Below are 72,089 nucleotides of genomic sequence, written 5' to 3'. Positions count from 1 at the left end.
AATTCACACTTGGAGAACTTAGCATACAAGCCATGTTCCCTCAAGGTCTGCAAAACTGTCCTCAGATGCTGGGCATGCTCCTCTGCACTTCTAGAATACACTAAGATATCATCTATGAAGACAATAACAAAGTGATCCAGGTACTGACTGAAAAATCTGTTCATGAGATCCATGAATACTGCAGGGGCATTGGTTAACCCGAACGGCATCACAAGGAACTCATAGTGCCCATATCTGGTCCTGAATGCCGTCTTTGGCACATCTTCTTCTCTTATTCTCAGCTGATGGTACCCAGATCTCATATCTATTTTGGAGAAACAACCTGCTCCTGCTAGCTGGTCGAATAGATCGTCGATCCTAGGCAACGGGTACTTGTTCTTGGTAGTGACCTTGTTCAACTGCCTGTAGTTGATACAAAGTCTGAGGGATCCATCCTTCTTTCTCACAAAGAGCACTGGAGCACCCCAAGGTGAGGTACTCGGTCGGATGAAACCCTTATCTACCAACTCTTGCAACTGCTCTTTCAATTCTTTCAACTCAGCTGGTGCCATCCTGTAGGGTGTGATAGAGATCGGTCTGGTTCCAAGCATCAACTCTATCTCGAACTCTATCTCCCTAGCAGGTGGTAAACCTAGCAGCTCGTCTGGGAAAACATCTAAAAACTCCCTAACCATAGGCATTGAGGCGGGCTCTCTAACATGACTGTCAAGCTCTCTCACATGAGCCAAAAACCCCTGACATCCCCTCCTAAGCAACCTACGAGCCTGAAGAGCCGATATCATACCTCTAGGTGTACCCCTTTTGTCTCCTCTGAAGACGACCTCTGACCCGTCCTGATCTCTGAACCTGACTACCTTGTCCCTGCAATCCAAAGTAGCACCATGGGTAGATAGCCAATCCATCCCTAGAATGACGTCAAAATCTGTCAAATCTAGAACCACAAGGTCGGCTGAAAGGCATCTTCCCTCAACAAAAACTAGACTACACTGGCAGACTGACTCTGCCACTAACGGGTCACACTTGGGTCCACTGACCCATAGGGGACACTCTAACCCAGAGACCATCAAACCCAACCTCTCAACGGCTCTCGGAGCAATAAAAGAATGAGATGCACCCGGGTCCATTAAGGCATAAACATCCGAACAACAAATGATGAGATTACCTGACACCACGGTGTTAGATGTATTAGCCTCCTGCTGTGTCATAGTGAAGATCCGCGCTGGAGCTGATGGACCTTCACCTCTGTAACCTGCTAAAGAAGAGGCTGACCCTCTCCCTCTGCCTCTGCCACTAGCCTGTGTCGCGGCTGGAGCTACTGTCTGTGCCACACTACCAGAAACTGTCTGCTGAGACTATGTCACAAAAGCTGCTCTAGGACACTCCCGAGCCATGTGTCCCTCCTGACCACACCTAAAACATGCAGTCGTCCCAGCCCGGCAGACTCCCTTGTGTGGCTTACCACACCTCATACATACTGCATTATCTGCACCTGAGCTTGAGCCACTTCCTAATCCCAGATCTGACTTGATCTTGTTCCAGAACTTATTCTTCTTTGACTTTTTGGTGGTATTGCTCCACCTCTTACTGCTTGAACTCAAAGATGAAGGGTCTAACCTTCCCCCTCCTGGGGTCTTGGAATCAGAAGGTTGTGCCACTGACTGCTTAACTTTTCCCTCGATGATAGCACTAGCCTCCATTCTCCGAGCCATATCCACTATGGCATGGAAACTCTCCCTCTTTGTTGACTGGATCAAGGAGGAATACCTGGAATGAAGCCTCATGATATACCTCCTAGCCTTATTCTGATCTGTGTCCAGATTTTGCCCAGCAAACGGCAACAACACCAAGAACCTATCTGTGTACTCATCCACACTCATTTCCTCTGTCTGCCTCAACTGCTCAAATTCAATCATCTTCAACTCCCTGGAGCTTTCAGGGAAAGCCCATCCTGCAAACTCATTTGCAAACTCCTCCCAGGACATACTATCCACCCTCGGGTTCACATAGTTTTTAAACCACTCACGGGCCTTCTTGCACTTCAGTGTGAACCCAGCCATTTGAATGGCTCTACTATCATCAGCTCCTATCTCAACTATAATCATCTTAACCCTCCCAAGGTACTCAAAAGGGTCATCGCCTGTTTCATACTGGGGAGCACCCAGCTTCATGTAATCGGTCATCTTGACCTTGCTCCCTCCAGATGAGTTAGGTTTAGGTACTTGGGTTTCTGGGACAGTAGGTTCTGCTGGTGGTGAAGGAGGTGCAACATTCCCTGGGTTAGGGTTTGCTGTACCTGGATAGTAAGATAGAGGTGGGTACATGGGGTACTGTGAGTATGGTGGGTAGAAAGGTGGGTATGGCATGTGAGAAGGATAAGGGTTAAAACCGGGGTAATCCGATGTACCTCCCATCTAATACCCGGGATTCTGTGAAAAGGGTGGGTATTGGGGTGGCTGAACAAACCCCGATGTAATACCCGGCTAGAGTTCGGCATCGGAATTCCTGTCGTCCGGTGGAATCCGGGATGTTAGAAGTCTCTAGAAGGGTAGGATTTATGTTTTTCTAAAGTATTTTGGAATGTTTTAAAGTTTTAAAGTGAAAATGTCATGAGTTTTTGAGTTGAAATGAACCAAGGCAGAAAAGCCAGGTTCGGCCGCCGAAGGTGAGGTTCGGCCGCCGAACATGCATGGCTTTCGGTTTCACGTTTGGCCGCCGAAGGTGGTCTGGCCAGCCACCTATAAAAGGCCCTCAGTCGGTTGAAAGGATAACTCTTGCCGTTTTCTTTCACTTTCTGAGGTGAGACCCTGTCCTTCTGAAGCTTTTCTTCATGTTTTCATTAAATCATGCAAAGATTTGATTGAGTTTTATGTTATTTTGAAGGTTTTGAGCTTTAAATGCAAAGTTGTGAATTTTGGAGAGTTTGAAGGAGAGTTGCTTCAAAACTCCACGTTAGGATCATTCATCTACTTGATTTCAAGAGGTAAGTGAAGATCCTGAGCTTGTTTTCATGTTTTATGGAAGATTTATGGGGTTTATGGAGAGAGTTGCATGAATAGGTTAAAAGAGAGGTTTTGGTGATTTTTGTGTGAAGAGCTTGTTTGTGTGTTTTATGTGTTGTGTGTTTGGGGTTTTTAGGTAGTCTTTGACCCCTTTGAGCATATACTTATGTGTATGCAAGCTGAGGAAGTGAGGTGTTGAGTTGGAGAAGAGTTTGGTGCATTGGGCGAGAGGCAGGGCAAGTTTCTGCCCTGCTGATGAACTCAGGTTCAGCCGCCGAAGGTACATTCTGCCGCCGAACCCCTGAAGAGGTGTGAGGAGGTGGCTTCGGCTGCCTAAGCTTGCCCCCGAGCCTTTGGAATTTCGGCTCTGAAGGGGAGTTCGGCCGCCGAAGGTTAGAGACTTTCGTCTCTGGAGTGCCTTTTGGCCCCCGAAACTTGCCCCCGAAAGGGTTCGGCCGCCGAAAGTTGAGATTCGGCCGCCGAAGGTGCATGAGTTTCGTCTCTAGAGAGGACTTTCGGCCGCCGAACCTGCCGCCGAAAGTATCCTGTCCAGCTTTTCTTTTGCATGCTTAGCATGAGTTTTAGGGTGAGATTAAGGGGATTCTTGGGGAGTTTAATAGAGTTATTCTTAAGTTAGTTTGGTCCCTCATTTGAGTCTTTCTGTGCTTCACAGACCAGAGGAACCAGAGAGAGCAGCAGTGAGTACTGCTCCAGAGTTTATTGAACCTGCAGAGTCAGTCCAGACAGCCCGAGGTGAGTGGAACTAAACTTATTACTCGTTTTAATTTGAGACATTAACTGCTTTTAGCATCTTTCATGCATCATGTTAATGCAATAGGTTGATTGCATTAGAATTCACAAAGATGTTGCATTGCATAACTATATTGTTGGTGTGGGTAAATGCTGAATGATCTAGTAGTTCCAGACAGGAAATCCAGGACCCCATTCTACGGCCTGGCAGGTATAGGAAGTCCAGGACCCCATTCTACGGCCTGGCAGGTATAGTAAGACCAGGTTTCCGGTCTATGCCTGGCAAATGGTAAGTACAGGTGTTATATACACATATACATATACAGGACAGGAAGACCAGGACCCCAGTCTACGGCCTGGCACGGTTTACTGGGGCTATGTGGTGATGGGTTTACCCTTGATATGGATTGTCTGTGATATGACGCATTTCATAAGATCATATTTTAATGACTTATTTTATTGTTCTACTCACTGGGCTATAGAGCTCATCCCACTCCCTTAACCCCAGTCTTGCAGGTTCAGTGTACAGTGTACAGGGGAAGACCAGAAGAGTACAGAAAGAGAGAAGAGTTATGTAATAGCTTAGAGTGGACATGTAATGTTAAAGAGATGTACTAGTTGTGTATTCAGTTAGACTTGTGCTTGCCTTAGTGGTTTGTGTTGTAAATCTTTTGTTATGTATATGATCTATGTATGTATATTTTTACAGAGTATGTGAAAAATCAGGCTTAACAGGTATGAGATAACCCATCTAGAGCAAGCTCTAGTCAAGGGTACAGAGTACAGAGTACAGAGATAGTGCATGCATAGATTAAGCCTTGGTACAGAGAAAAGAGTTTTTATTTTTACAGAAAATGTATGATCATGTATGAGATTTACAGGTACACAGAGAGTATAGCAGGCTTGCTACGGGTTCTGGCGGCCTTAAGCCAACCTGAATCCTAGCGCCGGTGACGGTCCGTTTTGGGGTCGTTACACCCGAGGCCTGATTGCCTCCCTGTGACTCTCCCATGCCCTCTTCTGACATACTCATTCCCAGACTGCCATCCCTCCTCTGATCCACATCCATATCTTCGCCCACATCCACTGACATTCCTCCCTGAACTGTTCCCCTCACTGATCTGCTTCTACCCAGATCCAAAGACCTTCTAGGGTCTCTTACTGCTCTTTCTTTGCTGCACCTACTTGACATTGCCCTAGGCAATGCAGGAGGACGGGCATCTGTGCCCTCGTCTTGAGGTGGTACTCCAGTCAATCGTGCAGATCGACGAGTTCCTCTCATCTTAACTTCTGAAAAACAGCACACAACACTTAAGACATCAGTATCATATGGTTCATGTGGAAACACATGAACCTGCATCACATACATAGCATGCATATCATAGCATTAATGCACATGCATATTATCATGGCATTACACATCATCATTCAAGACAGGACTCTACATCCTATCCTAGAGGACATGATCTTTCCTATTGTGCTTGACCTTCTAGAACATCTATGAGCCCGACACTCTAGGTCCGACCATATGGACCTAGGGCTCTGATACCACTTTGTAACGACCTAGAAACCGGACCGCTACCGGCGCTAGGATCCAGATCGACATAAGGCCACCGGGACCCGTAGCAAGCCTAACATACATCCTATATACCTATTTAATCCCATACATGATCATACAAAAGCATAATACTGTAAACTTTTTCTTCCCTTTACCAACTTAACCTGTGCATGCACATAACCATAAACATAAACCTCACACTGGAGCCCTCATCAAATGCTCCAATGGGGTATCACATCATACATTAAGCTTGGTTGAACATAAACATCATAAAACATAGATCATGTATATAGAAGGGATAACCATACACATAGGGTCAAGCACAATTTCTAATCCTCAATATCATTATTTCATAACATGATTGTTCATTACTTTACATTACATACATTATTTATCATGTCCACATCTAGCTATTACATACAAGACTTCACTTTACTCTTGCTGACCTCCTGGTGTATCCCGTACCTGCACACCTGGGGGTTAAGGGAATGGGGTGAGCTACTAGAGCCCAGTGAGCAGAATAGTAAAAACATTACCATTAATTACATGCTTTCATGGAATGCATCACATCACAAACAAATCACATCAAGGATGAACTTGTCACCAATAGCCCTCTACATATTCCATAGTGCCAGAACGTAGAATGGGTCCTGGTCTTTCTCTTACATAGCATAGCATAACATTCCAATGTACCAGGGACATAGAATGGGTCTTCCTGGACTTCCATACCGTGTCATCATATCATACCATATCATCATATCATACGAGGGCTAATGGATCATCTAATATTCATCCACATCAACAACATAATATGCAATGCAACATATTCGTGAATTCTAATGCATAAACCCTAATATATCTCATGGCATTCATGATGCATGAATCATGCTAAAACTTTCAATAATTTAAAACATAAAGGTTTATTCCACTCACCTCAGGCTAGCTCTGACAAGACACTGAAGTAGTTGTCTCACTGCTGGGGTCCTCGGTTCCTCGGGTCCGAACCTACACAGGTAGACTCAAATGAGGGACCAAACATACATGAACATGACTCTAAACAACTACCCATAAACCCCTTAAAACATCTTAAAACAATCATAGAAATCATGCAAAGGAAGGCTGAACAGGGCACTTTCGGCGGCAGGTTCGGCGGCCGAAAGTCCCTCCAGAGCCGAAACTCAGTCACTTTCGGCGGCACAAAACATAAAAACATACAACTCACATTGTTCATAAACTCACAAAAACACTATCAACATGCATAAACTCTAACACATGCATTTCTATCCCATGAAACATCTTAAAACTTGCTTACAACATACAAGAAGGGTAGGATCTAAACTTACCTCTTGAAAATCGAGAGGAAAGACAATCCTAGCTCGGAGATGAGGAGAAATCAACCCTTTGTCTCCAAGTTCCCAAAACTCGTTCTTTGCCCGAAAATCTTCAAAACCAAGTTGAAAACTCATGAAAATCATGAAAACTCGAAGGAAGAAACTCAAAATCAACGAGGGACGGCGAAGAACTCACCTTGGCCGAAAATGGGGAGAAAAGCTCGCCCGTTTTGGACAGGGGACCCCTTTATAGGTGGCTGGCCAGGCCACTTTCGAGGGCCTAACGTGCCTCCGCATGCATGCCATGTTCGGCGGCCGAACCTGGATTTCCCTCTTATGCCTTCGGGGGCCTAAAGCACTCCCAAAGCGCATGCATGTTCGGCGGCCGAACTTCAGGTTTGGCGGCCGAACCTGAGTTTTCCTCCAAGGTTATTTTCATGAAAGAAACTCATTTTCTTTCTTGCTTAAAACATAAAATACGTTAAAACATTTAGTAAAAACATGGTTTCACCCTTCTAGAGGTTTCCGACACCCGAGATTCCACCGGACGGTAGGAATTCCGGTACCGGGGTGTAGCCGGGTATTACAGCTTTGGCGGGAGCTTGGTCCACGTGAAGTGAGCGTTGAAGCGAGTCCATGTGCATGTGTCCCACGCTTGCCTTTTGCACATGTAAGGTGTGTGGCTCAGCCATGAGTGCAAGGTGGAGTCCATGTGCGCGTGCTTTGATGAAGTGCATTGGTCCCGTATACGTGAATTCATGAAGTGCGTTGGCCCCGTGCAAGAATGGTGTAACGACCCCAAAATGGACCGCCACTGGCTCCAGGATTCAGGTCAGCTTAAGGCCGCCATAACCTATAGCAAGCCTGCTATACTCTCTGTGTACCTGTAAAATCTCATACATGATCATATATTTTCTGTGAAAATAAAAATTTTTCTCTGAACCAAGGCTCAACCTGTGCATGCACTATCTCTGTACTGCTGAACTCCTGACTAGAGCTCGCTCTAGATGGGTTAACTCATACCTGTTAAGCCTGGTTTCTCATCTGTTCATAAAGCAGTTATACAAACAGACCATGTATACAAAAAGATTTACAGAACAACTAGATCAAGCACAACTCTGACTCTGTACAACTATTACATTTCTTTATATTATTACATGTCCACACTATACTATTACAAGACTCCTTTCTCTTCCTATACTCTTCTGAACTTCTGCCTGATGTTCCTGTACTGGGGGCCTTAGAACCCGAAGCCTATGCCTTTGACTATTTCTGAATATTGGCACTAGCCTCTATCTTCCTGGCTGCATCCACTATAGAATGGAAACTCTCCTTCTCTGCTGGAAGAATCAAGGAAGAATACCTGGGATGAAGTCTCATAGTATATCTCCTTGCCTTCTTCTGATCAGTATCATAGGCTTGACCCACATACTGAAGCAAATCCAGGAACTTATCTGTAAGTTCATCAACACTCATCTCATCTGTCTGTCTCAACTGCTCAAATTCTATTACTTTTATCTCCCTAGAACTGTCAAGAAAAGCCCACCCTGCAAACTCATTGGCGAACTCTCCCCAGGACATCGTGTCCATCCTGGGCTCCACATAGTTCTTGAACCATTCCCGAGCTTTCTTACATTTAAGTGTGAACCCTGCCATCTCAATGGCTCTACTATCATCAGCTCCCAACTCATCAGTTATCATCTTCATAGTTCTGAGGTACTCAAATGGATCATCTCCTGTATTGAATTTAGGAGCGTCCAATTTTAAGTACTCTGTCATTTTTACCTTACTTCCCTCAGATGAACTAGGTTGAGGTATTTGGACAACAGGGACTACTGGTTCTGGTTGTGGTGGAGGTACTGGTTCATTTGGCTCTGGGTGTGCTGGACTTAGATGGATAGGTGAGGGTGGATACATGGGATATGGTGGGTAATAATGAGGATAAGGCATATATGGCATGTAAGTAGGATATGGGACAAAACTAAAGTACTCCGACATACCTTCCATTGGATACCCTGGGTCCTGAGCGCCTCCCTGAGACTCTCCCATACCTTCTTCAGATCTGCCCATACCCATGCTTTCATCCATAGATTGATCTACCTCCATAGCTTCCCTCACTTCCTCTGATCTTCCTCCCCTAACTGTTCCTCTTCTGCTCTCGTCTAAAGACCTTCTAGGGTCTATTGACGTTCCCTCCCTGCTTGATCTTTGAGACCTTGCCCTTGGCAATACAGGAGGATGAGCATCTGAACCCTCATTCACTGGTGGGACTCCAGTCAATCGAGCTGATCAACAAGTTCCTCGCATCTTAATTCTGGAAACAAAACACATAATATAGCACATCAGCATATAAACAACACATGCATAATCATGGCATTTCATAGCATCAAATAGACAGGACTCAACATCCTATCCTAGTGGACATGAATTCCCTATTATGCTTGATCTCCTCTAACCTCTATGAGCCCGACACTCTCTATAGGTCCGACCATATGAACCAGGCTCTAATACCAATCTGTAACGACCCCAAAATGGACCGCCACCGGTGCTAGGATTCAGGTCAGCTTAAGGCCGCCAGAACCCGTAGTAAGCCTGCTATACTCTCTGTGTACCTGTAAAATCTAATACATGATCATATATTTTATGTGAAAATAAAAATTTTTCTCTGAACCAAGGCTCAACCTGTGCATGCACTATCTCTGTACTGCTGAACCCCTGACTAGAGCTCGCTCTAGATGGGTTAACTCATATCTGTTAAGCCTGGTTTTTCACCTGTTCATAAAACAGTTATACAAACAGACCATGTATACAAAAAGATTTACAGAACAACTAGATCAAGCACAACTCTGACTCTGTACAACTATTACATTTCTTTATATTATTACATGTCCACACTATACTATTACAAGACTCCTTTCTCTTCCTGTACTCTTCTGAACTTTCCCTGTACACTGGAACTGCAAGACTGGGATTAAGGGAGTGGGATGAGCTCTATAGCCCAGTGAGTAGAACAGTAAAACAGGTCATTAAAACATGCTCTTATGGAATGCATCATATCACAGACAATTCACATCAATCTAGGTGAACATGTCACCAAATAGTCCCAGTATACTATCCGTGCCAGGGCGTAGAATGGGCACCTGGTCTTCCTGTCATGTATATCTATATGTGTATATAACACCTGTACTTACCACTGTGCCAGGGCGTAGTCAAAGGCTCCTGGTCTTTACTATACCTGCCAGGGCGTAGTCAAAGGCTCCTAGACTTTCTATACCAAGGCGTAGTCAAAGGCTCCTGGTCTTTCTCAGGGACTAATGGATTATTCATCATTCACCCGCACCAACAACAATAGAATACAATGCAACATATTCGTGAACTAATGCAACCAACCTACTGCATAATCATGGTGCATGAAATATGCTAAAAGCATTCAATTTATCAATTAAAAGAATTAAGTTTAGTTCCACTCACCTCTGGCTATCTCTGGACTGACTCTGCAAACTCCTCAAGCAGTACTCACTGCTACCCTCTTTGGTTCCTCTGGTCTGTGCCTACACAGATGGACTCAAATGAGGGACCAAACTAGCTCAAAAACAACTCTATAAAACTTCCCAAGAATCCCCTTAGACATCCTAAAACAATCATGTAAAACATGCAAAGGAAGGCTGGACAGGGCACATTCGGCAGCAGGTTCAGCGGCCGAAAGTCCTCTCCAGAGCCGAAACTCATGCACCTTCGACGGCCGAATCTCTACTTTCGGCAGCCGAACCCTTTCGGGGGCAAGTTTCGGAGGCTGAAAGGCACTCCAGAGACAAAAGTCCACAACTTCGGTGGCACCTTCGGCGGCCGAAACTCCCCTCCAGAGCTGGAAGTCCAAACTCTCGGGGGCAAGCTTAGGCAATCGAAGCCACCTCCTCAGCACATTCGGCGGCCGAAGCTGAATTCATCAGCAAGGCAGAACCTTGCTTTGCCTCACGCCAAACTGCACCAAACTCTCCCAAACTCAAACACCTCAATTCCTCATCATGCATACATCCAAGTATATGATCAAAGGGGTCTCAAACTACCTTAACACCCCAACAAAACAAAACACATAACACATATACAAGCTTTAATCAACAAAAACTCCAAGAACTCACTCTTTACCCTATTCATGCAACTCTACCTATAAACCCCATAAAACCTTCAGAAAACATAAAAACAGGTTCGGATCTTCACTTACCTCTTGAAATCAAGAAGATGAACAATCCTAACGTGGAGATATGGAGCAACTCTCCTTCAAATTCTCCAAACTTCAAAACTTGAATTTATGGCTCAAAACCTTCAAAATAACATCAAAACCATTAAAAGCTTGCAAGATTTGATGAAATCATGGAGAAAATCCAAGGAAAGCATGGTCTCACCTCTGTTTGTGAAAGAAAAAAGCAATCCTTATCCTTTCAACCGACTGAGGTCGCTTTATAGGTGGCTGGCCAGACCACCTTCGGCGGCCTAAAGTGAATCCGTAAGTCATGCAAGTTCGGCGGCCGAAAATAACCTTCGGCGGCCGAAACTAGCTCATGTTGGCGGCCGAACATTACCTTCGGCGGCCGAACCTGGCTTTTCTGCCTTGGTTCTTTTCTTTCAAAAACTCATTTCAATTCAACTTAAAAACATAACATACTACATTACTTTAGAAAAACACAACTTACCCTTTTAGAGAATTCCGACATCCTGTATTCCACCGGAAAGTAGAATTCCGATGCCGGACTCTAGCCGGGTATTACAAATGGGCTGGCCATGTATGCATCCATGGGCTGATCCATGTGCAGGAATGGTGAAGTGCTTGGTCCATGATTGCAAATAAGGCAGTTTTAGGGGGATTTTCTCCAAACTGTCCTTTTACACCATTTTCTGCAAAATAATATCAAAAGCACTAAATTAAGCAGAAATCATGTAAATATTTATCAATAATATTAATATAAAATGGACTAAATTATGCTCTATCATCTTCAACCTCATCTCGTTTAACCAACTACCACTCTTCCAAGTCTAGGTCAATATTGAAGCTTTATGGGGCTAATTTCAATTGTGAGGGTGAAGCAAAGTATTGTAACTATGGTTGTCACACTCGCTATCTAACTCTAATAATGAAAGACACTTAGAAGATTGAGTTTTCCCTAAGACTCTTGACTAAGCAAAAGAAACATACTTAAAAACACATTAACATATTTCTTTTGTTGGTGGCATTATGAAATCTAATACTATAAAGGTTGTTACACGTTATCCTCCTCATGGTAATCAAAATAATATAATTACAATATTAAGATATAAATATCAAAATTTAAATATATATATAAAAGACTTTCAAAAGAATGACAGAAGTATGAACAAAAATATGTTGGTTGATCTCCACTATTTATAGTGCAATCCTATTTAACTTTGCTAAAGCGGAAAAGAAAAGAAAAATGTAAAAGCCAACTGCATTTTCAGCATCATAAATAAAATACTAATAACAATCTACCATTTTGGTAAAAAAATCAGTCTCTTCGTTGTCACCTCTAGCCACCTGGTGAAGTTCACAATTATCCTGCTTGTCTTTGATCCTTGCCATTAAGGAACGAACCTTCTCTTTGTAAATAACAAGATTTGATTTTTGAATTTTAAATTATCCCTAGTATTGATTAATAACCACCTGTGAGTCACTGAAAATAATAGATTTCTGTATACCTATTTCTGCAATGATTTTTAGGGCCATAATCACAGTCTTGTACTTGGCTACATTGTTAGTAGCGTTGAAAGTGAATTTTGCAGTGTAGCGTAGCTTTATCCTGGTTTGACTCTGCAGGAGGATTCTAATTCTAGAACCCTCAATTCTGCAAGTACCATTCGTCCAAATCTTCCACTCTTGAGTAGGTGATTTAGGCAATTCAAAGTCTCTAATGTTAGAGTTATCTCTGCAATAAAGTCGGCTACTGCCTGGGCTTTCATCACTTTTCTTGCGACACACCTGATATTGAAGGCTGACAGTAATACCACCTAGGTGGACAATCGCTTTGATAGCTTCAGCATATGTAGTACCTATTTCAAGGGATAATCTATTCTAACTTCTATGGTCTGTGACTCAAAGTAGGGATGCAAATTCATGGCAAATATGACAAATGTAAATGCAAATTTCTCAAGAGGGGAATAGTTCAATTTTTCCCCCTTCAAGACTTGGCTGGCATAATATACTGGGCTTTGTTCCTCTTTGTTCTCTCGAACAAGTACCGAACTTATTGTTTCTTGCATCATAAACAAGTATAGAAATAAAATCTCACCTTCGATAAGCGAGCTTAGCCAAGGGGGAGATAATATAAAGGTTTTTAAATTTTCAAATGCCTCTATACACTCTTCTCCCTAAATAAATTTATTTTTGCCTTTTAAGGCTATAAAGAATGGTAAAAACCTCCTGGCCAAGCATGATATAAACCGACCAAGAGCTATTACCCATCCATTTAACTTCTATACATCATTTATGGTTTTAGGTGCCTCCATATTTTGGATGGCACTAGTTTTTTTGGGTTTGCCTCCATACTTCTTTTTGAGACTATGTACCCTAAAAACATCCTAGCTTTTACCCCAAAGGTGCATTTTCAGGGTTAAGTTTTATACCTGCCTTATCCAGCACGTCAAAGACTTTTTGGATATCTTATGGATGATCTTCTATGGATCGACTTTTTTACCACCATATAATTCATGTACACCTTGATGGTTGACCCCACCATGTCTTTAAAGATTCCTAACACTAACCTTTGATAAGTCGCCATTGCATTTTTTAGCCTAAACTGTTAGTGTATATGCCCTAGGCCATTATCTTGAACCTTTTTATATGTCATTTTGGTTATTAAAAGAGGTTTTTATCATTATTATTTGTTTGCATGTTACATAATAATGATTATCATCTGATAGAGCATATTTTAGTCCATATTATCATGATCTTATTGATGTTTATTTACATCTTTTCTACCTAATCTTGTGGTTTTAATCATGTTTTGCAGACATAAGGTGTAAAGAGATAATCCGGAGAAAATGCTCTTAAAACTGCCAAAAAGTGCCAAAATTGGAAAAGCCACCTTCGGAGGCACCTTCGGAAGCCAAAAGTCCTCTCCAGATTCGAAACTCAGTCACCTTCGGAGGCACCTTCGGCGGCCGAAAGTCTTCTCCAAATTCGAAACTCGGCCACCTTCGGCGGCACCTTCGGCCGCCGAACCTTCACTCTAAAGTCGAAAGTCCAACCTTCGGAGGCGAACTTTGGCAGCCGAAAATCTATTTCCACAAGCCAAATTAAGGAAAGAAAAGACACTTTGAAGCCAATATCCTTCAATTGGCTTATTTGGAGCAAAAGAGATAAAGCCTTCCAAGTTGCCACATGTGTAGAGCAAATCAAGGAAAGAATTTTAAATTCCAAATCTTCAAGATTCACATTCAAACTTTGAATTAAAAGATCCAGCTTGCAAGGGAAGCAAATCTTGAAGATCACATGTTTTCCACTGTAACGACCCAAAAATTGGACCGCTACCGGCGCTAGGATCCAGATCGGCTTAAGGCCGCCGGGACCCGTAGCAAGCCCGACATATAACCTGTAAACCTGTATAATCCCATACATGATCAACAACATACATAAAAATTAAAACTTTTTTTTTCATTCATACACCAAACTCAACCTGTGCATGCACTATACATAATATAAACATAACATTGATCCCTCTGTGGGATCTCATCAGTACCCCAAAGGGTGGCATAACCTGTGTTGAGTTGGTTTACATAAACATCATAAAACATCTAAGATCATGTATTAAAAAGGGATAACAACATTCTATGGTCAAGCACACCTCTAACATCCATAAACATCATCTCATTACATATCTATACTGTACTTTTACATTACATCATAATCATTTATCATGTCCACACTAGCTATTACATAACTAATGTAACGACCCGAAAATCGGACCGCTACCGGCACTAGGATCTAGGTCGGCTTAAGGCCGCCAGGACCCGTAGCAAGCCTGACATGCAACCTGTAAACCTGTTCAATCCCATACATGATCAACAACATACATAAAAATTAAAAATTTTCTTTCATTCAAACACCAAACTCAAACTGTACATGTGTTGAACATAGACATAATCATAAACATCGACCCCTCTGTGGGATCTCACCAATGCCCCAAAGGCAAATACAACATAAGTTGAGTTGGTTTACATAAACATCATAAAAGATCCAGGATCATGCATTAAAAGGGATACCTTAAACATAGGTCAAGCACAACCTCTAATCCTCAATATCATTACATTACATGACTACTGATACATTTTATCATGTCCACGGTCTATCTATTACATACAAATGACTTCAATACTCCTGAGGACCTCCTGGTCTACCCTGTACCTGCAAACCTGGGGAATTTGGGAGAGGGGTGAGCTACTAGAGCCCAGTGAGCAGAATAATAAAGCATTTAAAACACATGCTATCATGAAATGCATCACATCACAACTAATCATATCAAGGATGAACTTTTCACCATTTAGCCCTCTACATAATCCAATCATGCCAGGGGCGTAGTGCAGGCTACACTTGGTCTTTCTCTTATACATAACATAACATACATAACCAATGGTGCTGGGGGCGTAGTGCAAGCCACACCCGGTCTTTCTCTTACATAGTGCCAGGGGCGTAGTGCAGGCCACACCTGGACTTCCATATCATATCATCACGACATAACATATGAGGGCTAATGAATCATTCAACATTCATCCACATCAACAACATATTATGCAATGCGACATATTCGTGATTTCTAATGCAAACAACCTAAAATATCACATGGCATCCGTGATGCATGAACATGCTCAAAACTGATTTATTTTCTTGAAACATAAAGAGTTATTCTACTCACCTCTGGCTAGCTCTGACACTGACTGAAGCAGCTGACTCACTGCTGAGGTCCTCGGTTCCTCGGGTCCGAACCTACACAGGTGGACTCAAATGAGGGACCAACATACTATAACATGACTCTGAAAACATCCCCCAAAAACCCTCTAAAACACCTCAAAACATCCATGCAAGAACATGCAAAAGAAGGCTAGACAGGGCACTTTTGGCGGCAGGTTCGGCGGCCGAAAGTCCCTCCAGAGCCGAAAGTCAGGCAGGTTCGGCGGCACCTTCGGCGGCCGAAACTCCCAGACAGAGGCGAAACTCATGCATGTTCGGCGGCACTTTCGGCGGCTGAAACTCCTAGATAGAGACGAAAGTCTCCTTTCGGGGGCAAGCTTCGGCAGCCGAAGGCTGCCTCCACAAGCATGTTCGGCGGCCGAAAGTTCCTTCGGCTGCCGAACCTGGTTTCTCCCTCAGTGGCAGAAACTCAGTTCTTCTATGCATACACGCCTCCCATTCCATCCAAACATGCATAAACCTATTCTACAGCACATATACACCAGCATACAAGCTCCTAGGGGCATCAACTATCTAAAACCCCAAATACAACACATCAAACATGCATTTGCAAGCCACATTGTTCAAAAACACAACATGAACACATAAACTCCAACATAGCCTAACATGCATTTCTACCCCATAAAACTACTCAAAGCTTACTTAAAACATGCAATGAGCTTAAGATCGGCTCTTACCTCTTGAAGATCGAGAGAGAGATGACCTAAACTTGGAGATGGGAGATTTCCAACTTCCTTGGGTCTCCAAGCTCAAAACTTGCTCAAACTTGGAAATCTTCAAAACAAGATGAAAACTAGTGAAAAACTTGAAAGATCTGAAGGAAAAACTCAAAGATTGGTGAGAAACGGCGGAGAGCTCACCTTGGCCGAAAATGGAGAGAAAAGCTCACCCATTTCAGCTAAGGGACCCTTTTATAGTGGCTGGCCAGGCCACGTTCGGGGGCCGAACGTGCCTCCGCATGCATGCCATGTTCGGCGGCCGAACTTGAGGTTCGGCGGCCGAACCTGAACTTCCCTCACTTATGCCTTCGGGGGCCTAAGGCACACCCGAAATGCTTGCATGTTCGGCGGCCGAACCTGAGTTTTCCTCCAAGGTTGTTTTTATGCAAAAACTCATTTCCATCTTGCTTAAAACCATAAAACACATTAAAACATTTTATGAAAACATGGTTCTACCCTTCTAGAGGTCTCCGACATCCGAGATTCCACCGGACGGTAGGAATTCCAATACCGGAGTCTAGCCGGGTATTACAACTAAGACTTCATTACTCTATCCGGACTCCTGCTCTATCCTGTACCTGCAAGCCTGGGGGTAAAGGGAGAGGGGTGAGCTAAAAGCCCAGTGAGTAGAACTATAAAAACATATTAACACTATGCTCCAATGAAATGCATCATAACACAGACAATTCACATAAGGGTTGGGTGAACTTGTCACCAATTAGTCCCAGCTATCTCTGTGCCAGGCCGTAGCATGGGGTCCTGGTCTTCCTGTCATATCATACATTACTTACCATTGCCCCAGGGCCTCCTCTGGGCTCCTGGTCTTCGAGTCCCATAACCATGCCAGGCCGTAGAATGAGGTCCTGATCTTTCCTTACTCTGTGCCAGGCCGTAGAATGGGGTCCTGGTCTTCCTGTCAGGGACTAATTGGGTCATCCAATATTCACCCACAACAACAACAAAGGATGCAATGCGGCATATTCGTGAAATCTAATGCAATCATCCTATTGCATAATCATGATGCATGAAACATGATAAAACATTTAATTTCTCAATTTAAAAGATTAAGTTTAGTTCCACTCACCTCTGGCTGACTCTGACAACACTGAAGCAGCTGAACTCACTGCTGGGGTCCTCGGTTCCTCGGGTCCAAACCTACACAGGTGGACTCAAATGAGGGACCAACATACTAGAACATGACTCTAAAATACTCCCCAAAAACTCCCTGAAAGCACCTCAAAACATCATGGAAAAACATGCAAAGGAGGGCTGCACAGGGCACTTTCGGCGGCACCTTCGGCGGCCGAAAGTCCCTCCAGAGCCAAAAGTCAGGCAGGTTCGGCGGCACCTTCGGCGGCCGAAACTCCCAGACAGAGGCGAAACTCATGCATGTTCGGCGGCACTTTCGGCGGCCGAAAGTCCCAGACAGAGATGAAAGTCCTCTTTCGGGGGCAGGCTTCGGCAGCCGAAAGGCTTGCCTCCCAGCCATGTTCGGCGGCCGAAAGTCCTTCGGCTACCGAACCTGGTTTCTGCCGAAGGGCAGAAACTTCAGCTCCTCATGCATAATTGCCTCCCAAACCTTCCAAACATGCATCAAACCTATTCTACAACACACATACACAAGCATACATGTTCCTAGGGGCCTCAAACCATCATAAACCCCATCTACAACACATCAAGCATCCACATTGTTCATGAACACACATTAAACCCATAAACTCCAAAAACATATCCATAACCTATCATGCATTTCTAACCCAAAGATCTACTTAAAACTTACTTAAAACATGAAATGAGCTTAAGATCGGCTCTTACCTCTTGAACATCGAGAGAGAGACGACCTAAACTCGGAGGTGGGAGAGATTGGGTTTCTTGAACCTCCAAGCTCCAAAACTTTGCTCAAAAGCTCAAAATCTTCAAAAACAAAGTTAAAACTAATGAAAATCTTGAAAGATCTGAAGGAAGAAACTCAAGATTGGTGAGGAATGGCGGAAGGGCTCACCTTGGCCGAAAATGGGGAGAAAGCTCGCCCATTTCGGCTAAGGGACTCCTTTATAGTGGCTGGCCAGGCCATATTCGGAAGCCGAACGTGCCTCCGCAACACATGCAAGTTCGGCGGCCGAACCTGGACTTCCCTCACTTATGCCTTCGGGGGCCTAAGCCTCTCCCGAAGTGCATGCATGTTCGGCGGCCGAACTTGGGTTTCGGCGGCCGAACCTGAGTTTTCTTCCAAGGTTGTTTGCATGCAAAAACTCATTTCCATCTTGTTTAAAACCATAAAACACATTAAAACATTTTATGAAAACATGGTTTTACCCTTCTAGAGGTCTCCAACATCCGAAGTTTCACCGGACGGTAGGAATTCCGATACCGAAGTCTAGCCGAGTATTACACCCACCCACTTCATGCCATGCACATTCAAGGTTCAAAAGAGGCTCCACCTTCCTTATTAGTGCATGGGCAGCCTCTTGGACTTCTAGGGCAACTTCTTGAAGACCTTGGACAGCAATTAAATGACCAAAGAGCCTTCCACTTACCTCTCCAAGCATGCTCCACGTTTTTACCTTCACATGTAATGACCCGGAAACCGGACCGCTACTGGCGCTAGGATCCAGATCGGCATAAGGCCGCCGGGACCCGTAGCAAGCCTAACATACATCCTGTATACCTGTTTAATCCCATACATGATCATACATATACATAAAACATTAAACTTTTTCTTTTCTCTTACCAAGCTTAACCTGTGCATTCTCATAGACATAAACATAAACCGCACACTGGAGCCCTCATCAAATGCTCCAATGGGGTATCATAACATAAATTAAGCTTGGTTGAACATGAACATCATAAAAACTTAGATCATGTATATAAAAGGGATAACCATCACACTATGATCAAGCACAACTTTAAACTTCCATAAACATCATTACATTACATCTCTATACTGTACTTTTACATGACTGTACTAAATATAACATATCAACATTTATCATGTCCACACTAGCTATTACATGACCATAACTTCATTACTCTTGTTGACCTCCTGGTCTACCCTATACCTGCAAACCTGGGGGTTAAGGGAATGGGGTGAGCTACAAGAGCCCAGTGAGCATAATAGTAAAACATTGTATTTAAAACATATGATATCATGGAATGCGTCACAGCACAAACAATTCACATCAAGGATGAACTTGTCACCATTTAGCCCTCTATACAGTCTAATCATGCCAGGGGCGTAGAGCAGGCACGCCTGGACTTCCATAGCATAACATACATATCCAATAGTGCCGGGGGCGTAGTGCAGGCCACACCCGGACTTTCTCTTACATAGTGCCAGGGGCGTAGAGCAGGCACGCCTGGACTTCCATATCATGTCATCATATCATAACATATGAAGGCTAATGGATCATCCAACATTCATCCGCATCAACAACATAATACGCAATGCAACATATTCGTGAATTCTAATGCAAGCACCCTAGTATATCTCATGGCATTCGTGATGCGTGAATCATGCTAAAGCTTTCATTTAATTTTTAAACATTAAGGTTTATTCTACTCACCTCTGGCTAGCTCTAACAAGACTCTGAAGCAGCTGACTCACTGCTGGGGTCCTCGGTTCCTCGGGTCCGAACCTACACAGGTGGACTCAAATGAGGGACCAAACTTACAAGAGCATAACTCTACAATACTCCCCAAAAACCCCCTAAAATGTCTCAAAACAATCATAGAAATCATACAAAGAATGGATGAACAGGGCACTTTCGACGGCAGGTTCGGTGGCCGAAAGTCCCTCCAGAGCCGAAAGTCATGCACCTTCGGCGGCCGAAAGTGCTAGATAGAGACGAAACTCATGCATGTTCGGGGGCACCTTCGGCGGCCGAAACTCCCTTCCAGAGCCGAAAGTCCAGCTTTCGGGGGCAGGGTTCGGCAGCCGAAACAAGCCACCACAGGCAGGTTCGGCGGCCGAAAGTCCTTTCAGCTGCCGAACCTGGTTTCTCCCAAAGGGCAGAAACTTGGTTCAAACATGCATAAAAGCTTCCCAACTCATTCAATCATGCATTTTCCTATTCTACAACATGCATACACAAGCATACAAGCTCCTAAGGGCTACAAACTATCCTAAACCCCATCTACAACACATCAAACATGCATATCCAACATATATTGCTCATATAAACAACATATAACCAAAAACTCCACATCAACCTATACATGCCATTCTACCCCATGAAACAACTTAAAACTTGTTTAAAACATATAATGGGTTCAAGATCGACTCTTACCTCTTGAAGATCGAGAGTAGAGGTGATCTAGCTTGGAGTTGGGAGAGATCTAACTCCTTGGACCTCCAAGCTCTAAAACTTGCTCTTTTGCTCAAAAATCTTCAAATCAACATAAAGCTCGTTAAAACATGAAAGATCAGAGGAAAATCATAAAAAACGAACCATGGGAGAGCAGAAACTTACCGTGGCCGAAAATGGGGAGAAAACTCGCCCGTTTTGGCCATGGAGCTCTTATATAGAGGCTGGCCAGACCACCTTCGGAGGCCTAAAGTGCCTCCTAAACTCATGCAAGTTCGGCGGCCGAACATGGGGTTCGGCGGCCGAACCTGAGCCAACTTTCGGGAGCCTAACTTCCCTCCTAAACTCTCAAATGTTCGGCGGCCGAACTTTGAGGTTCGGCGGCCGAACCTAGAAAATGCCTCCATGGTCTTTTCATTCAAAACTCAATTTATCTCTTACTTAAAAACATAAAATACATGAAAACATTTTATGAAAACATGATTTTACCCTTCTAGGGTTTCTGACATTCGAGATTCCACCGGACGGTAGGAATTCCGATACCGGAGTCTAGCCAGGTATTACATTCTCCCCCCTTAAGAACATTCGTCCTCGAATGTTCCTCAACTAGCACATGCAATACATACAACATATCATACACATAAAACACATAGATACTAACCTTAAAAGAGATGAGGATATTGCTGGAGCATGGACTCCCGTGTCTCCCAGGTACACTCCTCTATGTTGTGGTGATTCCAAAGGACTTTCACCATCGGGATTTCCTTGTTCCTTAGCTTTCTGATCTGAGTGTCTAGGATCCGTACTGGCTGCTCAATATAGGTGAGATCCTCTTGGATCTCCATATCAGGCTCACTAAGAACCTTGCCCGAATCTGACACGAACTTCCGTAACATAGAAATGTGGAAAACCGGATGAATCCTCTCCATAGATGTAGGCCAGTCCAACTTATACGATACATTCCCAATCTTCTGCAAGATTTCAAAGGGTCCTATGTACCGTGGAGCTAGCTTACCTTTCTTTCCAAACTGAATCACCCCTTTCATTGGAGACACCTTGAGCAATACCAAATCCCCCTCCTAAAACTCTACCTGTCTTCTGCGGATATCTGCATAACTCTTATGCCGACTCACAGCCGTCTGATTCTTTCTCTGATAATGGGTACTACCCTGCTGGTGATCTCTAATAACTCTGGCCCTGCTAAGGACCTCTCCCCAACTTCTTTCCAACAGACAGGTGACCTGCACTTCCTTCCATACAAAGCTTCATATGGAGCCATCCCGATGCTAGCATGATAGCTATTATTGTAGGCAAACTCCACCAAGGGTAGATGCTGCCTCCAAGAACCGCCAAAATCTAGCACACACATTCTGAGCATATCCTCTATTTTCTGGATGGTCCTCTCTGACTGTCCGTCCGTCTGAGGATGGAAAGCAGTGCTAAAATCCAACCTGGTACCCATAGCGTCCTGCGGACTCCGCCAAAACCTGGAGGTGAACTGGGGCCCTCTATCAGACACTATAGAAACAGGAACCCCATGCAACCTGACAACCTCATCAACATACACCTGCGCCAACTTGTCCACAGAATAGCCACTCCTAACAGGGATGAAGTGAGCAGATTTGGTGAGTCTATCCATAATCACCCATATGGAGTCTAATCTGTTAGACGCTACCGGTAACCCCACTACGAAGTCCATAGCTATATTCTCCCATTTCCACTCTGGAATCGACAGTGGGTTTAACATTCCAGTCGGCTTCTGGTGTTCCAGCTACACCCTCTGACATACTTCGCAGGCTGACACAAACTGTGCCACTTCTCTTTTCATAGCTGGCCACCAATAGACTCTTTTCAAATCCTGGTACATTTTGGTGGCTCCAGGGTGAACACTATACCTAGCATTATGAGCTTCCCTCATAATGTCCCCCTTCAGACCTATGTTATCTGGTACACATAATCTATTCCTATAGCGGAGGATCCCCTTGCTGTCAAATCTGAACTCTTCATTCTTGCCTGACTGAACAGTCCTGGCAATCTTCACTAACTCTGGGTCCTCGTGCTGTTTCTGAGCCACCTGCTCCAGAAACACAGGTGTCACTCTCATCTGGGTTATTAAAGCACCTGTACCAGACAACTCTAACTGTAGACCTTCACTAATGAGCTTGTAAAACTCCTTCACCACTGGCCTCTTCTCTGCTGATATGTGGGACAAACTGCCAAGTGATTTCTGGCTTAAGGTGTCTGCCACAACATTCGCCTTACCCGGATGGTACTGAATCTTGCAATCATAGTAACTCAGCAGTTCTACCCATCTTCTCTGCCTTAAATTCAACTCTCTTTGACTCAGGATGTACTGCAGGCTTTTATAATCTGTGAAGATCTCACATTTAACCCCATAAAGGTAGTGCCTCCACATCTTGAGTGTAAAGATCACAGCTGCCATCTCTAGGTCATGTGTGGGGTAATTCAACTCATGCTTCTTCAGCTGCCTAGAAGCATAAGCAATTACCCTTTCATTCTGCATTAGCACACAACCTAGTCCCACACGGGATGCATCACAGAACACTGTGAAATCCTCCTCACTGTTAGGCAGAGCTAACACCGGTGCTGAAGTCAACCTCTTCTTTAGCTCCTCAAAGCTTTCCTCACATTGGTCCGACCACACGAACCTCTGGTTCTTCTTAGTCAGTCTGGTCATAGGAGCTGCTATCTTAGAAAAGTCCTGAACGAACCTCCTGTAGTAACCTGCCAAACCCAAGAAGCTCTTGATCTCTGTCACTGTGGTGGGTCTAGGCCAGTTGGCTACAGCTTCCACTTTCTTGGGGTCCACCTCTATTCCATTTTCTGACACCACATGCCCTAAGAAATAGATGCTCCTCAACCAAAACTCGCATTTGGAGAACTTGGCATACAAGCCACGCTCCCTCAAAGTCTGTAAAACTGTCCTCATATGATGGGCATGCTCCTCTGCATTCCTGGAATACACTAAGATATCATCTATGAAGACAATAACAAAGTGATCCAGGTACTATCTAAAAACCCTGTTCATGAGATCCATGAATGCTGTAGGGGCATTGGTTAACCCAAACGGCATTACAATAAACTCATAGTGCCCATATCTGGTCCTGAACGCTGTCTTCGGCATATCCTCTTGCCTTATCCTCAGCTGATGGTACCCCGATCTCATATCTATTTCGGAGAAACAACCCGCTCCTGCTAGCTGGTCGAATAGATCGTCGATCCTAGGCAACGGGTACTTGTTCTTGGTAGTGACCTTGTTCAAATGCCTGTAGTCGATACAAAGTCTAAGGGATCCATCCTTCTTTCTTACAAAGAGCACTGGAGCACCCTAAGGTGAGGTACTCGGTCGGATGAAGCCCTTATCTACCAGCTTTTGCAACTGTTCTTTCAACTCTTTCAACTCGGCTGGTGCCATCCTGTAGGGAGGGATAGAGATCGGTCTGGTTCCAGGCACCAACTCTATCTCGAACTCTATCTCCCTGGAAGGTGGCAAACCTGGCAGCTCATCTGGGAAAACATCTATGAACTCTCTGACCACTGGCACTGAGGCGGGCTCTCTAACCTGACTGTTAAGCTCTCTCACGTGAGCCAAAAACCCCTGAGATCCCCTCCTAAGCAACCTACGAGCCTGAAGAGCTGATATCAGACCTCTAGGTGTACCCCTTTTGTCTCCTCTGAAGACGACCTCCGACCCGTCTTGATCTCTGAACTTGACTACCTCGTCTCTGCAGTCCAAGGTAGCACCATGGGTAGATAGCCAATCCATCCCTAGAATGACATCAAAATCTGTCAAATCTAGAACCACAAGGTCGGCTGAAAGGCATCTTCCCTCAACAAAAACTGGACTACATTGGCAGACTGACTCTGCCACTGACGGGTCACACTTGGGTCCGCTGACCCATAGGGGACACTCTAACCTAGAGACCATCAACCCTAACCTCTCAACGGCTCTCGGAGCAATAAAAGAATGAGATGCACCCGGGTCCATTAATGCATACACATCAGAACACCCAATGATGAGATTACCTGACACCACGGTGTTGGATGTGTTAGCCTCCTGCTGAGTCATAGTGAAGATCCGTGCCGGAGCTGATGGACCTTCACCTCTGAAACCCGCTGAAGAAGAGGCTGCCCCTCTCCCTCTACCTCTGCCACTGGCCTGTGTCGCGGCTGGAGCTACTGGCTGTGCCACACTACCTGAAGCTGTCTGCTGAGAGTGTGCCACAAAAGCTGCTCTAGGACACTCCCGTGCCATGTGTCCCTCCTGCCCACATCTGAAGCAGGCTGACGTCCCAACCAGACATACTCCTTTGTGCGGCTTCCCACACTTCACGCATACTGCATTATCTGCACCTGAGCTCGAGCCACTTCCCAATCCCAGACATGACTTGATCTTACTCCAGAACTTGTTCTTCTTGGACTTCCTGTGGCCTCTGTCCCACTTTTTGCTACCTGAAACTGCTGCACTCAGAGAAGAAGAGCCTGGGGTCTTAGAACCAGAAGGCTGTGCCACTGACTGCTTAACTTTCCCTTCGATGATTGCACTAGCCTCCATCCTCCGAGCCATATCCACTATGGCATGGAAACTCTCCTTCTCTGCTGACTGGATCAAGGAGGAATACCTGGAATGGAGCCTCATGATATACCTCCTTGACTTCTTCTGGTCTGTGTCAAGATTCTGCCCAGCAAACGGCAACAGCTCCAAGAACCTGTCCGTGTACTCATCTACACTCATCTCATCAGTTTGCCTCAACTGTTCGAACTCAATCATCTTGAATTCTCTTGAACTGTCAGGGAAAGCCCATCCTGAAAACTCATTTGCAAACTCCTCCCATGATAGGCTGTCCAACCTAGGGTTCACATAGTTCTTAAACCACTCTCGTGCCTTTTTGCATTTTAGTGTGAACCCCGCCATCTGAATGGCTCTACTGTCATCAGCTCCTATCTCATCTGTAATTGTCTTGACTCTCTCAAGGTACACAAACGGGTCATCACCGGTTTCATACTGGGGAGCACCCAGCTTCATGTAATCGGTCATCTTGACCTTGCTCCCTCCAGATGAGCTAGGTTTAGGGTCTTGGGTTTCTGGGACTGTAGGTTCTGGTGGTGGTGGAGGAGGTGCAACATTCCCTGGGATAGGGTTTGCTGTACCTGGATAGAAAGATGGGGGTGGGTACATAGGGTACTGTGGGTACGGTGGGTAGAAAGGTGGGTATGGCATCTGAGAGTGATAAGGGTTAAAACTGGGGTATTCCGATGTACCTCCCATCGAATACCTAGGATTATGTGAAAAGGGTGGGTAGTAAGGTGGCTGAACAAATCCCGAGGCCTGAATGCCTCCTTAGGACTCTCCCATGCCCTCTTCTGACATACTTACTCCGAGACTGCCATCCCTCCTCTGATCCACATCCATCTGATCCCCCACATCCTCTGACATATCACCTTGCACTGTTCCCCTCACTGATCTACTTCTACCCAAATCCAAAGACCTTCTAGGGTCTCTTACTGCTCTTTCTCTGCTGGACCTACTTGACATTGCCCTAGGCAATGCTGGAGGGCGGGCACTCATGCCCTCATCCTCCGGTGGTACTCTAGTCAATCGTGCAGATCGACGAGTTTCTCTCATCCTGTTTTCTGAAAAAAACAGTACACATCACATAACACATTAGCATCATATGGTTCATGTGGAAACACATGAACCCGCATCACATACATAGCATACATATCATAGCATTAATGCACATGTATATTGTCATGGCATTTCACATCATCATACAAGACAGGACTCCACATCCTATCCTAATGGACATGATCTTTCCTATTGTGCTTGACCTTCTATAACATCTATGAGCCCGACACTCTAGGTCCGACCATATGAACCTAGGGCTCTGATACCACTCTGTAATGACCCGAAAACCGGACCGCTACCGGCGCTAGGATCCAGATCGGCATAAGGCCGCCGGGACCCGTAGCAAGCCTAACATACATCCTGTATACCTGTTTAATCCCATACATGATCATACATATACATAAAACATTAAACCTTTTCTTTTCTCTTACCAAGCTTAACCTGTGCATTCTCATAGACATAAACATAAACCGCACACTGGAGCCCTCATCAAATGCTCCAATGGGGTATCATAACATAAATTAACCTTGGTTCAACATGAACATCATAAAAACAGAGATCATGTATATAAAAGGGATAACCATCACACTATGATCAAGCACAACTTTAAACTTCCATAAACATCATTACGTTACATCTCTATACTGTACTTTTACATGACTGTACTAAACATAACATATCAACATTTATCATGTCCACACTAGCTATTACATGACCATAACTTCATTACTCTTGCTGACCTCCTGGTCTACCCTGTACCTGCAAACCTGGGGGTTAAGGGAATGGAGTGAGCTACAAGAGCCCAATGAGCAGAATAGTAAAACATTGTATTTAAAACATATGATATCATGGAATGCGTCACAGCACAAACAATTCACATCAAGGATGAACTTGTCACCATTTAGCCCTCTATACAGTCTAATCATGCCAGGGGCGTAGAGCAGGCACGCCTGGACTTCCATAGCATAACATACATATCCAATAGTGCCGAGGGCGTAGTGCAGGCCACACCCGGACTTTCTCTTACATAGTGCCAGGGGCGTAGAGCAGGCATGCCTGGACTTCCATATCATGTCATCATATCATAACATATGAAGGCTAATGGATCATCCAACATTCATCCGCATCAACAACATAATATGCAATGCAACATATTCGTGAATTCTAATGCAAGCACCCTAGTATATCTCATGGCATTCGTGATGCGTGAATCATACTAAAGCTTTCATTTAATTTTAAAACATTAAGGTTTATTCTACTCACCTCTGGCTATCTCTGACAAGACTCTGAAGCAGCTGACTCACTGCTGGGGTCCTCGGTTCCTCGGGTCCGAACCTACACAGGTGGACTCAAATGAGGGACCAAACATACAAGAACATAACTCTACAATACTCCCCAAAAACCCCCTAAAACGTCTCAAAACAATCATAGAAATCATACAAAGAATGGATGAACAGGGCACTTTCGACGGCAGGTTCGGTGGCCGAAAGTCCCTCAAGAGCCGAAAGTCATGCACCTTCGGCGGCACCTTCGGCAGCCGAAAGTGCTAGACAGAGACGAAACTCATGCATGTTTCGGGGCACCTTCGGCGTCCGAAACTCCCTTCCAGAGTCGAAAGTCCAGCTTTCAGGGGCAGGGTTCGGCAGCCGAAACAAGCCACCACAGGCAGGTTCGGCGGCCGAAAGTCCTTTCGGCTGCCGAACCTGGTTTCTCCCAAAGGGCAGAAACTTGGTTCAAACATGCATAAAAGCTTCCCAACTCATTCAATCATGCATTTTCCTATTCTACAACATGCATACACAAGCATACAAGCTCCTAGGGGCTACAAACTATCCTAAACCCCATCTACAACACATCAAACATGCATATCCAACATACATTGCTCATATAAACAACATATAACCAAAAACTCCACATCAACCTATACATGCCATTCTACCCCATGAAACAACTTAAAACTTGTTTAAAACATATAATGGGTTCAAGATCGACTCTTACCTCTTGAAGATCGAGAGTAGAGGCGATCTAGCTTGGAGTTGGGAGAGATCTAACTCCTTGGACCTCCAAGCTCTAAAACTTGCTCTTTTGCTCAAAAATCTTCAAATCAACATAAAGCTCGTTGAAACATGAAAGATCGGAGGAAAATCATCAAAAACGAACCATGGGAGAGCAGAAACTTACAGTGGCCGAAAATGGGGAGAAAACTCGCCCGTTTCGGCCATGGAGCTCTTATATAAGGGCTGACCAGACCACCTTCGGAGGCCTAAAGTGCCTCCTAAACTCATGCAAGTTCGGCGGCCGAACATGGGGTTCGGCAGCCGAACCTGAGCCAACTTTCGGGAGCCTAACTTCCCTCCTAAACTCTCAAATGTTCGGCGGTCGAACTTTGAGGTTCGGCGGCCGAACCTGGAAAATGCCTCCATGGTCTTTTCATTCAAAACTCAATTTATCTCTTACTTAAAAACATAAAATACATGAAAACATTTTATGAAAACATGATTTTACCCTTCTAGGGTTTCTGACATTCGAGATTCCACCTGACAGTAGAAATTCCGATACCAGAGTCTAGCCGGGTATTACATCACACATACACAAAGAAGGCACATGCAAGGCCAAGGGCACTTTGGACAGCCTCTAAAAGATGCATGGACAGCATAGAAACCCTAGGCAGCCTCCCAAGACATATTTAAAGTCCTCATGATCACCAGAAGATGAGATGGGGACAGCACCTCTTCTCCAAGTTTCGGCCGCCGCTCCTCCACCACCTTCGCCCGCTGGTTCCCTCTTCTTCTCTCTTCTTTTATTTTTCTGTTTTGGTTCAGCCATGAGTGGCTGAAACCCCTATTCTAGTTGAGGATTAGTTGAAACTAAGGTTGTTTAAAGGATTGTGAGATTTGATCATAAACTATTGTCTTTGATTTTGTTCAATATTCATGCAATTGATGCTTTAATTCCACGGTTGCTTTGTTGTTTTGATCAAATTGGCCACTTGATTCTTGATTGCAAGGTAATTTGTTGTTGGTTAGGATTATTTGTTAGTCCGTAATTGCTGGAAATATTCTGACCTAAGAACACTTGGTGTAAAGACCAAGAATTGCATGATCTAGCACCATCTTCATGCCTTTGGAGTAGCTAGGATTGGATCTCTCTAGTTCTTTATGCAATTGACAATTGTTTTGATGCCTATGGCCCAAGGATGTTCCTTGGCAATTTGCTAATTAGTAATTGATTAGAGGATGTTCCCTAATTAATTTAATCATAAGGAGGGACATGGTGGTGTGAAGCGTTTTCCACCCCATAACCAATCTATTGAACCAATTAAGATAACCAAGTTTCAATGATCAATCCAAACAATCAAGGTGGATCCATATCTTCAACTAGACCTTTCCCATATTGAATTCTCCTTTATTTTAATTAGTTGCTGGCTTAATTACTTTTAGTAGTGATTTAGTAGTTTGATAATCAAAACAATCTCAAAATCCCCCTTTTTACTTTTTCGCACTTTAGTTCTATTATTTGCTTTCAATTGTGCTTTCAGTTGATGTTCTTGGTCTTATTGAGGAAAATAGGTAAGTATTCAATTCCCTGTGGATTTGATCCTTTCACCACTGTCTACAATTGTAAATTGTTGATAACCAAAAAGGTTATTTTTGGCCGGCTTCGACAACCGCACAGTCAAAAATTGGCACCGTTGCCAGGGAATTGTTATAACTTGTTTATTTTTCTTTCATGACCAGATCTGAATGCAGGGACACACTGCCCTTTGATCCAGAAATTGAACGCACTCTCAGAAGTTTAGGAAAGCAACCTGCCGAGCATTCTGCCCAACATTAGACCGTCGAACCCCATCCATATTCGACCGCCGAACCTGCTTCACTCTAGCAACCGAGTTTTACACCAATGGCAGAACCTCAAGCACCACCTGCTACCCACAATGGACATGCTGTCCAAGGCCAAATCATTCAAGAACATCCAGCCATAAGACCCCCAATGCCAAGAGAAAGTACTATAAGAGAATTAGCAACACCTGTTGGTGATCAAGCACCTCTTTGCATCACCTATCCACCTCTGACAGTTCTCTTTGAACTGAAAACAGGTTTGATCCATCTTCTCCCTAAATTTAGAGGTTTACAAAATGAAAATCCACACAAGCACTTAAAAGAATTCAATATTGTTTGTTCCTCCATGAGACCTCAAGGTATATCTGAAGATCATGTTAAGTTAAGAGCTTTTCCTTTTTCATTAGATGACTATACTAAAGATTGGTTATTTTATTTGCCACCTGGATCTATCACTTCTTGGGATGATATGGTTAAAACTTTTCTTGACAAATACTTCCCAACATCTAAATCGATTGGCATAATAAGAGAGATCACTAGCATAAGACAGAAACCATCTGAGGAATTATATGATTATTGGGAAAGGTTTGAAAGACTATGTACAGGTTTTCCACAACATGATATGTCAGACCAGGTCTTAATACAGTTCTTCTATGGAGGATTGTTACCTTCAGAAAGGAAGTTCATTAACGTAGCTTGTGGAGGGTCCATTTTGAACAAAACACCTAGGGAGATGAGAGAATTGATCTCTACACTTGCAGCCTCATCTATGCAGTATGAAGAAGAAAAGCAATTACAGAGAGGAGTCCATGAGGTAAGTTCTCCTAATATTTCCTCTCAACTTTTTGAACTAACCTCTATGATGAAAAATGTGGTCATAGGATTTGCTTAACAAGCTCAAGCACCCCAGCCACCTAGGCCATGTGGGATTTGTTCATATATAGGACATCCAACTGATCAGTGTCCTACACTCCAAGAAGATAGCCAGCAAGTGAATGCCATTGGAGGATACAACAACCATCCTAGACATGATCCATATTCAAACACTTATAATCCAGGCTGGAGAGATCACCCCAATTTCAGCTATGGAAGGGCCAACAACAATCAAAACTATCAAAGGAATCAAGCCCAACCAGCACCTCAAAATTCCTTCTAGCATCTTGAAAAGCTGATGGAAACAATGGTAAATTCCATGAAAGGCCTGCGACAAGACATAGGACAACTGACTGCATTAATGAGTAGACCTGAATCCTAAGGTAAGCTCCCTTCTCAAATTGAAACTAATCCTAGACAAAATGTCAGTGCCATTACTTTGAGAAGTGCAAAAGAACTTCAAGATGCAAGATATGAGCAAGAAAAGCAAGTTGCACAAGAGCCTGCACAAATTGAAACACATGCACAACACCATGTGCATGAGCCTGCCAGCCGAGCTCCACCTAAAGTTGAGGGGATGGAGGAGCTAGGTTGCCGTCGGGGCTGAGTTTTGGATGAACTCAGGTTCGGCAGCCGAAGGTTCATTCGGCCGCCGAACCTGTTGCATGGTGGCTTTGGCTGCCACAACTTGCCCCCGAGAGTTTTGAAGTTCAACTCTGTTTGGGGGATTCGGCCGCCGAAGGTGCCGCTGAAGGTTAGAGACTTTCGTCTCTGGAGTGCCTTTTGGCCCCCGAAACTTGCCCCCGAAAGGGTTTGGCCGCCGAAAGTTGAGATTTGGCCGCTGAAGGTGCATGAGTTTCGTCTCTGGAGAGGACATTCGGCCGCCGAACTTGCCGCCGAAAGTGTCCTGTTCAGTTTTTCTTTTGCATGCTTTGCATGAGTTTTAGAGTGAGATTAGGGGGATTCTTGGGGAGTTTAAGAGAGTTATTTTTAAATTTGTTTGGTCCCTCATTTGAGTCTTTCTGTGCTTACATAGATTAGATGAACCAGAGAGAGCAGCAGTGAGTACTGCTCCAGAGTTTACTGAACCTGCAGAGTCAGTCCAGACAGCCAGAGGTGAGTGGAACTAAACTTATTACTCATTTTAATTTGAGACATTAACTGCTTTTAGCATCTTTCATGCATCATGTTTATGCAATAGGTTGATTGCATTAGAATTCACAAAGATGTTGCATTGCATAGCTATATTGTTGGTGTGGGTAAATGCTGAATGATCCAGTAGTTCCAGACAGGAAGTCCAGGACCCCATTCTACGGCCTGGCAGGTATAGGAAGTCCAGGACCCCATTCTACGGCCTGGCGGGTATAGGCAAACAGTCTATGCTTGGTAAATGGTAAGTACAGGTGTTATATACACATATACATATATGGGACAGGAAGACCAGGACCCTAGTCTACGGCCTGGCACGGTTTATTGGAACTATGTGGTGACAGGTTTACTCTTGATGTGGATTGTCTGTGATATGACGCATTTCATAAGATCATATTTTAATGACTTATTTTACTGTTATACTCACTGGGCTATAGAGCTCATCCCACTTCCTTAACCCCAGTCTTGCAGGTTCAGTGTACAGTGTACAGGGGAAGACCAGAAGAGTATCAGAAAGAGAGAAGAGTTATGTAATAGTTTAGAGTGGACATGTAATGCTAAAGAGATGTACTAGTTGTGTATTCAGTTAGACTTGTGCTTGACATAGTTGTTTTGTATTGTAAATCTTTTGTTTATGTACATGATCTGTATATATATATGTTTTACAGAGTATGTGAAAAACCAGGCTTAACAGGTATGAGATAACCCATCTAGAGCAAACTCTAGTCAGGGGTACAGGGTATAGAGTACAGTGATAGTGCATGCACAGGTTAAGCCTTGGTTCAGAAAAGAATTTTATTTTTCACAGAAAATGTATGATCATGTATGAGATTTACAGGTACACAGAGAGTATAGCAGGCTTGCTACGGGTTCTGGCGGCCTTAAGCCGACCTGAATCCTAGCGCCGGTGACGGTCCATTTTCGGGTCATTACATTTAAATTTAATATTTAATTGCAGATACTCTAAAAGCAAGAAAAGTTGGTCCAAAAATAATTTCGCCCTCTCTCCTCATGTGGTGACTGAGCCTAAAGGTGGGTAATGTAACTATCTTTTGCATCATCAACTAATGAGAAATGAAATGCCCTCAGCTTAATATGTTCTTCGAAAACTCATTATGTCTCATATTGGAGCATGCAATACGGAACTCAAGCACCCATGAGGATCTTCCGTTTCACGTCCTCAAAAGATAAGGAGTAGATAAATCAATCATGACTTTAGCTTAAGTGTTACACTTAGTTCTTAATAGTTGATACAAAGTGGTTGGGAATCAACAACATTGTTGACATCATTGATTGCTTGCTTATTAGCCATATTTTTCTCAATTTCAAATTCATTAAAAGAATTATTTGGGTCAGATATTGTTTCTTCTGTGCCCATGATTTGTTCCCTCGACAGCAACCAATACCTCTTTGTTAGACTTGGAGGATGAAACATTTTTGTATCTCGATTTGATATCTTTTCTCAACCTCCTCACGATTTTCTCGATTCCTTGTTTGAAGTTGAGTCTACCCAAAGGATTAGAATGTACCATTCAAAAGAATTACTAAAATAATTAAAACTATATCTTAGCAATGGCGCTAAGATTTAGTAGGTGTCGAGGCCACCAAAAATAAATTTCTACTTTTCTAAATCAAACTAAATTGCGATAGTGGTGAGAAGGGTTTGTCCTATAGAGATTGGAAGGAAGTTAATTCACTTGCAAGACAAAATAAAAATAAAAATAAAATGGGAGTTTTAAAAAGCAAGGAATTAAAGATTACTTCAATGAGAATTAACCTAAACCAACTAAAAGAAGTAAAGTAATTAGATTTAAGCGAGAAAATCAATATGAGATTAATTCACTGAAAGTTTAATCTCAGTTTTAGTCTTATTGGTTGATCATAGATGTAAAAATAATTTCTAATTATTTATAGATAAAATAGTTATAGATGTCAAAGAAACTTTAGTCACTCAATCTTAATTTTTAAACTAGCTAAGAGATGTTCGTGAACTAGCTTTAGCTTTTGAAAAGTAGTAGGAGACGCTATTATAATTTAATCCAATTACTACATGAGGAATTAGAAGAACCTGATTCTAACTAATAACACAAAAGCTCGATTCATTTTAGTCTGATTATTTTGTTCCTTAGGAAGGCTTTACTTAAACTAATTCACCACTAATTTCATATTAAACTAAAATAATTATGAATTTAATCAACTTGAATAATAATATATTATCCTATTGATTGAGCAATGACACCTTAATGCTACAATCAATAGAACAATAATAAATAATAGGTACAAAAATAATATAAATACCAAGAAACATTAAGAAAATAATAAAACCAATTAGATCTCAAAACTAAATGAACTAAAACTTCAATTATCCTTCAACTAAAAAGAGAATTTAGCTACATATGTTTATGGTTGAAATGCAATAAGAAAAATGTTTTCAGGCTCCCAAAATTAATCAAGAGTAAAAGATAATGTTATATATCAAAATAGCATCTTTGTATAGTACTAAAAATCCTAGTTTAGCCTAAATATAAGTAACCAAAATTAGATGGAAAAGTGTATTTAGGTATATCCATGATTTCACTTACATTTTGTGCTTTATTTTTCCTAAAACAATTGAGTTTGATATGTTTTTGCGGATAAGGATCATCAAATTGTGTGTCAAATATGGAATTAGACTCTGATTTCTTTCGTTAGATATGTTATGCCCATAACGTAGTGCATCTGAGACTTAGAGTTTAAGCAAGACTTTGTTCCTTATTTCCTTGTGTCTTTCATTACGCCCATGACTCCCTTAATTTCAGAATTCAGAGTCTAGACATAATTTTTCTCTTTTTATTCTTCAGTCCTTTATTATCTTACTAAAACATCAAAAGTGAAAAAAAATCAACCTATTTAAGTCTTTCTCTGTAATACCCGGCTAGACTCCGACATCGGAATTCCTACCGTCCGGTGGGATTTGGATGTCGGAAACCTCTAGACGGGTAACATCATGTTTTTATAGAATGTTTTCATGTATTTTAATGTTTTTAAGTATGAAATTAAATGAGTTTTTGCATGAAAAGTCCTTGGAGGAAAATCCAGGTTCGGCCGCCGAAAGTCAAGTTCGGCCGCCGAACATGGCATGCATGCGGAGGCACTTTCGGCCCCCGAACGTGGCCTGGCCAGCCACCTATAAATGGGGCACTTAGCCGAAATGGGCGAGCTTTCTCCCATTTTCGGCCACAGCTAGCTTCCGACCTCCCTCTCCCCAAATCTTGTGTTCTTTCTTCAAATCTCCTCCATTTTTCTTGAGTTTTAACCTCACATTGCAAGTTTTGAGCATTTAAAACAAGTTTTGGAGCTTTGGAAACTCAGGAGCTCATTTGCTTGGATCTCCGAGTTTAGGTCGTCTCTCTCTCGATCTTCAAGAGGTAAGAGCCGATCTTAAGCTCATAGTATGTTTTAAATAAGTTTTATGAAGTTTTATGGGGTAGAAATGCATGTTTAAGTTAGTTGAGCTATGTTAGGTTTTATGTGATTTTTGAACAATGTGGCATGTTTGAGTATGTTTGAAGTGTTGTAGTTGGGGTATATGTTTGTTTGAGGCCCCTAGGAGCTTGTATGCATGTTTTGGTTGAGTGGTATGCATGATTTGAGCTTGGGAGGCGAAATGTGCATAGGAGAGCTGAGTTTCTGCCATTCGGGAGAAGCTCAGGTTCGGCCGCCGAAGGGACTTTCGGCCGCCAAACCCTCTTGTGGAGGCAGCTTTCGGCTGTCGAAGCTTGCCCCCGAAAGAAGACTTTCGTCTCTGTCTGGGACTTTCGGCAGCCGAAGGTGCCGCCGAAAGTGCCCGACTTTCGGCTCTGGAGGGACTTTCGGCCGCCGAACCTGCCGCCGAAAGTGCCCTGTTCAGCCATTTCATGCATGTTCTTCTATGATTATTCCATGATGTTTTAGGGGGTTTTTGGGGAGTATATTAGAGTTATGTCTATGTATGTTTGGTCCCTTATTAGAGTCCACCTGTGTAGGTTCGGACCCGAGGAACCGAGGACCCCCGCAGTGAGCCAGCTGCTATAGAGTTTGTCAGAGCTAGCCAGAGGTGAGTGGAATAAACCTTAAGTTTAAATTAATGAAATATGAATTTTGAGCATGACCCATGCATCATGAATGCCATGTGATATTTTAGGTTGTTTGCATTAGATTCCACGAATATGTTGCATTGCATACTTGATGATGTTGTGGATGGGCATTGAATGATCTTTTAGTCCTCGATATGTTATGATGAGGCATGTTATGGTGTGGTTGCCGGTTGTACCCATTCTACGTCCCGGCCAGAGTAAGAGAAAGACCAGGTTGTACCCATTCTACGTCCCTGGCATATTGGAAAGTTATGTTATGTTATAGTAAGAGGAAGTCCGGTTGTACCCATTCTACGTCCCGGCATTTTGGAATGTAGAGGACTAGAGGTGACAATACCATCCTTATGTGATATGTTTGTGATGTGTTGCATTTCATGTAAGCATGAAATTTTAATATATGTTTTTTCTATTCTGCTCACTGGGCTTTGTAGCTCACCCCTCTCCCCTAACCCCAGATGTGCAGGTACAGGGTAGACAAGGAGGTTAGCCAGAGTTTTGAAGGATATTTATGTAATAGTTAGGTTGTGGACATGACAATTGTACTATGATGTAATGTAAAAGATTATAGCATGTTATGTAATGAGATATATTGAGGTTATAGTTGTGCTTGACCCTATGAGTATTGTTGTCCCTTTTGATACATGATCTATAGATATGTTTATGATGTTCATGATGGTCCAAGCTCAATGTATGATGAGATACCCCATTGGAGCATTTGATGAGGGCTCCAGTGGTGGTTTATGTTTATAATTATGTAATGTACAGGTTGAGCTTGGTTGATATATGAGAATGTTTACAGATTCTTTTGAGTTTGTTTGATCATGTATGGGATTTACAGGTTTACAGGTTATATGTCAGGCTTGCTACGGGTCTCGGCGGCCTTACGCCGATCTGGATCCTAGCGCCGGTAGCGGTCCGGACTTCCGGAACAACTGGTACTCACTCTCACCAGACTATTCCCTTAAAGTGGGAGGTCAAGGGTTCGAGTAGTGAGGGAGGCGACCTAATTTCCAAAGGGAAATTTGGGCCAAATCCACTTGGGGAAGGATGCGATGCGAGAACCCAAGGGGACAAATCCTGCCAGGAACCCGTGAGGGTGAATGGATGTTAAAAGCTGTTCACGACGCCAGTGGAAAGCCCGAGGTGGCGAGAGGGCCAGGCGAGGGATGGCCCTGGGCCGTGAACGGTAACAGTGCCGGTGAGAGGGCCGGGCTGTTACATTCTCCAACAAATAACCTTTAGCTTTAAGAATTACATGAGAAATTATCTACATGTCATCATAACTACAACATGAGATTTGGATGATATAACCTATGGTACATTTTGGGAATCTAATTTTAGCTTAGAACATTCAACGTTTCCAAATACAGAGGTTCTAAAAAAATTGCTTAATACCAAATATATAAAATATTATTAGTATTTAGTTAAATTTGGTAAATTTTAGCCTTATAAAGCAGCATGTAGAAAGATAAATCAATCCATCATTCTAAAATCTTTATTAAAAATAAAAGAACGGAGGAAGCAAAAAAAATAATGGATACTAAAATAATTTTCTCAATTGTATCTCTATTGTTCATAAATTTCTCTCTTGTTCAAGCACAGCCAGCTGTTTTTGATATAACAAAATTTGGTGCAGCACCTGATGGAAAAGCAGATGCAAGTCAGGTATAAACATATAATTCACCCATGAATATTAGGATATTAGCTAAACTTAAAATTCTTACCTTTCTCTTTCCTTTATCTTTTAGGCTATAGCGGATGCTTGGAAAGAGGCTTGCACAGCAGCAGGATCTAGCAAAATATTGATTCCAGCAGGGAAATTCTTGGCAGGTATAGTGAATGTTACAGGTCCTTGCAAAGGGGCAATAGAGATAGAAGTTCAGGGAACCGTGCAAGCCCCACCAGAGCTTGCACGGGGGATGGTTGGTTTAATTTTAACCATATTGATCAATTCACACTATCTGGAAAAGGAACTTTAGATGGTCAAGGACAAGTTGCATGGAAGGGAGTATCTTGTGACAAAGATCCAAAAAATTGCAAGAAACATCCTATGGTACTTTTTTTTTAGTTTACACGATATTACAAAATGTTACTAATTTAAATTTACCATAAATTGTAATTACGTACCAAAACTTTTCCAAAATGCTTTTATTGCTTTACTTTTTTCATCAGAATATAAGGTTTAACTTCATTACCAAAGGCTTAGTTCGTGACATAACGTCTCTTAATAGCAAGTACTTTCACGTCAATGTATTGGGATGTGACGACTTCACATTTGAAGGCTTCAAAGTCAGTACACCTGAAGGTAGCCTTAATACGGATGGAATTCATATTGGGCGATCAAAGGGAGTGACTATATCTAATGCCAAAATAGGCACGGGTGATGATTGTATCTCTATTGGTGATGGAACCGAAAATCTAAAAATCACAAAAGTGGCATGTGGACCTGGTCATGGCATCAGCATAGGGAGCTTGGGGAAGTATGAGAATGAAGATCCTGTTTCCGGAATTACTGTTTCCGATTGCACCCTCACCGGTACAACTAATGGTGTTAGAATTAAAACTTTGCCTGCAATGTTTCCTAATACTGCAACTAATATTCATTTCCAAGATATTACTATGGAAAATGTCTCCAATCCTATTATTGTAGATCAAATGTATTGTCCATGGAACAAATGCAATAAAAAGGTGATAACTGTTCCAAAACAATATATTATTATATGATAATTACTTATTGTTTGTATAAATAATTATTTCTTCTCTTTTTTTTTTTCCAGGAACCATCTAAAGTGAAGATTAGTGATGTTAGCTTCAAAAATATAAAGGGAACTTCTGCAACTGCTCTTACCGTTCAACTTATATGCAGCAGTGGAGTCCCATGTGAAAAAGTGGAACTTGCGAACATTGACTTGACATATAGTGGTCCTGAAGGCCCAGCAAAATCTGAATGCATTGATGTTAAGCCAACAATTGTAGGGAAGATTCCAGAGGGATGTAAATAGAAAGTCACATCTACTGTTACATATTTTTTTGTAGTTAATTATATATAGAGGAACATTAAGTGCTCTCCTACTATTAATATCCGACAATTATTGAGAAAAAAATTATTTATTATTTTTTAATCATACCTTGTTGTTATAATTTTTTAACTGATAAAAAACGAAATCAAATATTGCTATTTTTTTAAAAAAAATTTGCTAATATATTTTATTATGCGGCATTCTATTTTACATAGCAAAATTATGATTAATTTTATCCGTTGTTTGAAGCTAATAATATAACCCATTATCATATATGGTGTTGATGCTAATTTAAATAAAATCAGTAGTTCAAAATAAAATAGAATGTTTATTACTGTTTAAATTTTGTTTTAAAAGTTTTAAGTAGAATTTTTATGAGGAAGAAATTATTTAAAGGGTTTAATTTTAACTTATTTTTAACTAATAGTCAATTACAAAAGGAGAATAATCAACGGAAATAGGGTAGCATGCACTTAGGCTAAATTGTGAATGGTTGAGTTGAGTGAATTTTGAGAGAGAGGAAAAATAATTAGTGGCTGTAAATTGTTTTTTATCTTATAGTTGACATATGTTGAATACGTTATTTTATAGAAAATTACACTTACACTACTATATTATTTCATATTAGAAATAAGTTCAATTGAGTTTATATACTTTTCCTCAAGACCAAATAAGCGCAATTCAAAATTTAGTACCAATTAAGTCCTTGTATTTTTGTTGCGGGCCAAATAAGTCCTAACAATATAATATAATATTATCTTTTAATAATAAAATATTTTTTTATAATTTAAAAAATATTAAACTTAGTTTTTTTAGTTACCATAAAATTTAAAAAATATTAAGACATAATAAATAAGTTTTAAAATTAAAAAAAAGAAGTTTTATTATATAAAAAATATTATTATTAAAAAAATATTTTGTTATTAAAAAATAATATTATATTAAATGATGGCTTATGTGATCCTTGAATAATAGTACAGAGGCTCAATTGTCCTAAAATTTAAATTTGACTTATTTGGTTCTCGAGTAAAAGTATAAAGACTTAATTGAGCTTATATCCGTTTCATATTTGCCTTAAATACTTTAAATACTTGAAATATAATTGTAATCTATTGAATCCTTAATCTTACAAAAACTGCAAAAATTAAATATAAATTAACCATATAATGGATTATTTATAAAAAGAAGTCAGAAATAGTTTCTCTTATTATTAACTGTACTTGAAAATTAGCTAATTGGATTATAAATTTTCATTAAAATGATAACAATATATTCTTCTAACTTTATCAACTTATAAAAATTTATAACACTGTTAGCAAGAATTAGTGCACAACCAACAAAATGTATGATCAATTTTTACTTTTGTTTTTTTATAAACCATCAATAATATGACTAATTTATGTTTAGTTATTATCATTTTTATAAGTTTAAGTGTTGAATAGATTGCAATTTTAGTGAAGGTATTCAATAAGTTAATCTGAATTAGTATAGAGATATAAGTGTATATTGAGATATAAAGAGACAATGTTTGTTCATATGTCTTTTATGATATATAGAAAAGAAATATTCTCTGTATTGAAATGAAAAAATAGACTAAAAATATATATTTTTTCTATAAAATTAAATAATACTATATTAATGGGATTAATCGAGTTAAATTCTATTAAGAATGGAATTGAAGGACTAATACTATATGTAGCAGTTTTACAAGAGAATAAGGGTATATTTGGTTTAATGGTTAAATATAATTTCTAGTTATTCCCAAAACTTTAATTCTCAATACAACATGCCAAATTATTAACTGTTTTGAAAATTTTATTATAATTCAAATTATATTTTATAATTTTTTAAATCTCATTCAAAACACTTATATCTCCTTTTATGTTGAAGCCTGAATTCCCTACGCCATAGTATACTCATCAAATAAGAAACAAAACATGTAAGCTCACCCTCTGCCAAGAGACAAGATTTTAATGTTCCATAATGTCCAATAGAAAAACACTAATATATATTCAATTTTTACTTTTTTTCCTATAATTTGTTTAAAAAAAAAATGTATTAGAAAATAAAAATTTGACAATCGAGATTTTTAATATGAAAAATTATAACAATACCCTTTGATTAAAAATTGCTAAAACGTTTGAAAATTTGGTATGCCGTGCCACAAAATAAGATTTTAGATTAAATTATAAAATATCATAGATTGTTTAGATTTTCATACCAACAAGCCTATTTAGAGAAAAAATAGTTATTCTATATGGCATGTTAGACCACGAAAACATAATAAATAATGACACGTGTTATACCATGCAAATATAAACACTTTCCTAGCTTTAATTTTTAAATTTAGATAAAATCAATAAATAAATGTTTGGTATTTGGCCTTTAGTTTTAAGAATTAAATATTTGGATAAAATCAGGAAGACTTACAAAATTTGACTTCTCATACTAATTTTCCTATATAAAATAAATAATATGGATATGTATTAAGTTATTTTTTGTTGAAATAGAAAAAGTATTATTTAACTATACAACATATATAGTAAATAAAATATAACTTATTCATGTAACAATTAATTTAAAATTAAAAAAGAACATAATAAATAATAAATTCTAAAAGATAAATTTCATTTAAATAGAAAAAATAAAGTCAAATCAGCTACAGGCTCAGAAGAATTAAAATGGACATTATACTTAGAGTCGAATTAAAATGCAGATGATAGCTACAGGCTCAACATTTTTCATGTTCTTGTTTATGTATTCCTTTTCTTGCTTCTTTAAATTTAATATTTAATTGCAGATACTCTAAAAGCAAGAAAAGTTGGTCCAAAAATAATTTCGCCCTCTCTCCTCATGTGGTGACTGAGCCTAAAGGTGGGTAATGTAACTATCTTTTGCATCATCAACAAATGAGAAATGAAATGCCCTCATCTTAATATGTTCTTCGAAAACTCATTATATCTCATATTGGAGCATGTAATATGGAACTCAAGCACCCATGAGGATCTTTCGTTTCACGTCCTCAAAAGATAAGGAGTAGATAAATCAATCATGACTTTAGCTTAAGTGTTGCACTTAGTTCTTAATAGTTGATACAAAGTGGTTGGGAATCAACAACATTGTTGACATCATTGATTGCTTGCTTATTAGCCATATTTTTCTCAATTTCAAATTCATTAAAAGAATTGTTTGGGTCAGATATTGTTTCTTTTGTGCCCATGATTTGTTCCCTCGACAGCAACCAATACCTCTTTGTTAGACTTGGAGGATGAAACATTTTTGTATCTCGATTTGATCTCTTTTCTCAACCTCCTCATGGTTTTCTCGATTCCTTGTTTGAAGTTGAGTCTACCCAAAGGATTAGAATGTACCATTCAAAAGAATTACTAAAATAATTAAAACTATATCTTAGCAATGGCGCTAAGATTTAGTAGGTGTCGAGGCCACCAAAAATAAATTTCTACTTTTCTAAATCAAACTAAATTGCGATAGTGGTGAGAAGGGTTTGTCCTATAGAGATTGGAAGGAAGTTAATTCACTTGCAAGACAAAATAAAAATAAAAATAAAATGGGAGTTTTAAAAAGCAAGGAATTAAAGATTACTTCAATGAGAATTAACCTAAACCAACTAAAAGAAGTAAAGTAATTAGATTTAAGCGAGAAAATCAATATGAGATTAATTCACTGAAAGTTTAATCTCAGTTTTAGTCTTATTGGTTGATCATAGATGTAAAAATAATTTCTTATTATTTATAGATAAAATAGTTATAGAAGTCGAAGAAACTTTAGTCACTCAATCTTAATTTTTAAACTAGCTAAGAGATGTTCGTTAACTAGCTTTAGCTTTTGAAAAGTAGTAGGAGACGCTATTATAATTTAATCCAATTACTACATGAGGAATTAGAAGAACCTGATTCTAACTAATAACACAAAAGCTCGATTCATTTTAGTCTGATTATTTTGTTCCTTAGGAAGGCTTTACTTAAACTAATTCACCACTAATTTCATATTAAACTAAAATAATTATGAATTTAATCAACTTGAATAATAATATATTATCCTATTGATTGAGCAATGACACCTTAATGCTACAATCAATAGAACAATAATAAATAATAGGTACAAAAATAATATAAATACCAAGAAACATTAAGAAAATAATAAAACCAATTAGATCTCAAAACTAAATGAACTAAAACTTCAATTATCCTTCAACTAAAAAGAGAATTTAGCTACATATGTTTATGGTTGAAATGCAATAAGAAAAATGTTTTCAGGCTCCCAAAATTAATCAAGAGTAAAAGATAATGTTATATATCAAAATAGCAACTTTGTATAGTACTAAAAATCCTAGTTTAGCCTAAATACAAGTAACCAAAATTAGATGGAAAAGTGTATTTAGGTATATCCATGATTTCACTTACATTTTGTGCTTTATTTTTCCTAAAATAATTGAGTTTGATATGTTTTTGCGGATAAGGATCATCAAATTGTGTGTCAAATATGGAATTAGACTCTGATTTCTTTCGTTAGATATGTTATGCCCATAACGTAGTGCATCTGAGACTTAGAGTTTAACCAAGACTTTGTTCCTTATTTCCTTGTGTCTTTCATTACGCCCGTGACTCCCTTAATTTCAGAATTCAGAGTCTAGACATAATTTTTCTCTTTTTATTCTTCAGTCCTTTATTATCTTACTAAAACATCAAAAGTGAAAAAAATCAACCTGTTTAAGTCTTTCTCCAACAAATAATCTTTAGCTTTACGAATTACATGAGAAATTATCTACATGTCATCATAACCACAACATGAGATTTGGATGATATAACCTATGGTACATTTTGGGAATCTAATTTTAGCTTAGAACATTCAACGTTTCCAAATACAGAGGTTCTAAAAAAATTGCTTAATACCAAATATATAAAATATTATTAGTATTTAGTTAAATTTGGTAAATTTTAGCCTTATAAAGCAGCATGTAGAAAGATAAATCAATCCATCATTCTAAAATCTTTATTAAAAATAAAAGAAGGGAGGAAGCAAAAAAAATAATGGATACTAAAATAATTTTCTCAATTGTATCTCTATTGTTCATAAATTTCTCTCTTGTTCAAGCACAGCCAGCTGTTTTTGATATAACAAAATTTGGTGCAGCACCTGATGGAAAAGCAGATGCAAGTCAGGTATAAACATATAATTCACCCATGAATATTAGGATATTAGCTAAACTTAAAATTCTTACCTTTCTCTTTCCTTTATCTTTTAGGCTATAGCGGATGCTTGGAAAGAGGCTTGCGCAGCAGCAGGATCTAGCAAAATATTGATTCCACCAGGGAAATTCTTGGCAGGTATAGTAAATGTTACAGGTCCTTGCAAAGGGGCAATAGAGGTAGAAGTTCAGGGAACCGTGCAAGCCCCACCAGAGCTTGCAGGGGGGGATGGTTGGTTTAATTTTAACCATATTGATCAATTCACACTATCTGGAAAAGGAACTTTAGATGGTCAAGGACAAGTTGCATGGAAGGGAGTATCTTGTGACAAAGATCCAAAAAATTGCAAGAAACATCCTATGGTACTTTTTTTTTAGTTTACACGCTATTACAAAATGTTACTAATTTAAATTTACCATAAATTGTAATTATGTACCAAACCTTTTCTAAAATGCTTTTATTGCTTTACATTTTTCATCAGAATATAAGGTTTAACTTCATTACCAAAGGCTTAGTTCGTGACATAACGTCTCTTAATAGCAAGTACTTTCACGTCAATGTATTGGGATGTGACGACTTCACATTTGAAGGCTTCAAAGTCAGTACACCTGAAGGTAGCCTTAATACGGATGGAATTCATATTGGGCGATCAAAGGGAGTGACTATATCTAATGCCAAAATAGGCACGGGTGATGATTGTATCTCTATTGGTGATGGAACCGAAAATCTAAAAATCACAAAAGTGGCATGTGGACCTGGTCATGGCATCAGCATAGGGAGCTTGGGGAAGTATGAGAATGAAGATCCTGTTTCTGGAATTACTGTTTCCGATTGCACCCTCACCGGTACAACTAATGGTGTTAGAATTAAAACCTGGCCTGCAATGTTTCCTAATACTGCAACTAATATTCATTTCCAAGATATTACTATGGAAAATGTCTCCAATCCTATTATTGTAGATCAAATGTATTGTCCATGGAACAAATGCAATAAAAAGGTGATAACTGTTCCAAAACAATATATTATTATATGATAATTACTTATTGTTTGTATAAATAATTATTTCTTCTCTTTTTTTTTTCCAGGAACCATCTAAAGTGAAGATTAGTGATGTTAGCTTCAAAAATATAAAGGGAACTTCTGCAACTGCTCTTACCGTTCAACTTATATGCAGCAGTGGAGTCCCATGTGAAAAAGTGGAACTTGCGAACATTGACTTGACATATAGTGGTCCTGAAGGCCCAGCAAAATCTGAATGCATTGATGTTAAGCCAACAATTGTAGGGAAGATTCCAGAGGGATGTAAATAGAAAGTCACATCTACTGTTACATATTTTTTTGTAGTTAATTATATATAGAGGAACATTAAGTGCTCTCCTACTATTAATATCCGACAATTATTGAGAAAAAAATTATTTATTATTTTTTAATCATACCTTGTTGTTACAATTTTTTAACTGATAAAAAACGAAATCAAATATTGCTATTTTTTAAGAAAAAAATTGCTAATATATTTTATTATGCGGCATTCTATTTTACATAGCAAAATTATGATTAATTTTATCCGTTGTTTGAAGCTAATAATATAACCCATTATCATATATGGTGTTGATGCTAATTTAAATAAAATTAGTAGTTCAAAATAAAATAGAAAGTTTATTACTGTTTAAATTTTGTTTTAAAAGTTTTAAGTAGAATTTTTATGAGGAAGAAATTATTTAAAGGGTTTAATTTTAACTTATTTTTAACTAATAGTCAATTAGAAAAGGAGAATAATCAACGGAAATAGGGTAGCATGCTTTTAGCCTAAATTGTGAATGGTTGAGTTGAGTGAATTTTGAGAGAGAGAGGAAAAATAATTAGTGGCTGTAAATTGTTTTTTATCTTATAGTTGACATATGTTGAATATATTATTTTATAGAAAATTACACTTACACTACTATATTATTTCATATTAGAAATAAGTTCAATTAAGTCTATATACTTTTCCTCAAGACCAACTAAGCGCAATTCAAAATTTATAACCAATTAAGTCCTTGTATTTTTGTTGCGGGCCAAATAAGTCCTTACAATATAATATAATATTATGTTTTAATAATAAAATATTTTTTTATAATTTAAAAAATATTAAACTTAGTTTTTTTAGTTACCATAAAATTTAAAAAATATTAAGACATAATAAATAAGTTTTAAAATTAAAAAAAAAAAGAAGTTTTATCATATAAAAAATATTATTATTAAAAAATATTTTGTTATTAAAAAATAATATTATACTAAATGATGGCTTATGTGATCATTGAATAATAGTACAGAGGCTCAATTGTCCTAAAATTTAAATTTGACTTATTTGGTTCTCGAGTAAAAGTATAAAGACTTAATTGAGCTTATATCCGTTTCATATTTGCCCGTTAAATACTTTAAATACTTGAAATATAATTGTAATCTATTGAATCCTTAATCTTACAAAAACTGCAAAAATTAAATATAAATTAACCATATAATGGATTATTTATAAAAAGAAGTCAGAAATAGTTTCTCTTATTATTAACTGTACTTGAAAATTAGCTAATTGGACTATAAATTTTCATTAAAATGATAACAATATATTCTTCTAACTTTATCAACTTATAAAAATTTATAACACTGTTAGCAAGAATTAGTGCACAACCAACAAAATGTATGATCAATTTTTACTTTTTTCTTTTTTATAAACCATCAATAATATGACTAATTTATGTTTAGTTATTATCATTTTTATAAGTTTAAGTGTTGAATAGATTGCAATTTTAGTGAAGGTATTCAATAAGTTAATCTGAATTAGTATAGAGATATAAGTGTATATTGAGATATAAAGAGAAAATGTTTGTTCATATGTCTTTTATGATATATAGAAAAATAGACTAAAAATATATATTTTTTTATAAAATTAAATAATACTATATTAATGTGATTAATCAAGTTAAATTGTATTAAGAATAGAATTGAAGGACTAATACTATATGTAGCAGTTTTACAGGAGAATAAGGGTATATTTGGTTTAATGGTTAAATATAATTTTTAGTTGTTCCCAAAACTTTAATTCTCAATACAACATGCCAAATTATCAAATGTTTTGAAAATTTTATTATAATACAAATTATATTTTATAATTTCTTAAATCTCATTCAAAACACTTATATCTCCTTTTATGTTGAAGCCTGAATTCCCTACGCCATAGTATACTCATCAAATAAGAAACAAAGCATGTAAACTCACCCTCTGCCAAGAGACAAGATTTTAATGTTCCATAATGTCCAATAGAAAAACACTAATATATATTCTATTTTTACTTTTTTTTCCTTATAATTTGTTTAAAAAAATGTATTAGAAAACAAAAATTTGACAATCGAGATTTTTAATATGAAAAATTATAACAATACCCTTTGATTAAAAATTGCTAAAACGTTTGAAAATTTAGTATGTCGTGCCACAAAATAAGATTTTAGATTAAATTATAAAATGGCATAGAATGTTTAGATTTTCAGACCAACAAGCCTATTTAGAGAAAAAATAGTTATTCTATATGGCATGTCAGACCACGAAAACATAATAAAGAATGACACGTGTTATACCATGCAAATATAAACACTTTTCCAGCTTTAATTTTTAAATTTAGATAAAATCAATAAATAAATGTTTGGTATTTGGAATTTAGTTTAAAGAATTAAATATTTGGATAAAATCAGAAGGACTTACAAAATTTGACTTCTCATACTAATTTTCCTATATAAAATAAATAATATGGGTATATATTAAGTTATTTTTTGTTGAAATAGAAAAAGTATTAATTAATTATACAACATATATAGTAAATAAAATATAACTTATTCATGTAACAATTACTTCTCTCCTAAAACAGCTGAGCTAATTGCCATTAGAGAAGTTCTGAGTTGGATTAAGAGGCTGGGTTATGATCAGATAGTGTTGGAATCAGATGCTCTTACGGTAGTGAAGGCTTTGATTTCTTCTTCAACTTCTGATTTTTCTAGTTTTGGGTCCCTTGTTGATGATTGTAAATCTCTAATAGCAGAGATGAATTCAGTATCTGTGAGTTTTGTTCCTCGATCTGCCAATAGTGTGGCACATCTTATAGCTAGAGCTGCCTCTACTATTTCAGACAGGATGGAGTGGCTGAGCACATCTCCACAATTGATTGTTCATGCTTTGATGTTGGACTTCCAAATTTGAATGCAATTACATTTTTAGTTAAAAAAAAAAAGAACATAATAAATAATAAATTCTAAAAGATAAATTTCATTTAAATAGAAAAAATAAAGTCAAATCAGCAACAGCCTCAGAAGAATTAAAAAGGACATTATACTTAGAGTCGAATTAAAATGCAGATGATAGCTACAGGCTCAACATTTTTCATGCTCTTGTTTATGTATTCCTTTTCTTGCTTCTTTAAATTTAATATTTAATTGCAGATACTCTAAAAGCAAGAAAAGTTGGTCCAAAAATAATTTCGCCCTCTCTCCTCATGTGGTGACTGAGCCTAAAGGTGGGTAATGTAACTATCTTTTGCGTCATCAACTAATGAGAAATGAAAGGCCCTCAGCTTAATATGTTCTTCGAAAACTCATTATGTCTCATATTGGAGCATGCAATACGGAACTCAAGCACCCATGAGGATCTTCCGTTTCACGTCCTCAAAAGATAAGGAGTAGATAAATCAATCATGACTTTAGCTTAAGTGTTGCACTTAGTTCTTAATAGTTGATACAAAGTGGTTGGGAATCAACAACATTGTTGACATCATTGATTCCTTGCTTATTAGCCATATTTTTCTCAATTTCAAATTCATTAAAAGAATTGTTTGGGTCAGATATTGTTTCTTCTGTGCCCATGATTTGTTCCCTCGACAGCAACCAATACCTCTTTGTTAGACTTGGAGGATGAAACATTTTTGTATCTCGATTTGATCTCTTTTCTCAACCTCCTCACGGTTTTCTCGATTCCTTGTTTGAAGTTGAGTCTAGTCAAAGGATTAGAATGTACCATTCAAAAGAATTACTAAAATAATTAAAACTATATCTTAGCAATGGCGCTAAGATTTAGTGGGTGTCGAGGCCACCAAAAATAAATTTCTACTTTTCTAAATCAAACTAAATTGCGATAGTGGTGAGCAGGGTTTGTCCTATAGAGATTGGAAGGAAGTTAATTCACTTGCAAGACAAAATAAAAATAAAAATAAAATGGGAGTTTTAAAAAGCAAGGAATTAAAGATTACTTTAATGAGAATTAACCTAAACCAACTAAAAGAAGTAAAGTAATTAGATTTAAGCGAGAAAATCAATATGAGATTAATTCACTAAAAGTTTAATCTCAGTTTTAGTCTTATTGGTTGATCATAGATGCAAAAATAATTTCTAATTATTTATAGATAAAATAGTTATAGATGTCGAAGAAACTTTAGTCACTCAATCTTAATTTTTAAACTAGTTAAGAGATGTTCGTTAACTAGCTTTAGCTTTTGAAAAGTAGTAGGAGACGCTATTATAATTTAATCCAATTACTACATGAGGAATTAGAAGAACCTGATTCTAACTAATAACACAAAGCTCGATTCATTTTAGTCTGATTATTTTGTTCCTTAGGAAGGCTTTACTTAAACTAATTCACCACTAATTTCATATTAAACTAAAATAATTATGAATTTAATCAACTTGAATAATAATATATTATCCTATTGATTGAGCAATGACACCTTAATGCTACAATCAATAGAACAATAATAAATAATAGGTACAAAAACAATATAAATACCAAGAAACATTAAGAAAATAATAAAACCAATTAGATCTTACAACTAAATGAACTAAAACTTCAATTATCCTTCAACTAAAAAGACAATTTAGCTACATATGTTTATGGTTGAAATGCAATAAGAAAAATGTTTTCAGTCTTCCAAAATTAATCAAGAGTAAAAGATGATGTTGTATATCAAAATAGCATCTTTGTATAGTACTAAAAATCCTAGTTTAGCCTAAATACAAGTAACCAAAATTAGATGGAAAAGTGTATTTAGGTACATCCATGATTTCACTTACATTTTGTGCTTTATTTTTCCTAAAACAATTGAGTTTGATATGTTTTTGCGGATAAGGATCATCAAATTGTGTGTCAAATATAGAATTAGACTCTGATTTCTTTTGTTAGATATGTTATGCCCATAACGTAGTGCATCTGAGACTTAGAATTTAAGCAAGACTTTGTTCCTTATTTCCTTGTGTCTTTCATTACGCCCATGACTCCCTTAATTTCAGAATTCAGAGTCTAGACATAATTTTTCTCTTTTTATTCTTCAGTCCTTTATTATCTTACTAAAACATCAAAAGTGAAAAAAATCAATCTGTTTAAGTCTTTCTCCAACAAATAATCTTTAGCTTTAAGAATTACATGAGAAATTATCTACATGTCATCATAACCACAACATGAGATTTGGATGATATAACCTATGGTACATTTTGGGAATCTAATTTTAGCTTAGAACATTCAACGTTTCCAAATACAGAGGTTCTAAAAAAATTGCTTAATACCAAATATATAAAATATTATTAGTATTTAGTTAAATTTGGTAAATTTTAGCCTTATAAAGCAGCATGTAGAAAGATAAATCAATCCATCATTCTAAAATCTTTATTAAAAATAAAAGAAGGGAGGAAGCAAAAAAAATAATGGATACTAAAATAATTTTCTGAATTGTATCTCTATTGTTCATAAATTTCCCTCTTGTTCAAGCACAGCCATCTGTTTTTGATATAACAAAATTTGGTGCAGCACCTGATGGAAAAGCAGATGCAAGTCAGGTATAAACATATAATTCACCCATGAATATTAGGATATTAGCTAAACTTAAAATTCTTACCTTTCTCTTTCCTTTATCTTTTAGGCTATAGCGGATGCTTGGAAAGAGGCTTGCGCAGCAGCAGGATCTAGCAAAATATTGATTCCAGCAGAGAAATTCTTGGCAGGTATAGTGAATGTTACAGGTCCTTGCAAAGGGGCAATAGAGGTAGAAGTTCAGGGAACCGTGCAATCCCCACCAGAGCTTGCAGGGGGGATGGTTTGTTTAATTTTAACCATATTGATCAATTCACACTATCTGGAAAAGGAACTTTAGATGGTCAAGGACAAGTTGCATGGAAGGGAGTATCCTGTGACAAAGATCCAAAAAATTGCAAGAAACATCCTAAGGTACTTTTTTCTTAGTTTACACTATATTACAAAATGTTACTAATTTAAATTTACCATAAATTGTAATTACGTACCAAAACTTTTCTAAAATGCTTTTATTGCTTTACATTTTTCATCAGAATATAAGGTTTAACTTCATTACCAAAGGCTTAGTTCGTGACATAACGTCTCTTAATAGCAAGTACTTTAACGTCAATATATTGGGATGTGACGACTTCACATTTGAAGGCTTCAAAGTCAGTACACCTGAAGGTAGCCTTAATACGGATGGAATTCATATTGGGCGATCAAAGGGAGTGACTATATCTAATGCCAAAATAGGCACGGGTGATGATTGTATCTCTATTGGTGATGGAACCGAAAATCTAAAAATCACAAAAGTGGCATGTGGACCTGGTCATGGCATCAGCATAGGAAGCTTGGGGAAGTATGAGAATGAAGATCCTATTTCCGGAATTACTATTTTCGATTGCACCCTCACCGGTACAACTAATGGTGTTAGAATTAAAACTTGGCCTGCAATGTTTCCTAATACTGCAACTAATATTCATTTCCAAGATATTACTATGGAAAATGTCTCCAATCCTATTATTGTAGATCAAATGTATTGTCCATGGAACAAATGCAATAAAAAGGTGATAATTGTTCCAAAACAATATATTATTATATGATAATTACTTATTGTTTGTATAAATAATTATTTCTTCTCTTTTTTTTTCCAGGAACCATCTAAAGTGAAGATTAGTGATGTTAGCTTCAAAAATATAAAGGAAACTTTTGCAACTGCTCTTACCGTTCAACTTATATGCAGCAGTGGAGTCCCATGTGAAAAAGTGGAACTTGCGAACATTGACTTGACATATAGTGGTCCTGAAGGCCCAGCAAAATCTGAATGCATTGATGTTAAGCCAACAATTGTAGGGAAGATTCCAGAGGGATGCAAATAGAAAGTAACATCTACTGTTACATATTTTTTTGTAGTTAATTATATATAGAGGAACATTAAGTGCTCTCCTACTATTAATATCCGACAATTATTGAGAAAAAAATTATTTATTATTTTTTAATCATACCTTTTTGTTACAATTTTTTAACTGATAAAAAAAGAAATCAAATATTGCTATTTTTTTTAAAAAAAAATTTGCTAATATATTTTATTATGCGGCATTCTATTTTACATAGCAAAATTATGATTAATTTTATCCGTTGTTTGAAGCTAATAATATAACCCATTATCATATATGGTGTTGATGCTAATTTAAATAAAATTAGTAGTTCAAAATAAAATAGAAAGTTTATTACTGTTTAAATTTTGTTTTAAAAGTTTTAAGTAGCATTTTTATGAGGAAAAAATTATTTAAAGGGTTTAATTTTAACTTATTTTTAACTAATAGTCAATTACAAAAGGAGAATAATCAACGAAAATAGGGTAGCATGCACTTAGTCTAAATTGTGAATGGTTGAGTTGAGTGAATTTTGAGAGAGAGAGGAAAAATAATTAGTGGCTGTAAATTGTTTTTTATCTTATAGTTGACATATGTTGAATACGTTATTTTATAGAAAATTATACTTACACTACTATATTATTTCATATTAGAAATAAGTTCAATTAAGTCTATATACTTTTCCTCAAGACCAAATAAGCGCAATTCAAAATTTAGGACCAATTAAGTCCTTGTATTTTTGTTGCGGGCCAAATAAATCCTAACAATATAATATAATATTATGTTTTAATAATAAAATATTTTTTTATAATTTAAAAAATATTAAACTTAGTTTTTTGAGTTACCATAAAATTTAAAAAAATTAAGACATAATAAATAAGTTTTAAAATTAAAAAAATGAAGTTTTATCATAGAAAAAATATTATTATTAAAAAAATATTTTGTTATTAAAGAATAATATTATATTAAATGATGGCTTATGTGATCCTTGAATAATAGTACAGAGGCTCAATTGACCTAAAATTTAAATTTGACTTATTTGGTTCTCGAGTAAAAGTATAAAGACTTAATTGAGCTTATATCCGTTTCATATTTACCCGTTAAATACTTTAAATACTTGAAATATAATTGTAATCTATTGAATCCTTAATCTTACAAAAACTGCAAAAATTAAATATAAATTAACCATATAATGGATTATTTATAAAAAGAAGTCAGAAATAGTTTCACTTATTATTAACTGTACTTGAAAATTAGCTAATTGGACTATAAATTTTCATTAAAATGATAACAATATATTCTTATTATAATACCCGACTCGTTCAGGCATCGAAATTCCTACCGTCCGGTGGAATCTTGGATGTCGGATCCTTGTTGAGGGGTATAGCAAGGGTAAAATGAAGTTTTTCTAAAAAGGTTTCTTAAAATGTTTTAAGTGATTTTATGGTTTTGAAAGGAAAGGAAATGAGTTTTGAAGAGAAAAGGTCAAGGAGGGAAAAACAAGGTTCGGCCACCGAAGGTAATGTTCGGCCGCCGAAGGTAATGTTCAGCCGCCGAAGGTGGTGCAGTTTTGGCCCCCGAACCCCATGTTCGGCCACCGAATGTGGTAGAGTTGCGGGTGCAAGTTTGGCAGCCGGAAGTGGTTGACCAAGCCACCTATAAAAGCCCTTTAGGTCGGTTCAAGAGGTAAGTTTTCTTCCTCTTCCCACCCAAGGTGAGCTCATGTCCTCCTTGATATGATTTCATGGTTTTTACAAGTTCTTTCATGGTTTTTGATGAGTTTTATCCTGGTTTTGAAGAGTTGTGAGCTTTGAGCAAGGTTTTGGAGTTTGAAGCTTTTGAAGCTTGGTTTCTCCATGTTTTGAAGTTAGGATCACACCAACTCTAGTTCTTCAAGAGGTAAGTGTTGATCCTTATGTTTTATGGTGTTTTAAGCAAGTTTTATGGAGGGAAAGGGTAGAAGTTGCATGGTTTGCATGAGTTGTGCATGAAGGGGTTTATGCACCCTTTATGCCTTTGTTTGCTATATGTGGTTATGTGATGTTGTGTGTTGGAGTTTAAGGTTGTTTTAAGCTCCTATATGCATGTTTAAGGGTTTGTGCATGGTTTTAAGAGGTTATATGCTTGTTAAGAGGGTTAGGAAGGTTTAGGGAGGCTTGTTGGTGCATGGATCTGGGTTCTGGAGGAACTCAGGTTCGGCCGCCAAAAGGAGTTTCGGCCGCCGAACCCTTGAGGAGGTGGTTTCAGCTGCCTAAACCTGCCCCCGAAGGATTGGACTTTCGTCTCTGGAGGGGAGGTTTGGCCGCCGAAAGTGCCGCCGAAGGTTGAGTTTCGGCTCTGGAGAGGACTTTCGGTCGTCGAAAGTGCCGCCGAAGGTGCCCTGTTTTGCCTTCCTTTGCATGTTTTTCCATGCATGTTTATGATGTTTTATGGGGTCTTTAGGGAGATGTTTTAGAGTTATGTTAGAGTTGTTTGGCACCTCATGTGAGTCCTCTTATGTAGGATCAGACCTGAGGCGAGGTGTTTAGCTCCAGTGTTAGAGTTGGCCCAGAGTTAGCCACTGCTTGGCTTCAGGTGAGTAGAACTAACTATGCATGTTTTAAAATTAATGTTTAAAGATAATGATAGTATGAGCATGAGACACGCATCATGGATGCCATGTGATACTAGGTTGTATTACATTAGAGATCACGAATATGCTGCATTGCATTGCATTATTATTGTTGATGGGATGGACCAAGGCGATCTCAATAGCCCATAATCTATTATGTCTAGATAAGACCTTTGGGAGCTCCGTAGTAGGGGCCGGGGTCTAGTACATGTAGTGACTGGGATGCTCCTTAGGGGCCGGGCACCGACAGAGGGAGTTCTGGGATCATGTCTAATCCGAAATGTGAGATGTTTGTGCTGTGACACATTCCATGAAAGCATGTAATGAATGAACTATTTTATGGTTTCTACTCACTGGGCTCTAGTAGCTCACCCCATTCCCTTAACCCCAGTTTTGCAGGGCCAGAGTTCAGCAGAGTGAGATATGGGAAAAGCAGAGTTTAAGCACGGGTTGCCATGTTGGGCTGTAATAGCATAGCTAAGTTTTGATAGAGTGGCATGTTTATGTATGAGAGAAGCTTGATGTATATGTTTATGCAAGATGATGTAAAGATTAAGCGATGATATGTTATGTTATGTATGTATGTTTGTATAGTATAGTAGTGGACATGATATATGGACATGATGTATGGACATGATGTATGAACATGAGGTATATAAAGGTTATAAATGGAAAGAGCATGTTGTACAGAGATAGAGTAGAGTTAAGAAAAGTATACGAGATAAGGTATAGAGCTGTGCTTTGCCTAGTGTTGGTTAGTCTTTATTTTGGTTGTACATGATCATGAAATTTTTAAAATAAACGTTTTCCTTTTGTATGAAATGTTTTCATGATGATTTCCATGATAACCAAGCTTAACGAATGAGTTGTTTCTCCCTTGGAGCAGCGTTTGTGGACTCCAGAGTGGGGATAAGATATGAGCATGCACATGCACGAGTTAACCTTGGAAAGTAAAGAATGGTTTTCAGTTTTAGACCATGTTCAGGGTAAGCCTGGGATGTGGAAAAGTTTACAGTTATAAAGAAACAGTTGATCATGTATGGGATTAGACCAAATGTACAGGATGTTTTGTGGCTTACTACGGGTCCCGGCGGCCTTAAGCCGATCTGGATCCTAGTGCCAGTGGCGGTTCGGGCCGTTACAGAAGGGTGGCAGTTTCCGGGCTGTTACACTTCTAACTTAATCAACTTATAAAAATTTATAACACTGTTAGCAAGAATTAGTGCACAACCAACAAAATGTATGATCAATTTTTACGTTTTTTTTTTATAAACCATCAATAATATGACTAATTTGTGTTTAATTATTATCATTTTTATAAGTTTAAGTGTTGAATAGATTGCAATTTTAGTGAAGGTATTCAACAAGTTAATCTCAATTAGTATAGAGATATAAGTGTATATTGAGATATAAAGAGACAATGTTTGTTCATATGTCTTTTATGATATATAGAAAAGAAATATTCTCTGTATTGAAGTGGAAAAATAGACTAAAAATATATATTTTTTCTACAAAATTAAATAATACTATATTAATGGGATTAATCAAGTTAAATTGTATTAAGAATAGAATTGAAGGATTAATACTATATGTAGCAGTTTTACAGGAGAATAAGGGTATATTTGGTTTAATGGTTAAATATAATTTCTAGTTGTTCCCAAAACTTTAATTCTCAATACAACATGCCAAATTATCAAATGTTTTGAAAATTTTATTATAATACAAATTATATTTTTATAATTTCTTAAATCTCATTCAAAACACTTATATCTCCTTTTATGTTGAAGCCTGAATTCCCTACGCCATAGTATACTCATCAAATAAGAAACAAAGCATGTAAGCTCACCCTCTGCCAAGAGACAAGATTTTAATGTTCCATAATGTCCAATAGAAAAACACTAATATATATTCTATTTTTACTTTTTCTCCTATAATTTGTTTAAAAAAATGTATTAGAAAACAAAAATTTGACAATCGAGATTTTTAATATGAAAAAATATAACAATACCCTTTGATTAAAAATTGCTAAAACGTTTGAAAATTTGGTATGCCGTGCCGCAAAATAAGATTTTAGATTAAATTATAAAATGGCATAGAATGTTTGGATTTTCATACCAACAAGCCTATTTAGAGAAAAAATAGTTATTCTATATGGCATGTCAGACCACGAAAACATAATAAAGAATGACACGTGTTATACCATGTAAATATAAACACTTTTCCAGCTTTAATTTTTAAATTTAGATAAAATCAATAAATAAATGTTTGGTATTTGGCCTTCAGTTTTAAGAATTAAATATTTGGATAAAATCAGAAAGATTTACAAAATTTGACTTCTCATACTAATTTTCCTATATAAAATAAATAATATCGGTATATATTAAGTTATTTTTTGTTGAAATAGAAAAAGTATTAATTAATTATACAACATATATAGTAAATAAAATATAACTTATTCATGTAACAATTAATTTAAAATTAAGAAAGAACATAATAAATAATAAATTCTAAAAGATAAATTTCATTTAAATAGAAAAAATAAAGTCAAATCAGCTACACGCTCAAACGAATTAAAAAGGACATTATACTTAGAGTCGAATTAAAATGCAGATGATAGCTACAGGCTCAACATTTTTCATGTTCTTGTTTATGTATTCCTTTTCTTGCTTCTTTAAATTTAATATTTAATTGCAGATACTCTAAAAGCAAGAAAAGTTGGTACAAAAATAATTTCGCCCTCTCTCCTCATGTGGTGACTGAGCCTAAAGGTGGGTAATGTAACTATCTTTTGCATCATCAACTAATGAGAAATGAAAGGCCCTCAGCTTAATATGTTCTTCCAAAACTCATTATGTCTCATATTGGAGCATGCAATACGGAACTCAAGCACCCATGAGGATCTTCCGTTTCACGTCCTCAAAAGATAAGGAGTAGAAAAATCAATCATGACTTTAGCTTATGTGTTGCACTTAGTTCTTAATAGTTGATACAAAGTGGTTGGGAATCAACAACATTGTTGACATCATTGATTGCTTGCTTATTAGCCATATTTTTCTCAATTTCAAATTCATTAAAAGAATTGTTTGGGTCAGATATTGTTTCTTCTGTGCCCATGATTTGTTCCCTCGACAGCAACCAATACCTCTTTGTTAGACTTGGAGGATGAAACATTTTTGTATCTCGATTTGATCTCTTTTCTCAACCTCCTCACGGTTTTCTCGATTCCTTGTTTGAAGTTGAGTCTACCCAAAGGATTAGAATGTGCCATTCAAAAGAATTTCTAAAATAATTAAAACTATATCTTAGCAATGGCACTAAGATTTAGTAGGTGTCGAGGCCACCAAAAATAAATTTCTACTTTTCTAAATCAAACTAAATTGCGATAGTGGTGAGCAGGGTTTGTCCTATAGAGATTGGAAGGAAGTTAATTCACTTGCAAGACAAAATAAAAATAAAAATAAAATGGGAGTTTTAAAAAGCAAGGAATTAAAGATTACTTCAATGAGAATTAACCTAAACTAAGTAAAAGAAGTAAAGTAATTAGATTTAAGCGAGAAAATCAATATGAGATTAATTCACTGAAAGTTTAATCTCAGTTTTAGTCTTTTTGGTTGATCATAGATGCAAAAATAATTTCTAATTATTTATAGATAAAATAGTTATAGATGTCGAAGAAACTTTAGTCACTCAATCTTAATTTTTAAACTAGCTAAGAGATGTTCGTTAACTAGCTTTAGCTTTTGAAAAGTAGTAGGAGACGCTATTATAATTTAATCCAATTACTACATGAGGAATTAGAAGAACCTGATTCTAACTAATAACACAAAGCTCGATTCATTTTACTCTGATTATTTTGTTCCTTAGGAAGGCTTTACTTAAACTAATTCACCACTAATTTCATATTAAACTAAAATAATTATGATTTTAATCAACTTGAATAATAATATATTATCCTATTGATTGAGCAATGACACCTTAATGCTACAATCAATAGAACAATAATAAATAATAGGTACAAAAACAATATAAATACTAAGAAACATTAAGAAAATAATAAAACCAATTAGATCTCACAACTAAATGAACTAAAACTTCAATTATCCTTCAACTAAAAAGAGAATTTAGCTACATATGTTTATGGTTGAAATGCAATAAGAAAAATGTTTTCAGGCTCCCAAAATTAATCAAGAGTAAAAGATGATGTTGTATATCAAAATAGCATCTTTGTATAGTACTAAAAATCCTAGTTTAGCCTAAATACAAGTAACCAAAATTAGATGGAAAAGTGTATTTAGGTACATCCATGATCTCACTTACATTTTGTGCTTTATTTTTCCTAAAACAATTGAGTTTGATATGTTTTCGCGGATAAGGATCATCAAGTTGTGTGTCAAATATGGAATTAGACTCTGATTTCTTTTGTTAGATATGTTATGCCCATAACGTAGTGCATCTGAGACTTAGAGCTTAAGGAAGACTTTGTTCCTTATTTCCTTGTGTCTTTCATTACGCCCATGACTCCCTTAATTTCAGAATTCAGAGTGTAGACATAATTTTTCTCTTTCTATTCTTCAGTCCTTTATTATCTTACTAAAACATCAAAAGTGAAAAAAAATCATAAGTCTTTCTCCAACAAATAATCTTTAGCTTTAAGAATTACATGAGAAATTATCTACATGTCATTATAACCACAACATGAGATTTGGATTATATAACCTATGGTACATTTTGGGAATCTAATTTTAGCTTAGAACATTCAACGTTTCCAAATACAGAGGTTCTAAAAAAATTGCTTAATACCAAATATATAAAATATTATTAGTATTTAGTTAAATTTGGTAAATTTTAGCCTTATAAAGCAGCATGTAGAAAGATAAATCAATCCATCATTCTAAAATCTTTATTAAAAATAAAAGAAGGGAGGACGCAAAAAAAATAATGGATACTAAAATAATTTTCTCAATTGTATCTCTATTGTTCATAAATTTCTCTCTTGTTCAAGCACAGCCAGCTGTTTTTGATATAACAAAATTTGGTGCAGCACCTGATGGAAAAGCAGATGCAAGTCAGGTATAAACATATAATTCACCCATGAATATTAGGATATTAGCTAAACTTAAAATTCTTACCTTTCTATTTCCTTTATCTTTTAGGCTATAGCGGATGCTTGGAAAGAGGCTTGCGCAGCAGCAGGATCTAGCAAAATATTGATTCCAGCAGGGAAATTCTTGGCAGGTATAGTGAATGTTACAGGTCCTTGCAAAGGGGCAATAGAGGTAGAAGTTCAGGGAACCGTGCAAGCCCCACCAGAGCTTGCAGGGGGGGATGGTTGGTTTAATTTTAACCATATTGATCAATTCACACTATCTGGAAAAGGAACTTTAGATGGTCAAGGACAAGTTGCATGGAAGGGAGTATCTTGTGACAAAGATCCAAAAAATTGCAAGAAACATCCTATGGTACTTTTTTTATAGTTATCACGATATTACAAAATGTTACTAATTTAAATTTACCATAAATTGTAATTACGTACCAAAACATTTCTGAAATGCTTTTATTGCTTTGCATTTTTCATCAGAATATAAGGTTTAACTTCATTACCAAAGGCTTAGTTCGTGACATAACGTCTCTTAATAGCAAGTACTTTCACGTCAATGTATTGGGATGTGACGACTTCACATTTGAAGGCTTCAAAGTCAGTACACCTGAAGGTAGCCTTAATACGGATGGAATTCATATTGGGCGATCAAAGGGAGTGACTATATCTAATGCCAAAATAGGCACGGGTGATGATTGTATCTCTATTGGTGATGGAACCGAAAATCTAAAAATCACAAAAGTGGCATGTGGACCTGGTCATGGCATCAGCATAGGGAGCTTGGGGAAGTATGAGAATGAAGATCCTGTTTCCGGAATTACTGTTTCCGATTGCACCCTCACCGGTACAACTAATGGTGTTAGAATTAAAACTTGGCCTGCAATGTTTCCTAATACTGCAACTAATATTCATTTCCAAGATATTACTATGGAAAATGTCTCCAATCCTATTATTGTAGATCAAATGTATTGTCCATGGAATAAATGCAATAAAAAGGTGATAACTGTTCCAAAACAATATATTATTATATGATAATTACTTATTATTTATATAAATAATTATTTCTTCTCATTTTTTTTTTCCAGGAACCATCTAAAGTGAAGATTAGTGATGTTAGCTTCAAAAATATAAAGGGAACTTCTGCAACTGCTCTTACCGTTCAACTTATATGCAGCAGTGGAGTCCCATGTGAAAAAGTGGAACTTGCGAACATTGACTTGACATATAGTGGTCCTGAAGGCCCAGCAAAATCTGAATGCATTGATGTTAAGCCAACAATTGTAGGGAAGATTCCAGAGGGATGCAAATAGAAAGTGACATCTACTGTTACATATTTTTTTGTAGTTAATTATATATAGAGGAACATTAAGTGCTCTCCTACTATTAATATCCGACAATTATTGAGAAAAAAATTATTTATTATTTTTTTAATCATATCTTGTTGTTACAATTTTTTAATTGATAAAAAAAGAAATCAAATATTGCTATTTTTTTTTAAAAAAAAATTTGCTAATATATTTTATTATGCGGTATTCTATTTTACATAGCAAAATTATGATTAATTTTATCCGTTGTTTGAAGCTAATAATATAACCCATTATCATATATGGTGTTGATGCTAATTTAAATAAAATTAGTAGTTCAAAATAAAATAGAAAGTTTATTACTGTTTAAATTTTATTTTAAAAGTTTTAAGTAAAATTTTTATGAGGAAGAAATTATTTAAAGGGTTTAATTTTAATTTATTTTTAACTAATAGTCAATTACAAAAGGAGAATAATCGACGGAAATAGGGTAGCATGCACTTAGGCTAAATTGTGATGGTTGAGTTGAGTGAATTTTGAGAGATAGAGGAAAAATAATTAGTGACTGTAAATTGTTTTTTATATTATAGTTGACATATGTTGAATACGTTATTTTACAGAAAATTACACTTACACTACTATATTATTTCATATTAGAAATAAGTTCAATTAAGTCTATATACTTTTCCTCAAGACCAAATAAGCGCAATTCAAAATTTAGGACCAATTAAGTCCTTGTATTTTTGTTGCGGGCCAAATAAGTCCTAACAATATAATATAATATTATGTTTTAATAATAAAATATTTTTTTATAATTTAAAAAATATTAAACTTAGTTTTTTTAGTTACCATAAAATTTAAAAAATATTAATACATAATAAATATGTTTTAAAATTAAAAAAATGAAGTTTTATCATAGAAAAAATATTATTATTAAAAAAATATTTTGTTATTAAAAAATAATATTATATTAAATGATGGCTTATGTGATCCTTGAATAATAGTACAGAGGCTCAATTGACCTAAAATTTAAATTTGACTTATTTGGTTCTCGAGTAAAAGTATAAAGACTTAATTGAGCTTATATACATTTCATATTTGCCCGTTAAATACTTTAAATACTTGAAATATAATTGTAATCTATTGAATCCTTAATCTTACATAAACTGCAAAAATTAAATATAAATTAACCGTATAATGGATTATTTATAAAAAGAAGTCAGAAATAGTTTCACTTATTATTAACTGTACTTGAAAATTAGCTAATTGGACTATAAATTTTCATTAAAATGATAACAATATATTTTTCTAACTTTATTAACTTATAAAAATTTATAACACTGTTAGCAAGAATTAGTGCACAACCAACAAAATGTATGATCAATTTTTACTTTTTTTTTTATAAACCATCAATAATATGACTAATTTGTGTTTAATTATTATCATTTTTATAAGTTTAAGTGTTGAATAGATTGCAATTTTAGTGAAGGTATTTAATAAGTTAATCTCAATTAGTATAGAGATATAAGAGTATATTGAGATATAAAGAGACAATGTTTGTTCATATGTCTTTTATGATATATAGAAAAGAAATATTCTCTGTATTGAAGTGGAAAAATAAACTAAAAATATATATTTTTTCTACAAAATTAAATAATACTATATTAATGGGATTAATCGAGTTAAATTGTATTAAGAATAGAATTGAAGGACTAATACTATATGTAGCAGTTTTACAGGAGAATAAGGGTATATTTGGTTTAATGGTTAAATATAATTTCTAGTTGTTCCCAAAACTTTAATTCTCAATACAACATGCCAAATTATCAAATGTTTTGAAAATTTTATTATAATACAAATTATATTTTTATAATTTCTTAAATCTCATTCAAAACACTTATATCTCCTTTTATGTTGAAGCCTGAATTCCCTACGCCATAGTATACTCATCAAATAAGAAACAAAGCATGTAAGCTCACCCTCTGCCAAGAGACAAGATTTTAATGTTCCATAATGTCCAATAGAAAAACACTAATATATATTATATTTTTACTTTTTTTTTCCTATAATTTGTTTAAAAAAATGTATTAGAAAACAAAAATTTGACAATCGAGATTTTTAATATGAAAAATTATAACAATACCCTTTGATTAAAAATTGCTAAAACGTTTGAAAATTTGGTATGCCGTGCCACAAAATAAGATTTTAGATTAAATTATAAAATGGTATAGAATGTTTGGATTTTCATACCAACAAGCCTATTTAGAGAAAAAATAGTTATTCTATATGGCATGTCATACCACGAAAACATAATAAAGAATGACACGTGTTATACCATGCAAATATAAACACTTTCCCAGCTTTAATTTTTAAATTTAGATAAAATCAATAAATAAATGTTTGGTATTTGGCCTTTAGTTTTAAGAATTAAATATTTGGATAAAATCAAAAAGACTTACAAAATTTGACTTCTCATACTAATTTTCCTATATAAAATAAATAATATGGGTATATATTAAGTTATTTTTTGTTGATAAATTTCTCTCTTGTTCAAGCACAGCCAGCTGTTTTTGATATAACAAAATTTGGTGCAGCATCTGATGGAAAAGATGCAAGTCAGGTATAAACATATAATTCACCCATGAATATTAGGATATTAGCTAAACTTAAAATTCTTACCTTTCTATTTCCTTTATCTTTTAGGCTATAGCGGATGCTTGGAAAGAGGCTTGCGCAGCAGCAGGATCTAGCAAAATATTGATTCCAGCAGGGAAATTCTTGGCAGGTATAGTGAATGTGACAGGTCCTTGCAAAGGGGCAATAGAGGTAGAAGTTCAGGGAACCATGCAAGCCCCACCAGAGCTTGCAGGGGGGGATGGTTGGTTTAATTTTAACCATATTGATCAATTCACACTATCTAGAAAAGGAACTTTAGATGGTCAGGGACAAGTTGCATGGAAGGGTGTATCTTGTGATAAAGATCCAAAAAATTGCAAGAAACATCCTATTGTACTTTTTTTTAGTTTACATGATATTACAAAATGTTACTAATTTAAATTTACCATAAATTATAATTACGTACCAAAACTTTTCCAAAATGCTTTTATTGCTCTACATTTTTCATCAGAATATAAGGTTTAACTTCATTACCAAAGGATTAGTTCGTGACACAACGTCTCTTAATAGCAAGGACTTTCACGTCAATGTATTGGGATGTGACGACTTCACATTTGAAGGCTTCATAGTCAGTACACCTGAAGGTAGCCTTAATACGGATGGAATTCATATTGGGCGATTAAAGGGAGTGACTATATCTAATGCCAAAATAGGCACGGGTGATGATTGTATCTCTATTGGTGATGGAACCGAAAATCTAAAAATCACAAAAGTGGCATGTGGACCTGGTTATGGCATCAACATAGGGAGCTTGGGGAAGTATGAGAATGAAGATCATGTTTCCGGAATTACTGTTTCTGATTGCACCCTCACCGGTACAACTAATGGTATTAGAATTAAAACTTGGCCTGCAATGTTTCCTAATACTGCAACTAATATTCATTTCCAAGATATTACTATGGAAAATGTCTCCAATCCTATTATTGTAGATCAAATGTATTGTCCATGGAATAAATGCAATAAAAAGATGATAACTGTTCCAAAACAATATATTATTATATGATAATTACTTATTGTTTGTATAAATAATTATTTCTTCTCTCTTTTTTTTTTTCCAGGAACCATCTAAAGTGAAGATTAGTGATGTTAGCTTCAAAAATATAAAGGGAACTTTTGCAACTGCTCTTACCGTTCAACTTATATGCAGCAGTGGAGTCCCATGTGAAAAAGTGGAACTTGTGAACATTGACTTGACATATAGTGGTCTTGAAGGCCCAGCAAAATCTGAATGCATTGATATTAAGCCAACAATTGTAGGGAAGATTCCAGAGGGATGCAAATAGAAAGCCACATCTACTGTTACATATTTTTTTTGTAGTTAATTATATATAGAGGAACATTAAGTGCTCTCCTACTATTAACATCCGACAATTATTGAGAAAAAAATTATTTATTATTTTTTTAATCATATCTTGTTGTTACAATTTTTTAACTGATAAAAAAAGAGATCAAATGTTTTTTTTTTAAAAAAATTTGCTAATATATTTTATTATGCGGTATTCTATTTTACATAGCAAAATTATGGTTAATTTTATCCGTTGTTTGAAGCTAATAATATAACCCATTATCATATATGGTATTGATGTTAATTTAAATAAAATTAGTAGTTCAAAATAAAATAGAAAATTTATTACTATTTAAATTTTGTTTTAAAAGTTTTAAGTAGAATTTTTATGACGAAGAAATTATTTAAAGGGTTTAATTTAAACTTATTTTTAACTAATAGTCAATTACAAAAGGAGAATAATCAACGGAAAGAGGGTAGCATGCACTTAGGCTAAATTGTGAATGGTTGAGTTGAGTGAATTTTGAGAGAGAGAGAAAATAATTAGTGGCTGTAAATTGTTTTTTATTTTATAGTTGACTTATGTTGAATACGTTATTTTATAGAAAATTACACTTACACTACTACATTATTTCATATTAGAAATAAGTTCAATTAAGTCCATATACTGTAACGACCCGGAAATCCGGACCACTACCGGCGCTAGGATCCAGGTCGGCTTAAGGCCGCCGGGACCCGTAGCAAGCCTAACATGAACTCTGTGTACCTGATAAATCCCATACATTATCATACATGAACATAAAAACTGTAAACTTTTCTTTCGACTACCAGACTGAACCTAAGCATACACTACTAACACTCAGATATACCAATCTGATACAGCCCTCAGGGCCTACAGCAGTGAATACTGCCCGCTTTGGGTTCACACCCAGCATCCTTCCCCTCAGACGGGTCTTCGTTTCTGGGTCAAGGGATTCAAACCCTGTCTTCCCAAAACACTTCCACTGGAGTCCCATAAAACATACCATACGTTAAGCTTGGTTCAACACATTTCTCATCAAGAAACGTAAAACAGGATACATGTACAAAGGGACTATCCATACACTAGGCCAAGCACAACTCTATCCACTACCTGACATTACATATCTATACATTTCATTACTTTACATAACATTCCTTTAATTTACATCATGTCCACTACTCTATTACATACACACAACCATAACCAACTCGTACTCATAGCTCTGCTGACTCTGACTTCCCATAGCTAACTCTGGCCCTGCAAAACTGGGAGTAGGGAGGGGGTGAGCTACTAGAGCCCAGTGATAGGCGGTTGTCGAAGCCGTAAAAAATAAACCTATTAAACAATCAATAATAAACTTGTAGATAGTGGCAATAGGGTCGAACCACAGGGAATTGACACCAATGATTTTCCTAATAATGACTAGGTCAAGTAAATAACAAGTAATTAAAAGAGGGGGTTTTGAGTTTGATGGATTAATACTAAATAGCAAAAGAAAGCAATAATTTAAAGATGAGTAAATCAATAAGAGAAAAGCTTCTAGTTGAAGTATGGATCTATTTCAGATTGTTTAGAATTGATCATTGATTCTTTAACACTCCTATTTATTCTAATAAATTAGTTTAGGATGTGGAAGACGCTTCTCAAAATCCAAATTCCTCCTTAGTTCTAGTTTGATTAGGAAATGTTCGCTAATCAAACACTAGTTAACAAGTTGCCAAGGAACGTCCTTGGGGCCTTTGACATCGAACAACTGTCAACTGCATTAAGACTTAGAGAAACCTAATTCAATCCTTGCCAACCGCGTGGTCAAGGCTAGATCATGCAACCTGATTATATTTGTGTTCAAATAATATAAGCAATTACGGACTTAAATCATTCAAACAATTTATTACTCAAGCAATTTAAAAGCAATGGGCCCTTATTGATTCTAAAAGCAAAGTAACAATTATGGAAAGATCAAATTGCATAAATATTGGAAATAAATAGAAGTTTAACAATGGAGATTTAAATCTCCCAATTCATCACAAATTGATCAATCATAATTTAGCCACATTTTTATGATCTTAATTATTGTTTATTTACACATTATTTAGCTTAATTTATGGTTTTTACCTTGTTTTTACAGAAAAGGAAGAAATTGGAAAAATGGAGAAAAAGTGCAGAAAATGACAGAAAAGTGATTGGGTCAGTGATTTGCCCAAATCACTGCCCAAATCAAGCTGAAGCAGAAACTTGGAGGCAACAGGCAGAAGTGATTGGGTCAGTGATTTGCCCAAATCACTCGTAGAAACTGGTCAAATCACTCACAGAAACTGCCCAGATCACTAGCAGAGATAGCACAGACTTGTAGAAAGTGATTGGACCAGTGATTTGCCCAAATCACTGCCCCGATCACAATGACAGCAGAAAATACAGCAGAGCGGGAAATTGTTCAGAAAACCGAATTTTGAGTTTTCAGAAGTCCAAATCCAACTCAATCACTATCAAAACAATTCCAAAAGCCACGAAAGAGTTTCTCACTTAAGGAATTCCAGTTGCAATTAAATTCAACATCAAAAGAGGAATCACAAGCCAAATTAAAAAGGGATTTCAAAACCCTAGAAGGATGGAATTCTTCAGCTATAAAAGAGCAACCTCCAAACCAGCAGGCGACATCTTCTGATCAGCTACTCAGAACCTTCTCCCTCGCCAGAAACTCTGCAGCTGCTCTTCTTTCTTTTGTTTTCATCTTTTTGTGTATTTAGTCCACCATGAGTGGCTAATTTCCTCCCTTTCTAGTTGAAGTTGGTGAATTTCAGATTTTGTGATGAATTGGGAGATTTAAGTCTCCATTGTTAAACTTCTATTTATCTCTAATATTTATGCAATTTGATCTTTCTATAATTGTTGCTTTACTTTAGAATCAATAAGGGCCCATTGCTTTTAATTGCTTGAGTAACAATTGTTTAAATAATTTAAGTCCGTAATTGCTTAGAATATTTAAACTCACATTTAATCAAGTTGTATGATCTAAACTTGACCACGCGGTTGGCAAGGTTAGAATTAGGTTTCTCTAAGTCTTAATGCAGTTAACAGTTGTTCGATGCCAAAGGCCCCAAGGACGTTCCTTGGCAACTTGTTAACTAGTGTTTGATTAGCGAACGTTTCCTAATCAAACTAGAACTAAGGAGGAATTTGGATTGTGAGAAGCGTCTTCCACATCCAAAACTAATTTATTGGAATAAATAGGAGTGTTAAAGAATCAATGATCAATTCTAAACAATCTGAAATAAGATCCATACTTCAACTAGAAGCTTTTCTCTTATTGATTTACTTATCTTTAAATTATTGCTTTCTTTTACTATTTAGTTTTAATTCATCAAATCAAACCCCCCTCTTTATTTACTTGCTATTTACCTAGTCATTATTAGGAAAATCTTTGGTGTCAATTCCCTGTGGTTCGACCCTATTGCCATTATCTGCAAATTTATTTGTTGATTGATAATAGGTTTATTTTTGACGGCTTCGACAACCGCTTATCAAAAATTGGCGCCGTTGCCGGGGAATTGATTTAAACTAACGTATTTTCCCTTTATGACCAGGTCTGGCCGTAAAGACACTCTTCTTTACGATCCTGAGATTGAGAAAACTGCCAAGCACTTAAGGAAGCAAGCAAATTTGAGGAACCAAGCCTCAAAAGCATCTTCATCAGCAACACCATCTCACAGAGCTGTTGTTATACCTGCTGATTTTTCTGCACCAGCAAATTCACCTACCTCTGCACCAGCTGAAGCACTTGCTGTCACATCTGCCCCTGCTGCAGAAACTTTTGCACCAGCAGACTCTCTTACAGCCACTACTGCTGTATTTACACCAGAAACTGAATTTCTGACTATGGCAGAAAATCCAGCAATGGCACAACAACCTGCTGTCCGTGAGGAAGCTGAACTTCAAGCTGGAAATTTGCTTATCCCTGTCCAAGCACCACAGCCACAGCCACGGGAAAGAACTCTCGGAGAGCTAGCTGAACCAGCAGAAGACCTAGCACCCTTATGCATTGCATATCCCCCATTAACAACACCTTTTGAGCTTAAGACAGGTCTGATCCATCTCCTTCCCAAATTTAGAGGCCTAGAAAATGAAGATCCTCACAAGCATTTGAAGGCATTCCACATTGTGTGCTCCACCATGAGACCCCAAGGTATTCCCGAAGAGGATGTCGAACTTAGAGCCTTCCCTTTTTCCCTTGATGACTATGCCAAGGAATGGCTATTCTACTTACCACCCGGATCCATCACATCATAGGCTGGTATGGTGAGAGCATTCTTGAGAAAGTTCTTTCCTACCTCAAAAGCCATAGGCATCCGTCGAGAGATAAGTGGCATAAGGCAAAAGCACTCTGAAGGCTTGTATGAGTACTGGGAGAGGTTCAAAAAGTTGTGCACAAGCTGCCCCCAGCATGATATTTCTGACTAATCTCTCATTGAGTATTTCTATGGAGGTCTGCTACCCTCGGAGAGAAAGTTTATTGATGCAGCTTGTGGAGGATCAATTGAAAGAAAATCACCTCGAGAGATGAGGGAATTAATTTCCACCATGGCTGTAGCTTCTCAGCAGTTTGGAGACCATGAACAGCCACCAAGAAGAGTGAATGAGGTGAGTACATCCGAATTGGCATCCCAAATTTCTGATCTCACCAATGCTGTCTGTAGCCTTGTTGTGGGTCAAACCCAACAAGTCCAGCAGATTCAGCAGCCCAAGACATGTGGATATGTGCCAACAACCACCCAACTGATCTATGTCCTTCCCTTCAAGAGGAGGACCAGCAAGTCAATGCTGTTGGAGGCTTTAATGGGCAAAGAAGGTATGATCCCTATGCAAATACTTATAATCCAGGTTGGAGGGACCATCCAAATTTCAGTTATGCAAGGGGAAATCAATATCCAAGCTACCAGCTGTAATACCCGGCTAGACTCCGATACCGGAATTCCTACCGTCCGGTGGAATCTCGGATGTCGGAGACCTCTAGAAGGGTAAAACCATGTTTTTATAAAATGTTTTAATGCATTTATGGTTTTAAGTATGAAATAAAATGAGTTTTTGCATGAAAAGTCTTTGGAGGAAAACCCAGGTTCGGCCGCCGAAAGTCAAGTTCGGCCGCCGAACTTGCATGCGTTTTGGAGGCACGTTAGGCCCCCGAAAGCATGAGCGAGGGAAGTCCAGGTTCGGCCGCCGAAACTCAAGTTCAGCCGCCGAACATTGCATGGATGCGGAGGCACTTTCGGCCCCCGAACGTGGCCTGGCCAGCCACCTATAAAAGGGGCACTTAGCCGAAATGGGCGAGCTCTCTCCCATTTTCGGCCACAGCTAGCTTCCGACCTCCCTCTCCCCAAATCTTGTGTTCTTTCTCCAAATCTCCTCCATTTTCTTGAGTTTTAACCTCACATTGCAAGTTTTGAGCATTTAAAACAAGTTTTGGAGCTTTGGAAACTCAGGAGCTCATTTGCTTGGATCTCCGAGTTTAGGTCGTCTCTCTCTCAATCTTCAAGAGGTAAGAGCCGATCTTAAGCTCATATTATGTTTTAAATAAGTTTTGTGAAGTTTTATGGGGTAGAAATGCATGTTTAAGTTAGTTGAGCTATGTTAGGTTTTATGTGATTTTTGAACAATGTGGCATGTTTGAGTATGTTTGAAGTGTTGTAGTTGGGGTATATGTTTGTTTGAGGCCCCTAGGAGCTTGTATGCATGTTTTGGTCGAGTGGTATGCATGATTTGAGCTTGGGAGGTGAAATGGGCATAGGAGAGCTGAGTTTCTGCCATTCGGGAGAAGCTCAGGTTCGGCCGCCGAAGGGACTTTCGGCCGCCGAACCCTCTTGTGGAGGCAGCTTTCGGCTGCCGAAGCCTGCCCCCGAAAGAGGACTTTCGGATCTGTCTGGGACTTTCGGCCGCCGAAGGTGCCGCCGAAAGTGCCCGACTTTCGGATCTGTCCGGGACTTTCGGCCGCCGAACCTGCCGCCGAAAGTGCCCTGTTCAGCCATTTCTTGCATGTTTTTATGTGATGTTTTCATGATGTTTTAGGGGGTTTTTGGGGAGATATTTAGAGTTATGTTCATGTATGTTCGGTCCCTCCTTTGAGTCCACCTGTGTAGGTTCGGACCCGAGAAATCAGGGGCCCCAGCAGTGAGATAGCTGCTTCTGAGTCTGTTGAGCTTCAGCTAGAGGTGAGTAGAATAAACTCTTTATGCTTTAAAGTAAATAATAAATGTTTCAACATGATTCACGCATCATGGATACCATGTGATATGTTAGGGTGTTTGCATTAGAAATCACGAATATGCTGCATTGCATTTTACGTTGTTTATGTGGATGAATGCGGATGAGCCATAGCCCTCAAACTATGATATGATTATGTACGGTACGGAATGAAAGACCAGTGG

General features: G+C 37.6%; 2 protein-coding genes and 1 pseudogene across 2 annotated transcripts; all 3 read left to right on the top strand.

Annotated features, from left to right (window-relative positions):
* The first annotated feature begins 30,188 nt into the window (after positions 1-30,188).
* LOC110623234 lies at positions 30,189-39,266 on the top strand (annotated as a pseudogene).
* Positions 39,267-60,223: 20,957 nt separating this feature from the next.
* Positions 60,224-61,693, top strand: LOC110623231 (exopolygalacturonase). The gene is made up of 4 exons (XM_043960148.1): positions 60,224-60,355; positions 60,439-60,744; positions 60,864-61,379; positions 61,469-61,693. Exons 1-4 carry the CDS (start codon positions 60,224-60,226, stop codon positions 61,691-61,693), a joined length of 1,179 nt encoding a protein of 392 aa, XP_043816083.1.
* Positions 61,694-63,354: 1,661 nt separating this feature from the next.
* LOC122724619 (exopolygalacturonase-like) lies at positions 63,355-65,646 on the top strand. Its single transcript, XM_043960147.1, has 5 exons — positions 63,355-63,453; positions 64,248-64,307; positions 64,391-64,696; positions 64,815-65,288; positions 65,422-65,646. Exons 1-5 carry the CDS (start codon positions 63,355-63,357, stop codon positions 65,644-65,646), a joined length of 1,164 nt encoding a protein of 387 aa, XP_043816082.1.
* Positions 65,647-72,089: the final 6,443 nt, after the last annotated feature.

The sequence above is a fragment of the Manihot esculenta genome, chromosome 9 (assembly GCF_001659605.2).
Source record: "Manihot esculenta cultivar AM560-2 chromosome 9, M.esculenta_v8, whole genome shotgun sequence".
NCBI classification, from domain to species: domain Eukaryota; kingdom Viridiplantae; phylum Streptophyta; class Magnoliopsida; order Malpighiales; family Euphorbiaceae; genus Manihot; species Manihot esculenta.
This window is presented reverse-complemented; position numbering and strand designations above follow the sequence as displayed.

Excerpts from the sequence above, each read along its gene's own strand:
- LOC110623231 (XM_043960148.1), top strand. The coding sequence starts at position 60,224 with ATGGATACTAAAATAATTTTCTCAATTGTATCTCTATTGTTCATAAAT. Across the intron at positions 60,745-60,863 it reads ATTGCAAGAAACATCCTATG|AATATAAGGTTTAACTTCAT; the intron begins GTACTTTTTTTA and ends ATTTTTCATCAG. Across the intron at positions 61,380-61,468 it reads GGAATAAATGCAATAAAAAG|GAACCATCTAAAGTGAAGAT; the intron begins GTGATAACTGTT and ends TTTTTTTTCCAG.
- LOC122724619 (XM_043960147.1), top strand. The coding sequence starts at position 63,355 with ATGGGATTAATCGAGTTAAATTGTATTAAGAATAGAATTGAAGGACTA. Across the intron at positions 64,308-64,390 it reads ATGGAAAAGATGCAAGTCAG|GCTATAGCGGATGCTTGGAA; the intron begins GTATAAACATAT and ends TTTATCTTTTAG. Across the intron at positions 64,697-64,814 it reads ATTGCAAGAAACATCCTATT|AATATAAGGTTTAACTTCAT; the intron begins GTACTTTTTTTT and ends ATTTTTCATCAG.